Genomic DNA, 72089 nt, shown 5'->3' with positions numbered 1-72089 from the left:
TTCATGCCAATTCTGGTTTGTACCATACCATTAACATACTTAACAACACATTTTGGTCATTTTGGATAGCTTGTAACCATTCTCAATATACACACTATAACACAGAATTTTTCCAAAGTCCATTTACACAATTTAACCACATGAACATACCCCATTTACATATCCAATTCCAAGCTATTATACACATACATGCTGCCACCATAATCAATATAATTCAATAAACCAAACCATGAAACAACATATTTCAACTACACTTTAAAAGTTGCCGAATTACACATCTCCTTCAAATAGCTTCCAAGCTTCCAAAACCAAGTGCGCTATCACACATACACTTAGTATACATTATCTAAATTATTTCTATACACATAAACACCTATACCAACATCTTAAACAACCATTTACAAGTGAAAACAAACAAAAAATAGTAAGTTTCCATGGCTGCCATAATGGTGTACCACCATTACTCCATCAAACTTCAAAATTTCTTCCACAAAACAACTCCCTCCAACATCCACTCAAAGTTTAATGAAGCAAGATTAAAAAATACACATTTACCTCTTTTGGACTTCTTCAAAACTCCACCAAAACTTTCCTTTCTTGCTCCTAGTATGCTGCCCAAGGTGTGTACTTTAACTTTAATGAAGAACTCTTGCGTAAACCATGGCTTGAAGAGGAAGATGGAGGCTTGGACATGGGCCGGCCATGGGAGAACTTGGGAGAGCTTGGTTTCGGCTGGTTCTCCACATGACGTTGAAGATGAATTCTATATCTCCCAAGTGTCCCTTTAGGTGTCCAAAGGCTGAAGTTAGTGGAGCATTATTAAAAATTATAATGGTTATTTATTTAAAGTTTTCAATTTTTGCAATTTGGCTACCACACTTTCACTATTTACATAATGTATCTCATTTTAATTTTTTATGACATTTTCCAAGTGTAATATCATTTATTTTTAATGGACATTTAGGTCAAAAGGCAACTTGGAATATCAAATGACCACAATGCCCCTATTCGGGTTGTATTCCCTATTTTTCGCTAACACCGAGTTTTATCGTTTTCTCGATTTCTTGTTTTTCTTTGTACTAATTAATTAATTTTTCTTTGATATTTCTAATGATATTTATACTTCAATAAGTCTTTAATCATGTCTCAAACTAAATTTCGAGGGTTCCCTGCAGTCCTGGGATTGGCTATTGCCTGCGCCGTAACTTCCCCGTGCGGTCACCCATCGCTAAGGTGCTGGCTTGTTTAACTTAGTTTCATTTCATTACTATTATTTTTTCCTTTGTTTTTTTTGTATTTTCTTTTCTTGTATTTCATTATTTTATGTCTCCTCACTAATATTTAAGTATAGTTCTAGGCATCCTAGCTGTCCGGACAAACACTGGTCACCGGAACAGTAGAACGCACTACCGAACATAGAGGTGTTACATTAAAAGGGCAGTATAGGGGATCAGCTCCCATATATGTATTGCTTGACAATGTTGGGTGTGTGAGTGCTTCAAATTGCCTTTTTGCTATTATGATATGAAAATATTGACAATGTTACATTTCACTCCACAAGGTGCATTAGCTTTAGATAGCTATAGAGATTATGGTTAAAATTGATATTTTACTTTCTGAGTCAAACATTCACTCTTGTTCATCTATTTTTTCAGGCTACAGGAGGATTATTGTTGTGGCTAACCTACTCTTCTTCTTCGCAGGTCCATTGATAGTAATTAATGTATTCTGTATAATTGAGTTAAATTTTTAGACTCCGCATGTGTTAGAAGCACTTATTTTATTTTGGGCCTGTATTATAAAAGTCAAGTTGGACCTGTAAAATTATTAACTGTATACATGATGGGATTGGATGAGGGAGCTGAGCTCCCATGTGAGTTATTACATTTTGATTATGTGGAGGGTGAACTGAGCTCCTCAATTTATTATATATTGTGTTTACAGGTCGGGCGAGTCAAAAACTCCCCGTTAATGGTCTATTTTATGGCTAGACTCTGTCCGATTGAATTCTTGAAATTGGGCCAAAATGGGCCTTGGAGTTGGATTGGGAAATAGTTAGGCTTACTACGAGCCTCAGAGGCTTTAGGCTAGCCCAAGTCCTAGTGCCAGTCCAGTCCATAGGTTGGGTCATGACAAATATACTTAAATAAAAGTAACAATTTAATTTATTTTAGAAATATATTTAATTTGTAACCATTTCAGCACTTAACAATTACTTTTGTAATAAAAAAAAAAAAGATGAATCTCAATTATTTTCTAACCAAATAATTAAGCATATAGAGTGCCTCAGTTAATTTTGTATCTAAAGAATATAGATACGTCATCATACAACCAAATTCAAAACATACACGTATAGTAATAAATAATAAAAAAATTAACTAATATCATATATAACCATTACCTATTGGAAAGTTCTATAATAGTTTTATTTTTAATAAAGTTAATTTTATTTTATAAATTAACATTTTTAATGAATTATCAAATATCATAACATAAAATACATATAAAATATAATAAAAACAAAATTAGCATATAGAGAAGGCATCCATTGGCCATATATATATCCTTTTATCACTAAACACAAATTAATTATTGTTATCCACGTTTAAAGGTGTAGAGTGGAAACTTTTGTAGTCTTGTCTTTTGCCTTTTATTATTTTTATAGTGAGAATTATTAAAAAAAGTGATTAATTTATAAATAAAAAAATTATTTTTATTATATATTTAATCAATTATTATTTAATTTATTAAAATTTTTAATAATAAATAAATTTTAAATAAATAATGTTAGAATTATATTTAAATTATGATATTATGAGTTCAAATTCTAATTCAGTTAAATAAATAAATAATAATAGTGGTTTTATGATTAGTCTATTTTAATTTTCTTTTTCACTAGATTAAAGTTTGTTAATTTGTTTAAAATTAATTAATAATAAAATAAAATGTATTTTAAAAAATTAAAATTATAATAAACCCTTTCAATAATAATAATAGTAATAATAAATCAATAAATCAATCAATGTATGAAGATGTATGAAGATTTTGAAATGGATGTATTGTATGAAAAGATTTGACGTCTCATAAGGAGTTTTGAAAGATCAAAAATTAAAATATTCTGTATGTCTTTTCACCTTGTGGACATTTTTGTTACTTAAATCCTTAAAATAAGACTTTAGAAAATGAAAAAGAATCAAGCGCACACGCAAAAGAAATATGTCTATATACGTTGGATAAATTTTGTTTAATGAAGTGAATGGTGATATATGACTAAGGATGTAACAATCTTCACTCTAGCCTTGGTAGAGGATCCCTTTTTTGGATATATCCTTTTCAACAAAAGCATCATCAAAGAATTTGGTGGAAATAGAAGACCGCAATGAATCAAATGAAAGCATAAAATATTATCAAGCAAAAAAGAAATATTGTTAGCAAGAATAGATGATGACACACTAAGCATTTAGAATGAGCAAATATATATATAGAATGAGCTTAAGCATTATTGAATCAATGGCTAAAGCATTTTATTAATAGAATGAGCAAATATATATAGCTATACGTTACATGATAATGCCTAGTTGTTACAAGATATATACAAATAGTTATAGTTGTATACAATAACATCACAAAGATACGATGAGCCTCGTCATGCCCCCTCAATTTGAGGTAGGGACTACTCGAATTGTCAGCCAATCATGAAGGAATTCATGGTGCTGCTGTGGTAGTTGTTTGGTCAAAATGTATACTTGTTAATCCTTAGAAGAAATTAGCATGACAATCAACTATTTTTTATTACTTTGTCACGAACAAAGTGGTAATCAACCTCGATGTGCTTGGTTCTAACATGGAACACGAGTTTGCAGAGAGGTAAGTAGCTCCCATGTTATCACACCATAGGATTTGGGTGGAAAGTGTGCATTTGAATTTCCTGAAGTAATATTTATATCCATGTTACCTCAGTTGTAGTAGCACCAATAGCTTTATATTCAGCCTCAGTTGATGATTTTGCAATGGCTTTCTATTTCTTAGAATTCCAGTTGATAAAATTATCACCCATAAAAATTACATACCCAGAAGTAGACTTTCGATCATTAACACTGCTTACCCAATTGGCATCAGTGTAAACATTAAGTTGTTTATAAGTTGACCGTGTGATGTGAAGACCATGTTGCCGAGTCTATTAAAGATAGTGAAGGATTCATTTAATAGCTCTCCATTTTTCTTCGATAGGAGAGTGAAGAAATTGAGACACATTATTAATAGAAAATGTGATATCCGATTGAGTGAAGGCTAAATACTGAAGTCCACCAATTATACTATGATATATTGTTGCATCAGGGGCAGAGGAAGTAGACTTGGTGGTGAGTTTATCTTCAGTGCTTATGTGGAATAACCTTTATAACCTGTCGTGTTAGACTTTTGAAAAAGATCATAAATATATTTTTGTTAAGTTAGGAGCAAACTAATTGGACTTTTAGTTGCTTTGATTCCCAGGTAGTACTATGCCACCAAGATCTTTAATATGAAATTCCTTTTTGTGGGAGGTGATAAGCCCATTGATTAAGCTGGAATTCTTGCTTGTCAGGAGAATATTGTCAACATATACCATGCAGAAGGCTTGAACATGTTTGTTGTGATAATAGAACAAAGAGGAATCAGCATTGGAGGCAAAAAAACCATGTCGTTGTAAAGAACATACAAGTTTCTTGTACCATTATTGTGGTGCCTGGCGTAAGCCATAAAGGGATCTCCTCAATTGACAAACATGATCTAGTTTCTCATGATCCAAAAATCCTAGAGAGTGTTCCATGTATACTATGTCATCTAGGACTCCTTGCAAAAAAGCATTAGAGACATCCATCTGATGGATATCCCGATCCTTTGAAACTGCAAGTGATAGAATTAGCTGAAGGTTTGTTGGTTTGTTCATTGGTGAAAACATTTTAGAAAAGTCAATTCCTGATCGTTGATGGAACCCTTTCACTACCAAGCGAACCTTGCAGTGATCAACACTACCATCCTCTTTTTGCTTAATACGAAAGACCCATTTACATCCAATAACATTGAAGGCATCATTGCGTGGGATAAGTTCCTGAATCAATTAATGCATTAACCTCAGGATTCATGGCCTCTTGCCATTGTGGATCTTTTACTACGTTTATATAACATGAGGGAGTTATTGGAGATAGAGGTGGACGTAGTTATAAAGGTTTGGGGTTTTAAGGTACCAGTTTAGAGCCAAGTTATCATTGGATGACTTTTGTGAGATGGTTGAGCAGGTTGGGATAAGTGTGAAGATTGAGGTAGCGTTAGAATCCATATTTGAAAAAAGATCAATTAGAAGAGAGATGCCATGGTTGTTTGAGGTGGGCACATGAGGTGATCAGGATGGTTGGTTAACATGTGGAGACCTTGGGTTTCGGTGAAGAATTTGTGGGGATAATGATTGTGGATTATTGGGTTCAATCAAGTTAGTAGTTGGTGGAGTCATTGTGGGATTTGTAGGAGACAATATGGGTTGACGTGTTGCATTTGGAGTGTCATAAGGTGTTGGACTAGGATTAGAAGTTGAGTTGGTAAGTGGAGATAACATTGTCGTGTTGCATGTGGAGTGCCATGAAGTATTAGATTAGGAATAGAAGTTGAGTAAGTAGTGGTAGGTGACTTAGTGGTTGACTTAGGATACTAGTTGACTAACGACGTGAGGAATGTAGGACCAAAGGAATGGTAGGGATTGGTTGAGTTAGACCATGCAATTGTGTCGCAGATTGTTGAAGCTCATTACCATCATCATCGACAAAGGGAAGGACCTGTTCCAAAAAAGAAACATGTTGTGAGATATATTGTTTTCCTCTAAGAATATCCAAGCAAATAAATCCCTTATGAATTTTACTATACCCAAGGAAGACACAACATTTTAATCTTGGTTCAAGCTTATTCTTGGTGTATGGTTTTAACCATGAGTAGTAAAGGCATCCAAAAACATGTAGATCATTATAATTGGGTTTACTTTAAAACAATGTCTCATATGGGGACATTGATGGATTATGAGTCGAGGGGAGTCGATTAATGGTGTAAACACTAGTGTCAAAGCCATAAGTCTAAAATCTTAATGGAACTTGAGCATGATGTAACAAGGCATGACCAGTTTCAACAATATTTCATTGCTTACGCTCAGCACAAGCATTTTGTTATAAGGTGTATGGATAAAAAACGCATTGTATGATTCCATTATCATAGAGATAGTTTGTGAGAGCTTGAAATTCCCCACCCCAATTGGCTTGGAAATTCTTAATTGGTACACGAAAACATTTCTCGATAATGTCTCTAAATTTGATAAACACTTTGAACACATGAGATTTTCATTTGATAAAATAGATCCAAGTGTACTTAATGAACTGATAAAAAAATATGACATGATAAGAATAACCATCAATTGAAGAAATAGTGGAAGGTCCCCAAACATTTTAAAAAACCAATTCTAATGGACTAGCAAATTGAGAATGAGATAAAGAAAAAGGAAGTTTATGAACTTTGCTGATATTGCAAGCATGGCATGGAGAACTGAAATTAAAACTGTGATGACCTAATATATTGTCTGAAACAACTTTGCTAACAATGCACTATTGTGTATGACCAATGCGAGTATGCCACATTTGTAGTGTAGCATGATTGACTCCTGGTAGATAGCTTGTACTTAATTCCAATGGTATGGAGTAGAGTCCTTCTTTATTCAGGCCTTGGAATAACACCTGAATCGTGGGGATATCCTTTACAAGGAAAAAGTTAGGAAAGAATTCAACAGATACATTATTTTGTTTAGTAAAGGCAATAATAAATAATAAATTACAATGAGCAGTAGGAGAGCACAAAATATTGTCTAATTGGAAAGAAAGATTATGTATACAAGTAGAAAAAGAACCATAACATGAAATTGAATACTTTTACCATTTCCTAGAACAATGGAGTCAGGCTTCTGATATGGATTGGACTGAGTGAGATTCCCTTTATCGACAGTGAAATGATAATTAGCTCCAGAATGCAATGTCCATGGTTACACTTTTAGACTTTTAGTGGAGGCAAAGTTTGATGTGGGCTGGCTGTTATTGGTTCGAGGTTGAGAAGGGGAGGAACAATGTTTTGCAACATGTCCTTGGCTATTACAGTTAAAATAGACAAGAACAAATGGTGATCTATTCTTAACATAGGTGTTATTGTAACATCCATGGCCACGAGATGCACGGCCTACTCTGCTTTGAGGCATGCAAATGGCATATTATGTTGATGGGAGATAGATGAGTCAAGATGCCAATTATCAAGCTTCAATTGAGCCTCCTCACTGAGTAGTAAAGCATAAAGATCATTATAGGAGATGGAAGCATTCCGTGCTTTGATTGCATGAATAAAGGGTTGATAGGTAGCATCCAAACCTTCCATAATATCATCAACTAAGGAATCATTAATATGGAACTTCAATGCCCCAAGTTGGTCTGAAATAGATTTTGCCTTCTTTATATAATCATCTTTGAATCAGATCCATTCTTTAGATGCTTTAATTATTTTCTTAGTTGCATAATTTGAGTGCGAGATCCAGTTGAAAAGATCGACTCAAGTTTGTGCCATGCTTCCTTTGCAGTTGCTAAACCAATAATCTAGGGTAACAAAGTTTCAGAAATAAAATAGAATAACCAACTGAGAATCAATTGATCTTGACGAAGCTAAGTTTCATTTTGAGGATTGAGTGTTGTCAGTAAGACATTGTTGTGGAGGGTTAGATGTGGGAGAGATAAAGATGGCAAAATTGAGCCTTCCACAAAAGATAATTGTTAGAAGTTAGCTTGATTGGTAAATACTGGGCAACATTTGGTATGGTTGAGGAAGAAGAAATTAAGGATGAAGTAGTAGAGATTAGGGCTTGTGAAGTGTCCATTATAAAACTATAAGCCATGTGGCTCTTAATACTTTGATACCATGTAGGATTATTGAATCGAAGGATTAAGCATTTTATTGATAGAATGAGCAAATATATAGAGCTATACGTTACATGATAAAGCCTAGCTATTACAAGATATATACAAAGAGTTATAGTTGTATACAATAACATCACAAAGATATGATGAGCCTTACTAATAATTTGCGTTATAGTCCACCTTTCATATTGCTAAAAAAGGTTCTTTGCTGAGGCAAAGTTGGAGGTGGGTTTGTGAACGGTAGGATGCGAGTCGTTGGAGAATGATTGTTTTGGTAAGGGACATTGGCAAGTAATATGTCCATGGCCTTGGAATTTGTGACAAATTGTTGAACTAGTGATGCAAAGAGACTATGAGGAAGAGGTCGAATGATATGAGTGTCTACTACACCTTTATGTTGGTTATTTGCCTCTATTGTTGGACCATTTTTCAGCAAATTATTCTATATATGGGTGGAATAGAATAGTCATCAGACTAAGATTCCATCCACAACTGAGCTTCTTCACTGAGGAGTAAGGCATAGAGATCATTAAAAGAGATTAGAAAATTGCAAGCTTCAGTGGCTTGAGTGACAGGTCGATAAACAAATCTAAGACTTTTAATATATCGTTGACAAGAGATTCTTTTATAATGGGCCAATATAGAGCTACTAGTTAATCAAAAATTAACTTTGCATGTTTGATCTAGTTATTAATAAGATATGAACCCCTTGTGAGATATTTAAGTTACTCTTGAAGTTACATAATTTTGTGTATGGGAAAATGAAGAAAATATTGCCATAAGTTTCTTCTACCCATCTTTAACAGTTGACAAGCTAATAATATGAGCGATGAATGTTTATGAAATTGAGCAAAACAGCCAATTAGTTGTTTTTTTATGAAACTAGGATAGATAATCTAGACTTAGTGTGTTGTCTCTAGAATTTATAGAGGTAGAGAGGACGAGTCAGCTACATGTGCAACTAAATTATAATCATGGAGTAATAGTATGACTTGAGATTGCCATAGAAGATGGTTAACGCAAGTTTGTAGACAGATATTGAGTAACCTTTAGAACAAAAATAAAAGAATTTCAAGAAGAAGAAGAACTTGAAATCAATGCTTAGGATGTCAACATTATTTGGTAATAGTTGTAAAGCTAATTTTAGCTCTAATATACCATGTAAGAGATTAATAAATGTAAATTAATCTTGTTCATCTATGTATTCTTTAATTTAATAAATAAAAATGTTAATGTAATTAGAAGATTACACTGCTTATTTTTAATCCCAAATACTAGATATACATGAGGTAGGAGTGGGGTGACCTTTATGAAAATTTTTTATTGTTATTTTTTTAATTTAATGATGTGTTTTAATTTTTTTTTATGGTCAAAAAGTTATTAGGCTTTGCCCATAAAGAGAAGTGTGACACCCCTTACCCGTCTACAGTATATCCGGGTAAGATATGTCACACGGTGTACCGACACACTCTATTTTTTTCCTTAATTAATTTTTTTTGTCATAGTTTTGAATATAGTTTATGGAATATAATTTATTTAAGTCATTTATCAAAATTATTATTTATTTGAGGTTCCGAAAATTTTAAAGAAAATCCGGCGGAGTACCGGCTAAAAATGGAGAAAACAGTTCTTCGGAACCTGTGAAAAATACTTCCAATATTTATATCTCATCACTCTCAAACTCCAATATCAAATCTCAACATTTTTCAATTTCATTTCTCAATCATTCATCTCATAATTCACATCTCATTCATATAACTCAATTTTATAATCATTTCCATACATTTCCATTCGTACTCAATTCATATGTAAACATTCTCAATTTACATAAGCAAAATTTTCAAATTTCCTTAATTTACATAATTTACAAAATAATTACAAAATTTCATAATTTACATGATATAAAAATTAATTACAATTTGCTAATTTATATTACAATATAAGAAATAATTAACATACACAAAATACATGATATGCTTAATGTGAGCCCTATCTACATGCATTGCTGAGGAGGTGACAACCTTTGACACTCTGCAGATCTGAACTCTCAAAATTTCCAGTCAAACGTCCAGTGGGTTCTAGCTTCAGTATATGCGTGAGGAAATAATTCCATCGCGCTGAGCATTGCTGCTTAGTGGTGCAATAATATAACAAGGAAATAATATACAAATAAAGATAGAAATAAAACATCATTCAAATAATTAAGATCTATTTATACTTCACATGCGGTTTCTAAAATTTAATATGTTTTATCCTAATTTAGTCTTCTTTGGAAGCGTTTATTTCACCAATGTACAGTAATAATGTATAAGAAAAAAAATGATATGAAAATAATAAATTTATGCTTATATTATTATATAAGTCTCATTTGCAATATTTATTTATTTTATAATTTTCTTTGCTAATCTTTTAGCATTTTTCCAATACTTGCTAGGTTGTCTCAGATTATCTCATAATAAGTAAAATTTAATATCTGTTCAGTTCATTTCGATTCTTTCTAATAAATAACTATTCTAATTTATTTTAGGTCATCTTACTCATTTATTTTATTTAATTTCTAATATTTTAAATTGCTAATATTCTTAACTTATCTCAATAAATTTCACTGTCCAAGTAACCTATGACAGGCTGACTAAACTGGATAACGGGTCGTTGGCACTGGACACCTTGGTGCCTTGGGCCGTAATACCATGGGACGCAGAACGTCAACCACGTATGCAGTCAGTATGGCTAGAAAGCCATGATAACACATAATTGGGCGTAGAAGCCATGAATGTTGGCATAATGCCATGAATGCAGGCATAAAGCCATGAATACGGGCATAAAGCCATGAATACAGGCATAAAGCCTTTCGCAGTACTGCTAAAACAATACCCTATTGGCATGCCAAACTATCCAATCTGACACACATGTCTAGGCAATACAAGGGCACATAATATCATTAAACATTAATATATTGTGTTTTATGACTTCATTATTTCATAATAAATTTCAATTATAATTCATACATTCATTTGATCATTTATATGATCACAATTCACATCAATTATCCTTTTTATACCATTGTACTCAAAATACTTCTCCTTTCCACAATAATGAGAACTAATGTCTCATTCATACATTAATATGGTTCATTTATTCATTCTTTATGTTATTCATATTAATCACAATTCTAAACAATGGTTCACATGTACCATTGTATTCAAAACATTTTTCCTTTTCTCATTTATACATTCAAGAATCTACTTATGTAATTGCAAATTTTATATTTCAAGTTGAGTTATTAATATTTTATGAATTCCATTTGTGATGGGTGTCACACCCTACCCCTCTGTAAGGCATAACATGATCCCGTAGTATACCTAATGAATTACCAACTCCGTCTACTGATAATCCATTAGATACACTACAAGGGATTTTAAAAACTTTTCTTACTTCTTTTACAGTGGTGAGCACTATTTACAGGTGTGAAAGACTTTGGTGAACTGAAGTGAAACAACTAACTCATTTGATTTATTTGGAATATCTGTAAAAATTTTGGCAATGTGCCATTTGTATTTTGGACAAAACAGTTCTTCAGAAAACCTGTAAAAAGCACTTCAATATATTTTCAAATCTCAACTCCAACATTTTTATCAACACAACACATTTCTCAAGTCAAATCCACAGTGATTTTCAAAGACTAAGATACAAAGATATAACACAATTTTTACAAGCCAAATAACTCATAATTATTTTACAACTTTACTGTACAACTTAAATTTACAACTGCTCAAAACCAAGAACAAAATATACATACAGTGAATATACATTACAGTACAAAATGCCACATGTGGTATACTCACTATACCCAAAATCTCTCGCTGGCGATACTAGCAGCCTAGCCTGCTGCTCATCTGTCTCTCTACTGCGGCAATAAAAGCTATCATTTGAGACAATGTCTCAGTGGTGCACAACATTAACCAAATACAAATTTTAAATCACAATTCATAAATCATATCAATAGTGGATACTTAAAACCATAGTTAAATTCAAGATAATAAATGTCAACAAGAATTTAAACTCCATTTGTTAATATCACAATAATTTTCAATAAGTCAGATCATGGTTGAATTCAATAGACAGTATATGTCAATAAGAGTTTAAATCAATTTCACAATCTCACAATACATAATAACACAATTCGATCAAATAACTGAAGAATACAGTGTTGCCAATCTATAACACAATTTAGGCCATGACACAATTTTTCCATATATGCCGTGTTGTACACCACGACAAGACATGCTCACCCCAATAATCGAAATCAATGAGGGAGGAAGCTAGCTATATAATGAGAACTCATCCATACTCACCTCAGACTGGGAAGTCAAAGAGGGAGGAACATAATCATACTCACCCGGACTAATAAGTCAAAGAGGAGGAATAATCACTCTCACCCCCTTAATGGATGAGTAACATATTATCTTTTTCATGCCAATTGTGAGTCAAAACAATTCCAAACATTTTATTCAAATGATCCGTAAGAATCCAATAAATTTCCAAAGTTATAATTTCATTCACAAAATGGCAACACAATTCGTAATTCACTTCAATTTCCACAAAAACCATTTACAGTGCTTTTCAATCAATAAGTATCCATCAAATACCATTCAAACAATTTTTCTGATTTCAAACCATTCACAATGTTTTTCAATCAATAAGTGTCCACCAAACACATTTCCACAATTTAAAACAATGATATGCAAATAGTCAATATTTATTTCCATTGAAAATAATTCAAAAGAAACAGTTGTTGTGCACAAACACAATTTAAAACAATAATATACAAATATTCAATATTTATTTCAATTGAAAAATTCAAAAGCAATAGCCGTTGTGCACAAACCTCTGATGACTGTCCCCCTGATCTGGACTCAGTGTTTCCTTCCCTTTTCCTGAGTCTTTGGTAACTGAGAAACACAATTTTAAGTGTTTCATTACTAATTTAAACTGTCTCTATCGATGGTGTTTGGTAAATAATGCAATGAACTCAATTATTCACTTAATCACCTAATATACCGACCCTCATTGCGTTTTAGGTAAATTAGGTTTTAGTGTCGTTAATATGTCACATTTGATAGGGTTTTAGGTTTGGTATGTTTTACCAAAGTCATTTCCTTGCTCAGTGCATTTTAATGAAAATTCTTTGGATTAGGGACACTGATTTGACCTAACCGGACGATCTAGTTCCCTCGGTTTTCGGGTCTCGGTCGAAACTACAAACTTGTAGATTTAGGTCTTATGGACCGCGGTGCAAAATTTCAGGTCAATCCGAGTTAAGTAGACCGAGTTATGGTCATTACACTCTTGCTGGTCAAATGGTACCATTTTAGGTCAATTTTAGGTCAAATTGGTCAATTCTGGTTCGGCCAGTTTTGGACCCGAACTTGTGCAAGTTGTTTGACTTGCTTATGGTCATTTCTGGGCTTTGGTGTCTTCATAAGACTTGTAGGTATGGGTCTTAACTATTCTTGGTTAAAATTTCAGGTCAATTGGACCTGGTTTGAGTGAGTTATGGCCTAAACACTCACTGCTGCCCAATTGGTCATTTTTCAGGTCCTAATTGCACCTAATCCGAATTGGTCATTTTTTTAGGTCACCTTGCAAGCAGAATTTTGGCATGGTTTCTCAATGAAAGTTGGCACATTTTGTGCCTAGTTTCACCTCAAATTGGTCTCATACCAATTGAGGTTACACATTTAAGGTTATAGGCTAAAATGTGTACTGCCCTCAATATGCTTTTCACACCCCATTCAAAACACATATTTACCTTGCAAAGTTTACTTCCATACCCTACCAAATCAGTTTTGGTACATTACCAAAAGCACTTTCTACTTTACATTAACATTATTTTGGGCAGATTCCAATCAGCCTCAACACACCAATATCATTCACAATTACAATTTCTAAGTACTATTACAAACACACCTAACCATTACAAATTTTACACACACTTTACAAGATCAATCTACATACATATCATCAATCCTTCTAGGTTAATATTCTGCATACATTTCCTTCAATATATACCATTACTCAAGTGTCCCCAAGCTGCCACAAACCATTCTTCAACATCAAAGTGCCGTCCATTTTACAATTTCCCATCCAAGTGCATAAATCACCACATAAACATGAAATAATTCACTAGGTTACTAATTCATCATGATCAACACCATTTCTCATCAATTATATGCACAAATATCTCATCAAAAACGTGACTCATGGCTGTCCAAAATGAAAACAACAATAACCCTTCAAACTCAAAATTTTCTTTCACCAAACTAACACCCATAACATGAACATAAACTTTAACAAAGAAATTCTCAAAAATGCAAACTTACCTTTAATTGTAACTTGCTAAACCTTCATCAAACTTCTCAAAATTAGTATCAATATCTTCCTTGTGATGTGTAGACAAAGTTTAATGAAGAACACTAAGAGGTTGGAGTTGAAAATGGAGAGTTAAGAAAGCTTGCATGAAAAATGGCTATGGAGTTTCCTTCACTCTTCAATTCGGCAATTTGAATGCAAATGAGGAAGATGACTTATTCAGCTGCATTTTAAGTGTACACATGTCCCACTATGTATTTAATTAATCCCCTTAGTGGTCCACTTAGTCACTTAATCATATAATAAAGTAATTATTCATTTATTCCACATTTAACCCATAATTTCCACTATTTATTTTATGTACCACAAATTTAATTTTTCATTTTATTTTCTAAGTGTAATACTATTTATTTTTAATGGACATTTAGGTCAAAAGACACTTCGGGATGTCAAATGACCATAATGCCCCTGTTCGGGTGGCATTCTTGATTTTTCGGTATTACCGGGTTTTGTCTGTTTTTCGATTTCTCACTTTTCTTTGTACTAATTATTTAATTTTTCTTTGATATTTCTAATGATATTTATTCTTAAACAAGGGTCTATTTATGTCCCAAAAATGTTTTCCAGGGTTCCATGATCCGAGGCGATCAACGGTCCACGCCGTGACTTCCAGCTGATCACCCATCGTTAGGTTTCCTACTGTTTAACTTGATCACATTTCTTTGCAATCATTTTTCCTTTGTTTTTCTTGTACTTTCTTTTCTTTTATTTCATTATTTTATGTCTCCTCACTCTCATTGAAGTGTGGTTCTAGGCATCCTAGCTGTCCGGACAACACTGGTCACTGGAGCAGCAGAACGCACTACCGAACTTAGGGGTGTTACAATGGGCATAAAGCCCTAACTATCTATTCATATCAATTAGGTGACTTATTTTTCATGTTTCAAGTAATCCATAAATATTTCATGGATTTCAAATTTATGGTCTTAATTTCTTTTTAACAATTTTGACTAGGATGCATAGTCCACATTTGTCATACAATTCTAAGCATTTAAGCTTAGAATTGGTTCTAGGTCTTCATCTTAATTTACTAATCATTTTGATTACTATTCACCTTACTAGTCAACCAAAATGTTGACTTTTTTATACTTAATGGATATATTAATTCTAATTACACCAAGATCCCACATTTTGAGTTTTACATTTGCTAGTATCAATTGCCAATTGCAATTTAAAGTCCCCTAAATGCATTTCTAATTTCACATTTGAATTTCAAGTTTTTGTGTCACTATTCACCTCATTGGTCAACAAAAATTTTGACTTTTGGATAAAAAATAGGTACATTGGTTTTGACACTCCAAACATACCACATTTTGCATTTAAAACTTGTTGGAAGTGATCACCATTACCATTTCTAAGCCTAACACTAAGTGGCAGAATTTTCAGTTTTTGTACCATAAGTTTACTGTTCTATTAGGGACTGTTACAGTGGAAATTTGAGGAAATGGTAAACATGAAAGTTGTTCCTTATTTTGTCTAGTTGAATTTTCTTTTTTAAATCACTCCATTTTGAGTTTTGTAGCTCCAGATATGGTCCAAAAACCACAGCTGGCCGGATTTCAATTCTGCAGAATTTACCAAATCTACAGTACCATGAACAGTGACTGTGACTACCATTTTGGTTAGGTTCTGGTCATAATTTGGGGTAGGTTTTTTCATGAAAGTTATTTGTCTATGTCTTTACTTGTTGCTGTAAACATTTCAGGTCAATTGACCATATCTACAGTGAGTTATGGCCAAATGAACAGTTACTGTTCATTCGGTCATTTCTGCAGGTGCTGTTATAGGGTATCCGGATTGGGGCCAACTTTTGGTCCACTTGCTTTGGTCTTTTGGGCATGGTTTCTTCAGCAAAATTGTGCCATTATAAGTCTAGTTTCATGTCCAATTAGCCAAACACCAATTGAACCTACACAGCCAAAGTTATGGCTGTCTAAGTGGGCTGCAATCTCAGCCACCATGCTGCACTCTTTAGGCAGTATACTCATTCACTTTGGCATGCTATATTTCAGTCCCAATTATGGTCAAATTTCCTCAAATGGTCACTAATTGACCACTAGAATGTTCTTTAACAATTTCATAAGCCAAGTCCAATTTTTCACTCCTAAACCCTAGCTCAAATTCAAGGGTTACACCAATTACCTTAGTTAGCATACCAATTCATTATACTTGTGTATATGTACCTTAAACATCATTTCTAGTCCACTCTAAGTCCAACAAAACACTCATTCCTATTCCTTCAATAGGGTTGCCAAAATTCATGGTAGGCATACACTCAAATTTGGTTCATTTAACCCACAAATTCATATTGATTTCAAGTCTCTAACATAGAAAATAAGGGTTTTAAGTAAATAGGTGCACTAACCTCTTGTAGGGCAGAATTTTCCAAGCTTGAACTTCACTTTCCTTCCTTTTCTAGGCTGCCAAACACTTCCCCAGGATGAGTGGATAAGTTTTAATGAAGGTGACTTAGGGTTTAGTAGTGGAATTTCATGGGAAATGGAAGTAATTAAAGGAAACTTTCATGGAGGGTTATGGAGGGGAGGTTCACGTTTTGAGGAAGAAGAAGAACCAGAAAATTGGTTTCTTAATTTGCCATTTTTCTCTTTTTAAAGAGTCTTTGTTGTGTTGTTGAATGGTGATTAGTGGAGGGCACTTAAATGACATCATGGTGATGTCATAATTAAGCATTTAAGTCATTTTCTTTTTCTTTCTTTTCTATTCATTTTTAATTTAATTTTTTACAATATTTATTCATATTTTAGATCATAATAATTATTTACTTAACTGGACAAGTCGGCCAAAAATCGTCTCTGAAGGCGAAATGACCAAAATGCCCTTCATTTGGCTTAACGGGTCAAAATTGTCAGTACTGATTGAAAAATTTTTCTAAGTATTTTCTTGGCATTCTAATGTCATAGGAACCTCAATGACCCTTCTCTGGAGTCCCAAAAATTATTTTATGAATTTTTTCCCGGGTCTAGGGCTCCTCGTTGCGAGAACCGCAACTTCCCTCTGGTTACCCATCGCTTGGGCACCGGCTCGTTTAACTTGGTTGTATTTTATTTCTAAAATTTTTCCTAAATTTTTCTTATTAATATTTGAGTTATTTATGACTCCTCACTTTAGTTTAAATATTTTTCCGAACGTTCTAGCTGTCCGGACCGACACCGGTCACCGGAACAGTAGAATGTACGTAATTGCTACAATGAAGGTGTTACAAGAAGCTTCCACCCATTGCAGAGAGTGACTTTGCCAATTGCTAAGAAGTGGCTTCACCCATTGATAATGAGCTACTGCCCATTGTAATTTCATAGAGGAAAAGAGACTTTGACTTAAGGTGGAGAAATGATATAATCTAAGGTGAAAAGATTATTATCTATTTTAGTTGAGGATATCTGTCATGACCTAACCTATGGGCCAGACCGGCACTCGGACCTGGGCCGGTATAAAGCCCCCAAGGCCCGTAGTAAGCATTACTGTTCCCAAACCCATGACCAGGCCCATAATTTAGGTCCAACATGCATATAAAATAATTTTAAATTAAAATATTATAATTTTATTTCGGGTCAACTTAACCCAATAATTATAAGAAACTCATATTAGGGGAGCCCAGCTCAACCCAGTTACATCATTTATAAATTGTTTAAGTATCATACAAATCTTTATTTATTAACCTTAAGAAGGTAAATTAACACAATTTCCAAATAGGGTTTATACTACTGCTAATACATGCGGAGTTCTAAATTACAAATTTAGAAAATAATAATACAATTAAGTAATTATTGATAATCTGTGAGAAAAGAAGCAGGTTATTCTGAAAAAAGGTCTCCTCCTGTAGCCTGGAAAAATAAGGTGAACAGGAGTGAGCATTCGACTCAGAGAGTAAAATACCAATTTTAACCACAATTTCTATAGCTATCTAGAGCTAATGCATCCTAAGGAATGGAATGCAATCATCATAAATTTCATACAAATCACATCATAACAGTGAAAAGGCAATTTGGAGCACTCACCCATCCAACACTATTCAAACAATACATATATGGGAGTTGACTCCCTATACAGCTCTCTTAATCTAACCTCTGCCAGCGAGTGTCTCTCAAGCCGGACTTTTGCTTAATAAGCCAAATGCGGGGTCCCAGTGAGTGTCTCTCAAGCCGTGTCTACCCTGACTTATACATAAAGGACCGGGTCCAGTGAATGTCTCTCAAGCCGTGTCTACCCGTCCTGTCCATATCCAATACCATACCACACGCACGCCAACGCACGCACACTGCTCCAAATTACCACAAACAATATCCATGACACTTCATTAATTATGAATGCAATATAAAATGTGCCTAGTATTTAACTATATAGATACATATTTATAAGTGATGTATGGGCATGCTTGAACATATAATAATATCAAAACTATAATTAAAATTAATATTTTACTCACAATACACCAGTTACTACTATAGAGGTTGGATGAAGGAAGATGGTTGACCCTGATTACCTAGATAATTTTATTTTGAATTTATTAGTACTAATTCAAATAAAAAATAAATTTAAAGAGGTAAACATATCCTAATATATGCCGAAAATTTGGCAGAGTCTCCCCTATATCTAAGACTTACCCAACCTGCAAAAGGATTCAAAAGATACTTCTATATTCACAAGTCTCCCAACCACAACTCAATTACATCACATGGCCCCTCCTGGGCCCATCCAAACAGTCAACCATCACAATATTAAAAATTATATTTTAATCTCTGAAATTAACCTTTTTGCAAAAACCACTTAAACGAGCTCTAAAAATTCTAAAACTTTGCTCTGTGATCTTTAGCAATATTATAAGGCTATTGCAAAAGGAATTATAATTTTCTGACTGCCCACAATTATTTTATGGATTTTTAATCTAAACCTGAAACTAAATAATTAAGAAATCTTAGGGTTTGGGCTTACCTATGCCAATTCTGATACCGAAAACGTATTTGAAACGTCTGAAAATGATGGGATAGCCTATAATCTTGACTCGGTTTTGAAGAAGCCTTGGTCGCTTGTCTGTCTAGCCTGAAAATGTATGTCACACCTTATCCCTCTGTAAGGCATAACATGATCCCGTAGAATACCTAATGAACTACCGAACTTCACCTACCGATAACTCATTAAGTACCCTATAAGGGATTTTAAAACAATTTTCTTATTTTTGGTAAGTGGTGAGCATTTTCTAATAGGTATTTAAAACATTTAATTGAAATTAAAAACTAGTTAAAACTTTTGGCCCATTTTATTTTTCCGCAAATTTTATAAAAATTTTGACAGAGTTCCGTTCATATTTTGAGAAAACAGTTCTTCAAATACCTGTAAAAAGCACTTCCAAAAATTTTCTCAACCACTACTTCAATTTCACAATCAATTTCAATAATTTCTCAAATCTCAAAATTCAACAGTCAACATTTCTCAATTTCCAAAGTTCAATCATCAGTAAAATGATATCTATCAATCTCATTCAAATTAAAATAAAACATTTCTATTCATTAAAGACAACAAACTATATATATATATATATATATATATATATATATATATATATATATATATATATATATATATATATATATACACACATCATACCACATTCTACAGTATGAAATTTCCACTAAATTTTATTACAACCTTCTACAAATTTTGTACAAACTGCTTAAGACCGATTTACATGTACATACATTTATGTGCAGTACATACATCAAAATAAATATTTACAGGCAGGGTATAAATTATACCCGATAACTTCAAGCTGATAAATCCTCAATCCTCAAAGACTCGATCTTTGCTCCTCTAGTTTCTATATCTGCATGACAAAGAATAAAGCTATCACGAGTACTAGGACTCAGTGGTGCACAACATACTAAAATAATCTTTATGCAGAACTTAAATCACATTTATTCAAAAATTTGACTGAACATGAGAATTAAATACAAATCATGCATTATGAGATTTTAATCCCAAACAATTTCATTTTGAAGTATCAAATCACATTTCATAAAACCCACAGTTAGATCATGCCATTCGAAACAAATAGAATCTCAATAGCCAAAGGCTAAAGAGAAATCATATCACAAGGCTAGCTAGGTCAAATATATGGATATCCATTCACATCCTCTTCTACTGGCACACCTCAACACTTCTCCAGAGAAGGAATCAAAATTCAAAACTAATTACCCCCACTAGTCGTGCTAGTGAGGTGTTCAAATATATGGTCTTGACACTGTGGTTTCAAAACTTATCTTAACAATTTGCTAAACATTGTCATTTCAAATATACACAGTAACTTTCACAATATAAATCAAAACATCATAAATAAGGTCACAATACTTTCAACAATTCAAAGCAAAAGTAAAATGCATATTTCATTCATTTAATCAATGAATTTTAAAGCATGGTGATGTTGTGCACAAACCTCAAGCGAGTCGTCTCTTGGCATTGACTCGGTTCCTCGGGTTCTTTCCCGATATTCATTTCAACTTAAACACACAATTTTATAGTATTTCAGTACCATAACTTAGCATAAATCCAAAAATAAATTTAACTTCACTTTTACCTAGCTTTAACGTGCTAAACTCGACGTTCTTGAAGTTTTGTGTTTCGGGGTTACTATTCACTATACTATTCAAGTCAAATTATTGACTTTCTAAGGCTTAATAGGTATGGAAATTCCAACTTCACCCACATACCACATTTTGGTCACTAAACTTGTTGGTTTTGGTCATTTTCTCAAAACTTAGGTCTTTTAGGCAAAATGGCCAAATTTTTAGTTTTGGTGTCCCTAATTGTACTGTTTCATTGGTCAGTTTACTGTTAGAATTTGGTAAAACTTTCTTCATAGAAAATGTTCCCTATTGTCTTAAGTTTATTTTCCTTTTTGAATCACCCCAATTGGAGTTTTGTAGCTCAAGTTAGAAGCAAATTACGTTTACTATTCATGCTGCAGAATTTTGTTCTAGCAGATTATTAATTCCAAATTTGTTCAGCAATTTGATCAAGTTAGGTCCATAATTTGGTCTACCTTTCTTCATATGAAATGTTTTACTATGCCTTAGGTTTCCATAGGTTCAAGAATCACCTAAATCGGAGTTTTCTAGAGAGAGTTATAGCCATTGAAACTTTACTGTTCAAATGGCAAATCTGCAGTCTGCAGATTCAGTGACCCAACTTTGCTCAGTAATTTGATTTGGTTAATGGCATAATTTGGGTTTATGTTCATAATAAAAGTTTTAGATCTATATCTCATCTAACCACTGGTAAAATTTCAGGTCATTTTGACTGGCCTAGCTCGAGTTATGACCAAATGAACAAATACTATTCATTTGGTCAGGTTGTGCAGAGGCAGACTGTGATTTCTCAACTTTGGTCAATTTGTTTACTAGGTTTTAGTCACTTTTTGGGCATGCTTGCTAAATGAAAATTGTGTCATTTAGTGCCTATTTTCATCCCCAATTGGTCCCATATCCATTGAACTTGTACAATTTTATTTTTGATCTCTCAAAGGAGATTTTGGTCATACTGCCAGCACATGACCTTATCCAATCCGAATTGGCTTTTAATTCCAACACTTCTAACACACCTCATTTGGTCACAAATGACCATTTTTCACTTCAAATTAGGTCAAAGACACCATTTATAAGTTTTTCACATTTTTGGTCTCTAAATCCTAATGTCCAAACCCTAATTCACTAACCTCATGCATTTAGCTACCTTCAAAGCTTTTAATCCTAACCATTCAACTAACTAAAGTTCTTAAACCCATTCAAACCATTCAAATCATGCAAATCACTCTCATATACATGCTGGCTGAAAATCATTCATGATCCCTCAACAAATTTTTATTTCATTTTAAGCATTTTTCTAAGTTAACTAAGTTATAAACACAAGTAATAAACTCATTTGCAACTTAAATCACTAACCTCTGTGTAGCAACTCCTAACTCCCCTTTTCTCTAATTTTCCTTCTTCTTTTCTTCTTTCTTTGATGACCAATCTTTTTCTCAAGTGATTAAATCAAGTTTTTATGGGAGAATTTGGGGTAAGGTAGGGTCAAATGGGTATTTAAAAGCTTGTATTCAAGCTTTCATGGAGGAGTCAATAGTGGAATTTGGGAGAGCCATGGCTGCCGTTTTTTTTGAGGTAGGAGAAAACCATTTTCTTTTTTAATTTTTATGTCTTTTAAGACTTACTTTATATATTTGAATGGGTCAAAATTTGTGGGAATTAAAATAATTAATTTTGACATCATTTTGATGTTATAAAGTGATGTAATTAGCTTTTTCTTTTCTTTTTTTTTTTTCTATTAGTTCTTTAATTTAATTCCCAACTCGGAAATTTTCTTTTCTCCGATTTTATTTGACAGTTAGGTCAGGAGTCAGCTCTCGGGGTCAATTGACCAAATTGCCCCTCGCCTGTTCATCCCGGTTTGCAAATAATCCAATATTTCTTCTGGCTCCCTGACCTAATTATTTAACTGGCTTAACAGTTCTTTTTCATGATTTTCTCTTTTCCACTGTGTTCATAAGGGTCATAAGGACCGCGACGTCACATTTTTCGGTTCGAAATTTGAGTTTAAAACGACTTCGCAGTTGTTTCCGTGAAGGTCACCCATCGCAGTGACTCTCGGCTCGTCTAACTTCTTATGTTCTATTTTTCTTGTTTATACTTAACTAATTGGACATTACTAATTATTTGTGTTTATGGCTTCTCTAGTTATCTTAAGTATGGTTCTAATCCCCTTAATTGTCCAGACCGACACCGATCATCGGAACAGTAAAATATATCAGGCTATGCAAATAGGGGTGTTACAATGTAGACTCGATCGATAGTCGAATTTCCATGAATTGAATGTACCTACTCGAAGCCCATAACACAAGGGTTAGTACAAAAATTTTACCGAATTTTCTAAACTCATTTAATACCCAGAAAAAACACTGTGAAATTTCACAGAACCCACCGAAAAACGATGTCTGAAAAATTTCAAATTGGTGTCGTTGGGAAGCCCTTGATGAGTGGAGCATGCTGGTGGTTTCAGATTTTTGATAGGATTTACAATTTGAAAGAGATATAGCCCGGAAGTTAAAATGGGCTAAAACTTCTGAAACTTGATTCGCAAAAACCAGGAAACAATACCGCGCAAACTTAGTATCTATACAATGCCCATGAAGAGAGGAATATTTTGATACCAAAAATGCTAAAAACGGTGATCGGAGAAAGAAGTTATAGCTAGAAAACGAAAATAAAGAAAAAAAAAATTAAAAAGGAGAGAGAGAGAGTGTTGTAGGGGGGGGTAGACGCACGGTAATCACAGCTTTTTAAAGCTGTGTTTTTTATTATTTTTATTATAATATTAAATTTTCAAAATATTTAATATTAAAATACTATAACCCACAATATATTATAATATAATTATCTTTATATATATATATATATATATATATATATATATATATTAATATTTTATAAATTTAAAAATTAGGATTGTTAAAATATCCTTTGTTGTGTAGGAAAATTAGTTAAAATAGTAAATATATTATATTATGTCTATATGAAAATGAGAGAAATTAATTAATGTATTTACCATAAGCATATTATTGTGTGGGTCTTCTTGTGTATTGTTAGGTTGATGAATAGATAACTTTATTCTTATAGTTGATATTTATTATTTTAAAGATAGTGAAAGATAATGTATCTATACATGTAACCTTATGTTGAAAGAGTAAACACATAAATATATGTATTTTATGAAGAGACATTTTCAAATTTTCATGCTTTTAGTAGTTTGCACGTGTTTCTCAAGCCTTAAACCGAAACCCTATAAGAGGAAGTGAAGAAAAGAAGCAACAATAAGGGGAAAAAAATAGTGAATCAAAAGATGCCCTGATTCAGCGAATTAATCAAACGTATCTGTTAAGTGTGTCTCTGAATTTTGATTTTGATTTTGAATTTAATTTTGATTTTGGCTTTCTAGTAGGAGAAGTCAACACAAAGTGACAAAGAAGGATGAAGATTTTAATCAAATCAAAAGCAAAAGAAAATTATTATAAAAATACCATAAAAATAAATTTAAGTGGTAGTTAGATTTACTTTCAATTTATTATTTTTAGTTTAAATTTTGTGATTAGCATTGAAGATGTAATTTTTGAATGCATATTAAGTTCTAAATTGATTAAATATAAATAAATATTTATATGTGATATATATTACAGTTTAATTTTAAATTATATGATTATCTTGAAATTTAACATGCAGTATTTACAAAAATAAAATAATAAATCTAATAATCTGTTTATGAAATTATCAATCACAAATAAAAATGATGAAACAATATAACAAACCGTAAAATCAATAAGCTCAATGATAACCCTAGCCAACTCATTCTTTAAATTCTCTCTCCTCTCTTTCATTCGTCTTTTTTTTTTTTTTCAATAATATTAAAATTTATATTGAAATATTCTTATTGATAAATTTAAGTTTTGTTTTCTCATTTTAAAAGATTTATTATCTCATATTCTATGAAAATATGATATTTCATTTACTGCTTAGTATATTTTGAAGATATTTTTTTTATTATGGAATTGTGTATTTTACTTTATTATTTCAATATGAGTTTAATGGTATAAAGTATAAATTTTCTCTTTTTAAGAATATCAAAATTTGATAATTTTTAGATCGAATTCATAAAAATTATAGAATAAAACAGTTATAGATTACCACCAAATAAAATATACTTTCTATCGAATAACAAATTTAACTACTCTGTTAATATAATTAAAATTTTTAAATCAAGATAATTGATATTGTATTTTATATAAATAGCTTATCTTAAATTTTCTTATATAGAATTGTAGTATAAAATTTTATATTTCAAATTTATATTTTATCTCCATTTAATGAAAATTTTATCTTTTATTTTCTAAAAATGTTAAATAATATTGAAATCATCTTAAAAATACCATAAAATTTACATGATTCACTTTTTTTTTTTTTCAAAAAGTAGAAAAATAAAGAGAGAATAGAAAATAACTCTTATTTTTTTATTATTATTTTTTTTCTAAATTAAAGAAAAAATAACAAAAATATAGATAAAAAAGTGTATTATATATATATATAAATTATAAAAGTACCTATTATTAACTTTTCTCTAATAAAAGTTTTTTTTTAAATATATAAAATAAAATTATAAATTTATTATAATTCTCTCTTTATTTTCTTTCTTTTTAAACATAAAAAATATTTTTATGTTCATCCTATCTAATTTGTTTTGCTTCTATGTAATATATATATATATATATATATAAAGAAAATATATTCTTTTTTACTCTTTATTTTCCTTTTTTTGAAAAAGTTTTCCTATTAGCGATGATGATGATTCATCAGTGATGCTTCTCCCGCGTCATTTGTATCATCATTTTTATGAAAGCCTTACGTAATGATTTGAACAATAACTCGAGATCAGCCACAAGTTCTTTTTCTTATAAAGAAAATAATATCTAAAAATTATTAATAAATTAGCAATCTAATAATTGTAATTCAAAATATATAAGATAAAGTAATATAAAATAAATTAAATAATATAAAATAATAATTTTTACATAAAAAATAGAAAGCTTTGGTTACATTTGAACGTAAATAAATTAATTTATAAAATTAAATAGTTATTCTAATTGTAATTACTTTTTTATATTTGAAATTTAAATATTTATTATTGAATATATATTATTTATTTTAAATGTTAACAAAATATTAATGAGATTTGATTGATCTCTTAAAAAAATTCGACACCTCACCACCATATGAAAGTAACATTTTAATGTATTTTAATAATACACTTTATTTTCAATCATGTCGGTAAACGTAATTACTACTCCATTTATTTTTATTTATCATATTATTAATTATATTTTTATAAAAATATATTAATAATTAATTAAAATATTTATTATATATAATAAAAATAAAGAATAAAATTAAAAAATAAATAATACTCTTTAATTTTTTAAATATAATTAACAATTTTAAATAAAAAATTAAAATATGATAAATAAAAATAAAAATAAATGAAAGAATATTTTATTAAAAAAAATACATCTCAATTATTTTCTAACCAAATAATTGAGCACCTTGAGTGCCTTAATTAATTTTGATATCCCAAGATCATAAATACATAATGATACAACCAAATTCAAAACATCTAAAGTACACTTATAATAATAAATAATAAAACAATATAAAGTATTGTGATCATATATAATCATTGGAAATTAATTTTATTTTATATGTTAACATTTTTAATGAATTATCAAAATTCACAGCATAAAATGCATATAAAAATAATAAAAACAAAATTAGCATAGAAGGCATTATTGTTTTCCCTGTTTAAAGGTGCATAGAGAATTATTATTAATTGTGAATCAATTTTGTATTTTTATTTGTTAATTGTGAATTTTATTATTTTTGTAGTGAGAATTATTAAAGAAAGTGATTAACTTATAAATAAATAAAAAATTATTTTAATATATGGCTCAACTTATTAACTTTGATTAATAAAAATAAAATTTAAATCAATAATATTAAAATTATTAATATAATAAAATTTATTTTATAAAAATTTATAATAAATCCTTGCAATAATAATAATAAATCAATCAATCAATCAATCAATGAGGCTTATGCCTTTATGAAGATGTTGAAATGGTCTTTAAAACAAGTCACTTTCTTTGCAACCGTCTTGGTGTAAAACCACTATGAGAACACCGTGACTTGCAAGAAATAAAAAATCAACAACATCATGAGAAATATATTGAAACTTCCTGAGCACAAGTGGCTAGGGTTTTGATGGGCGATCCACTATTTGATTAAGAAATGATTATGTGTTCACTTAAGCGTCAATTTTTTTTTTTTTAACTTTATATCACTTTTTTTGTAGCAGGGCAATACAAAAAGCCATATATATAGCTCATTGTCCGTCAAGAAAAAAAAAAATCTAAATAAGCAGTTGAATTTTTAGTCGAGGATTAGGTTAAAATTGACAAGAAAATATCATGTGGTTACTTAATTGTATAAGATTTTTCTATAAAAATTACTTAACTTTTTTTTTATAAATCTCACTTAATTTTAATTTAATTTCATAATCTATTAATCTATTAATTATTTTATAAATAAAATTATCTTATTTTATTAATTTCTTAAAAAAAGATTATATAAAATGCATGCAGTTGCTTCTTCACCCTCAGACCCCTTCCTTCCTCTATCTTTTCTCCATTAGTAATATCTAATTAGATAATTTTATTTATAAAATAGTTGACAGATTAACAAGTTAACTTAAAAACTTTTGATTTTTTATCACAATTATTTTTATGAAATTAAATTAAAATTTTATAAATTTTATAAAAAAGTTAAATTTAGTAATTTTTATAAAAGTATCCATAAAATTAAATAACTACGATCTCATAAATACCCCAAATTGACCTGTTTTGCCAAATAACTCTACAATTATCCATTTAAGACCGAACCCTTTCCCAAGCGAGTGAGTGAAGTATGATATTAATGTCATAGTGCTTGATAAGAAAAAATAAAAATAAAAACCAAGAAAAAAAAATAAAAAATGCCATGAAAATAAGAAAGAGAGGTGAAGAAAATCTGCATCCATTAAATCCAGCTCCTACACTTTTTTTTTTTTTTTTAATTCATGACAAGAAGCTAATGACATACATGAACTCAAAAGTTTACATGAAATCTATTACTTCCTATGTTCCTCTTCACCTCTTTTGTAAAGAAGATAACAATACATCAAGGTTTCAAACCTAAAACGAAATAATCGAATAATAAATGATAGAGGAATTACAAAGAATAACAATTCTAGTGGCCCTAATAATAATAAATAAATAAATAAAATGTAGAGAGGAGCAAAATTGCCATCACAAGCTAAGCTGAAATTAAACCAACATACCCAACGACTAATGCCAACAAACATATGCAGTCACTGAGACAAAGCTATCCCTTCCTCGAATATTGATTTGCATTTTGCTCATTGTTCTCGGAATCTTGAAAAATGTAAAATTTGTGGTGACATGGTCCCATAAAATTATGCCGAGGAACACTTCTTAAACACTCATGCGCCGGTGGCCTGTTCAGTGTGCAGTGAGACAATGAGCATGAAGTTCTAGCAATCCATAAAGGTGAAAATTGTCCTCAAAGGATTGTCACATGTGAATTCTGCAAGTTTCTATCGCCTGCAATTGATCTAGCTAAGCATAAAAAATTATGTGGGAACCGTACAGAACTTTGTCATCTGTGTAATAAGTATATTAGACTGCGAGAAAGATACAAGCATGAGACTAGATGCATTGTGTCTCAGTTAATATTGTGGGATGTGAGGGAAGCACAAGGAGCATCATGTGCTCCAGGAAGGAAGCCACATGATTATTCACGGAGACGACTTTTATTCACCATTGCAATAACAGGCATTGCTGTTATACTAGGTCGCTTCTTCTCTAGAAAACAGAGAATAATCAAGTGCATTAGAGGCAGGGAAGGTACATATTAGGGCTTATGAAAATCACTACTCTAAGGCTATTTAATTCCATTTGTTTGGATCTGTAATCAACTGAAAGCATATTGTTGTTAATGTATTAACTGATCGGGATTGTCACGATGCATTGACAGCTTGACAACTGGTGGTATCCATCATTGGAGATGAGCTACATCATTTTTTTAGTAGAAGATGGACTTTTGTAAAGTTACATTCAAGTAATTTCTGGCAATTCGGCTTCTATCAATTTAGTATTAAAAAAAAATGCATGACACAACATATGCACCAGCAACAATGGTTGGTTCTTCTTCGAACCCACATATTTCAAGGTGATAATGAAACAGAAAAAGGAAGTGCTAGCAGTCATCTGCTTCAGGAACAGCCATCTCGATTTTTGGTACATTTGGTTAAATTACACCAGGTGGTTTATCTTTCCACATTTCTTCTTTTTTCGTTCTTTTAATTGTTTGCAGCTTTCTGAGACGGTTTTATTTTGGCCTTGACAGAAAATGCATATATGGCAGCGATGGGTATAGGGAATCTGATGTATATAGTTATGGGGTCGTTTTTTACTTGGAGGATAAACAAGTTTATATCACATAAAATCTGTTATTTAATTATAATATTCAGTTTATATATATATATATATATATATATATATATATATATATATTATTTTCTATTTGCTCGCATAACAAATGCCAAAGTGCATAAAGTATATTAATATAGATATCTTTGAAGATATTTGACAAAAAAGATTTTTGAAATTATATGAATCGACTAAAGTTTAGGGACTTATTTTATCTTTTTTTCTAAGAACAAAACGGTAGTTGAAACATTGATTCACGAGTCAAAGGGTGCTCGAACGTCGTAGAGACTAGGGACTATAGAGAAGGAATCGAATTTAATGCAGCCCCAGAAGTCCCCAGTTCTAAGATAAGGCACAGTCGACCCCACCCAAGTTACAGTTATGGTTCCTGCTCCTCGGCAACCTTGCTAATGAGCTACCTTCTATTCCTTCATTAACAACAGTTTTTGTTCCTCCTCTCTGCCTCTCTAATCATCTCTATCATTATTATTCTATCATTTTTCTTTTTATATAATCACATGCTGGAGCATGGCCAGGAAAAATTTTGAGTTCACGGGTTATTTATTTATTTATTTTGATTTCATTTAATGAAAATTATATATGTAGTTGAAATAACTTGATTTCCATTTTAATAAAGATAGTGGGAAGAAGCTAGCACTAAACTATTATAGCCGATCGACTTGATAAACCCATCTTACCTACTCCCTACATCATGCCTGTTCTTAACCTGCAATTGATAAATCATGACAATGATGAAGATTCAAGAGGCCCTAAGAAGACCCTCCAAAAAAAGATTGTCTAGCTAGGCCATACCATATTTCATGCTTGTTCATTTTTTCTGAACCCTCCTACATGGAAATCGAGGGAGAGACACAAACATACACAAAATTTAGGCCTGCAGCAGCCTACTGATGAATTAAGAGGAAAGAAATCCCAAATTTACCCTTCTTGTAACTCTAAAAAGCAGCAACTAGAGATCATTTGTGCAATAGAAGATTGATCATCAAGCATAAATAAAGAGAAATAGAGCAAAGTAATTATTACCAAGAAATTGTGAAGAAGAGGAAAGGAGAGGGGTTTAAAAAGGAGATATTGACGCGGCTCAATCAAATTACTTGGCTAACAGAAGTCATCTAACCATGTATTTAGATTGAGGCACGCCAATACCTTCACTATGCGCCACTCTCCCCAGCAACTGAACCACCAGCTGATGATATGATCTGAACTTCATCTTCTCATACGTATAGCTAGCTCTCTCTCCACTCTCCAGTTCTTTAAGCTCTCCAATCCATATATATGTAGCCAAAAGGGAAAGAGAAGGGAAAGGGCATATTCCTTCCTTGAAAAGAGATGGATTGGTTTCATAATGAGTAGAGTTCCCATCTCTCACAAGGTAGCAACATAGGGATCCTTTTAGGTGAGTTTGCCTTTTATTTTAGGATTATGGGTATGCACCGTATAGAATGACTTTTTGCATACTCTTCTCAATATCATTTGCTGCGTCAAGGGAAGCAGAAATGAGTACATAAAACCACAATAAAATATTCTTTAATTAGTGTTTATGTACGCAAGCTAAATTGCCATTTCACGAAACGCGCCGTAACTCCACGATGAGTCGTTTAGTTTTGTCCTGCCTCGTAGAAAGTAGTAGTTTCTCTTCGATTTTCCTGATTTTTAATTTCGATAATATTAAATGTGGAGAGGATATTAACCATATTACAGTGTAATTCGATTTAATATAATTTTTATAAGTAATTGAATTATTTTATGTATTAAAATTATTAATCACTTTAATTTATAATTTAACTATTTATATTTATTTTTTTTAATTTTACTTATTTTCGATATAAAATTTTTATTTTCAAGACTTTTTCCTTAAGAGCTTATTTGATATTATTATTGAAGCTGCTATTAAAAACAAATATTTTTTAAAATATGTTTTAACAATGAATATTAAAAATTGATTTAAATTTGATATGTTTTGTTCATAAAACTTTTAAATAATAAAATAACTTTTTTCTAAATTTTTTTTTCAATTGTATTTAAAATAGTGCTTTTTTATGAAAAGTGCTTTTTTAGCCTAGAATCTCAATGCCAAATAAAATCTAAGTGCAACCATATGCTTTTCACTTAAAAATTAAGTACCATTAACTCAATATGGGTTCAATTATATAGTATTATGGATTGTTGAAAACTGCAATCTAAACTAGTACTCTGATGTCAAGTCAAATTTGGAAAGAATGTTTGGTATATTACAATTTAATTCATTTTAATTAGGACTTATACAAGTAATTAAACTGATTTACACATTAAATAACTTGTCACCTTAATATTGCAACCCAATCATTTATATTTACCTTATGTGAAATATATATATATATATATAGTTGGCCTCTATTTTTTTTAAAACCTAATTAAAATGTCCCTCTATTTTGTAAATTAAATTGTTTAGTCATTTTGTTAGACTTTATTGACAGATTCCATTAGTTGGAGAAAAAATGACAAAAATACCCTTACCAGCAATACAAACATTAGTGTTTATTTTTGAATAATCCAAGTCCTTCTCTTCATTCCTTTCTCACTACTACTCAATCTTACTCTCAAGCCTTTAATGATGCTATAAGGTAATGCTTGATAGGCTAACATGTTATATTTTTCTCCAATGTCCTTTTTTTTTTTTCCCCTCAATATTTCTTTCCTTCTCACTTGACTTCTTTCTTGCTCCCTCAAATTCAAATACTTCTACTACTTTTGTTGTTTGTTTTACTTCCTATTTGTGACCGCTACTACTAATGACTCAGGAAAAGTAGACCTTGAGCTTGAATACAACTAATGCAATCAGAAAGGTTCTTTAGCACTATATATTCTTTTTGCTCAACAAAAGTTGAAATGCCTTCACAATAGCCCCAAACCTCCCAACCCCTCTAAACTCAAGCTACTAGAGAAAACAACAACCACCTAGGGGTGTGCAATCAGTCGTTCAGTTTCTAAATGAACCAAATTAAACCGTAAAAATCGAACTATCGAAATCTTATAAAATGTAAATCGAGCCGAACCAAAATTATAGAAGAACCAAATCAATTCGATTAGGTTTAGTTCACCAATTTTATTAGAATTCAACCAACATCACCGTATCGCTTCCTTATCTACCCAGATGCTGAGCACCTTCAACAAATGCAATCAAAACAATAAAAAAAATCTCATAGCCCAATTCAACAAGAACCAAACAACAACAAATTATATAACAAACTCATAATCACCTAACAATAGAAATAACCCAACTAATCAAAATTTAAAAATTTTAACAAATTATAAAAAAAATCCACAAATCACCCAACAGAAAAATCAGTTGCATACCCAAATCTTTAAACCAACAATACCCAAAATTACATAATCCTCAATTCAATTACATACCCAAATCTTTAAACCAATAATATCCAAACTTACATAATCTTCAATTCAATGACATACCTAAAACTAAAGAAGATCCAAAGGAAGAAAAAAATGACACGACACGAAGAAGAATCAAGTGGGTTTGTGAGCACTGAACCAAGTGTGTGGAATTGGATGAACTCATGAAGAAGAAGCAAAGAACATGGTGCAATTGCGATGCGAGGAGGGGTGAGGCATGGCATTGACTATGAGGCACGCGAAATGGGTCTGAAAGAAGTGAAGTCTTTCATGAGTGAAGAATTTAGAAATGAATTAATGAAGTATCATGGTAGAAATCCAAGCAAAATAAGAAGAAACTGAAGAAGAATAGGAAGGATCGTGGGAGGAGGGCTAGTGGTTGTCTTTGAGTTGAAAACAAAAAATAGGCTTATATGTGATTAGGTTAATGTTTAAGATACATATATATACCCCCTGCTAAAACTTAACACCTTAAGTATTTGGGTAAAATCAGTTTGGTTCGATGATACAGTTTTATAGGCAGTTGAAACTTATAACCCAAACCAATGCTCTGATGTTAAGTCAAATTTAGAGAGAATGTTGGGCATATTACAGTGTAATTCATTTTAATTAGGACTTATACAAGTAATTAAACTGCTTTACACATTAAATAACTTGTCACCTTAATGTTGTAACCTAATCATTTATGTTTACCATATGTGGATATATATATATATATATATATAGTTGGTCTTTATTTTTTTAAAACCTAATTAAAATATCCCTCTATTTTGTAAATTAAATCGTTTAATCATTCTATTAGACTTTATTGATAGATTCCATTAATTGGAGATAAAATGACAAAAATATGTTTATTTTTGTCAAATCAAAGTCCTCTTCACTCATCTCTCCCTTGCTTACTACTCTCAATCTTATTCTTAAGCCTTTGATGATGCTATAAGATAATCTAACTTGTTAAATTTTTCTCTAATCTCTCTCTTTCTCTTTTTCCGCTTGATATTTCTTTCCCTATCACTTGACTTCTCTCTTGGTCCCTCAAATTCAAATACTTTTACTACTTTATTATTTGTTTTGCTTCCTGTTTGTGACCACTACTACTAATGACTCAAGAAAAGATGCCTCCATCCTTTTAAGTATACCTTGGGTTTGAATACAACTAATGTAATCTGAAAGGTTCTTTAGCATTATATCATCTTCTAGCTTGACAAAAGTTGAAATGCCTTCCCAACAGCCGCAAACCTCCCAACCCCTCTAAACTCAAACTACTAGAGAAAACAACAACCACCTAAAGGTATAAAATCGGTTGTTTAGTTTCAAACCATAAAAACCAAACTACCAAAATCTTATAAAATGTAAACTGAACTGAATTAATTCATTTTAGTTCAATTCATTGATTTTGTCAAAATTCAACCAACACTGTCGCCTGCTTCCCTATCTACCCAGTTTCCTAACACCTTCAATAAATGCAATCAAAACAATAACAAAAAAAAAAAAAATCTCATAAGCCAATGCAATAAGAACCAAATAATAACAGATTATATAAAAACCTCAGAAATCACCCAACAATAGAAATAACTCAACTTATCAAAATTTAAAAAATTTCAACAAATTATAAAAAAATCCATAAATCACCCAATAGTTAAATCAATTGCATACCCAAATCTTTAAAACAACAATACCCAAAATCACATAATCCTCAATTAAATTACATACCCAAATCTTTAAACCAATAATACCCATACTTACATAGTTCTCAATTCAATTACATACCTAAAACTAAAGAAGAACCAAAGGAAGAAAAAAACAAAAAGACATGAAAAAGAATTTAGTGGGTTTGTGAGCACCGAATCGAGTGTGTGGAACTGGATGAACATAAGAAGAAGAAGCAGAGAAAATGGGGCAACTTTGATGCAAGGAGGGGTAAGGCTAGGCATAGATTATGAGGCATGTGAGGTGGGTCTGAAAGAAGTGAAGTCTTTTTTGGGTCAAGAATCTAGAAATGAATTAATGAAGTATCATGGTAGAAATCCAAGCAAAATAAGAAGAAATTGAATACGAATAAGAAGGATAGTGGGAGGAGGGCTAGTGGTTGTCTTTGAGTTGAGAGCAAAAAATAGGCTTATATAGGATTAGATTAATGTATAAGATACATATATATACCCCTTGTCAAAACTCAGCACCTTAAGTATTTGGGTAAAATCAGTTTGGTTCGATTAATTTGGTTGTTTTACTGAATTAACCGAATCAAACTAAGAAACCAATTTTTCTAAATTAAGAATCAAAATCGAACAAAAAAATAAAATTAAATCAGTTCGGTTTAATTTTTCATTTTAAAATGTTCAGTGCTCACGGCTACAACCACCACAACAACTCTAAGATCCAACACCCACCATAACTGTTCACCAAACTGGCAGCCAAACACCCTTATACACTAGCCATCATATGTTTTTTTTTTTTTTTTTCATTAATCCACCTGGAGAATTTCTCGTCAAATTGGAAAGCCACCAATTTAAGCAATGCTTTCTCCAAATTAGATGCAATTGAAGATGTGTACATCCTAAGCAAGCTCAATCAAAGTGGACAGTGCTTTGAGTTTATTAGAGTTTTAACAATTAATTGGATGAAGGAGCTACTATGTATCTTAACATCATGTGGATAGTTTCCTACAAACTAAGAGCATTCCAGTCAAAGCAATTGCATAATTGAATCTTTACTATTGGACATACAAAACTAAGAAGCTAAAAGGTAGAGCAACAAAGACACCCCTAAGAAGTTCCACAACACATATGTCAATAACCAAAATGAACCTTTAACCTCTAATGTCTTGAAGTTAAGTACTCTACAAGGCCAAAATGGAGTTCCGACTAGCTTTGACATTTGTTTAGGGTAGCCACCACTGATAAACTCCCTAAATCATTACCTGTAGGGGGGACAGTATGAAATTCCATGATCGAAACAGAGAACCTTAAATGGCTATCTCATTCGACCATTACAAAGCTAAAGAATATTCATTCACTCAATAATTTGCAAACATACTTTGCATCTAAAGGTGTCTTTTCCATTGACATTGTTCCATTTGGTGGTGATATGGTGTTACTAACTTTTGAGAATAATGAAATCATGGAGGGATTTTTGTCATTCAATCTGAATTGGTTTGTATAGTGGCTAACTGAATCTGCATGTGTGTGTTAGGTTGTTGCTCTATCTTTAGTCCAGCTGTCATCCTAGTCACCATATGGCTCTTTATTGTGGTTTGTTGTTATTCCTGCTCTATTTTCATTTGTTCCTAGCTTTTTCCTTTGTATCCTGTTTTTGTTTGCTCATTTGTATCTCTTTCTGCTCTTTGGTTTTTTACTTCAATAAAATTTCATTTGTTTATAGAAAAAAATACAGCCCTAACATTGCTTTCTCACACCCATTAAGTGTTTCATTTGGTTAAAACTACAGGGAATACCTTTGAATGCATGGTCAATAGATTTTTCTAAGTGGTTAGGTAATTTGTGTAGCAACATCATTTTGGCAGATGGATTTGCACAAGCCAAATCCAGGTTGGACATTGCAAGAATTCTCCTGATCACGAACAACTCTGAGTGGCTAAGCAAAACAATTGTTATGGACATTGGTAGCTCTAGATATCATATCTTGGGTTATGAAGAACCATGTTTGGATTTTTTCAATCCTACACCTATTATCTGCAAAACACCACCATCAGAATCCTTTTCTGAATCATCCATCATAAATGCATCTAACAAAGACGATGATGATTTGGGGAACCCAAATGGTGTTGCAAACTTAGGAGATGACATAGATTGTAATGTCTCAATATTTGGGAGGACACCTAGCACTTTGGGGAATGCAAATTCTGCATTTGAAAGTATGTTGTCCCTGTATGTAAAGGATTGAGCATTGGAGCATGATGAGAACATAGAGAAACTAACCCAGCAATGCAGTCACCTTCCCTTGCCCCAACCCATGTGTTCACAAACTCTCTTTATGGCACAACAATTATGGATGGCTCAGCTGTGCATTTGTCTCCCCTACCTAGAAATGCAACACCTTTTGAATTTGAAATCGTGATGTTTGCTGTCAACCAGACCCTTAACCCTCTGACCCTTTGAATGTTAGAGATCTGGAAATGAATCAATCTTTTATCCCTCCCTCCATTGAAAATGAAGTAGAGAACAGTTGGAACCTATCTGATGAGCAAGCAATAGATGATTTTGAATCAACTAGGTTTGACTCATAATCCTCTTTTGAATCCATAGAAATTGGGTTGAGCTTGGATGGTGCCTTACCATTATCACACTTTAAGCTAAATAAAATCATGAAGCAAAGGGCCAAGTCTAGGACCATTATTAATCTTAGTGACTTATATTCAAAATTATCTTCTGGATGTAAAATTAAAAATTCAAAATTGGTCGCAGTTAAACCTCATGTGCCTTTTAACAGTGATATCCAAAGAAGGAACAACACTATTTGTGCCACCCCCTCTGCTCAACCTTAGCTCTTGCTGAACAAGGAAGCACAACTCACAATTAATCTTGGAAAGAATTTAATTCTCTCTTTTGCAAGTGAAGAAAGGGATTTTGTTAATCAGTTTGCAAGACATGTTTCTAAGGACATCATTTCTCTAAAAAAAAAAAAAAAGCTGGCACACTCCTTTGATTTCTTCTTCCCACTATGGTATAAATTCCTTATTTGTTCTTATTTATCATGTTTTCCACTTTATCCTAGAATTGTAGGAGTCTTGGAGGAGTCTCGAATAAGTCTCACATCAAGAAAATCATTACCAATCATCATTTGGATATGGTAAGTATTATGGAGACCAAATGCAAATCTAACTCTTTCCCTCTGATTAGAAGAGCAAGGGGGATGGCCAATCTTGAATGGGCTTATATTCCATCAGTGGGTCTTTTTAGAGGCTTGATTGTAATTTGGAACCTCTACTACATCAAATATTATCAGCATACTTGCTTCAGTAGATGGATCTTCCTTTTTGGTTCTATTTTATCCTATGGGTTTGATTTTTCTTTGGTCTTTATTTATGCATCATGTGACTGATACATGGATTTTGCATAGTCATTTAGGTTAGATTTCATGGCAATTTCAATCACTTGTTAGTCACTTTTAGCCAATTTTATTAGTTATTTAGATAGTTTTCCATAATTGTTAATTTTTGGGTTAATTTATGATTTTGTTTTGTTTTGTAGGTAAAATGGTGTTTTTGAGGGACTAAAAAGAAATTATGCCAATGAGGAGTGATTCCTATAGCCAAAGATATCAAAAACAAAGCTTGAAAGTTGAAGAATGCAAAGTGGCCAAAAACTGCATAACTTATGCAGTCTCGCACTCTGCTTATGCAGCTTCACGTAGAAAGCCCCTAAACCTGCCGAAAACTGCATAAGCTACTGCATAACTTATGCAGTCTCACGCCTCACTTATGCAACATCACGGGAAGCACCTGGAATCACCAAATTTGCTCAGAATCTGCATAGGAAGCTTGCACAACTTGTGCAAATCTTCATAATGAGCTGGCAGAAGAATTTTTACACATGAATCCCTTCCTTAAACACACCATTTTTAGGGTTATTTGTCAGAAAGTATAAATAGTGCCCTTACCTCATTTTTGGGGATAAGAAGAAAGAGAGGAAGATAGAGAGAGGGGCAGAAAAATGGAGGAGGAGTCGACTTTCATTCTTGGGAAGCATAATCCAACTTCTTCTTCTCTTCTTCACCATTTTCTACATTTCTCCAACCGGGTTTCTTTAGTTTTAGTTTATTTTCATGATTTATTTCCTCTTTTACTTAGAATTTCTTGTGTTAAACATGGATTGTGAGTAGTTTTCTTTGATTCTGGAGTAAAGGATGTAATATTTTTGTTATTTTTGTGGATTTGAGCTAGATTAGTCCCAATTTAATGAAATTTATGAGGTTTAATCCATTTCTTGTGTAACACCCCTGTTTGCATAGCCTGGTAGATTTCACTGTTCCGGTGACCGGTGTCGGTCTGGTCAATTAAGGAGATTAGAGCCACACTTAAGACAACTTGAGAAGCCATAAACACAAATAATTAGTAATGTTTAATTAGTTAATTATAAATAAGAAAAACAGAACATAAGAAGTTAAACGAGCCGAGAGTCACAGTGATGAGTGACCTCCTCGGGAATGACTGCGAAGTCATTTTAAACTCAAATTTCGAATCGTAAAAAGTGACGCTGCGGTCCTTAAGACCCTTATGGACACAGTGGAAAAGAGAAAATCACGAAAAAGAACTGTTAAGCTAGTTAAATAATTAGGTCAGAGAGCCGGAAGAAATATGGAATTATTTACAAACCGGGATGAACCGGCGAGGGGCAATTTGGTCAATTGACCCCGAGAGCTGACTCCTGACCTAACTGTCAATAAAATCAGAGAAAAGAAAATTTCGGAATCGAGAATTAAATCAAAGAACTAATAGAAAAAAAAAAAGAAGATGGGAAAAGTCAAAGGTGATGACATCATGAATGATGTCATAAACAAATTAATTAAATTATTTCTTTAAAATGGATTTTTGGTCTTCAAAAAGGGATAAGGATAAAAAGAAAACAAAAGAAAAAAAAAATAGAATTGTCTTCTTCTTCCTTCCAACTTGCTGCCCACCTTCTCCCTCTCATCTCTATGGAGGTCCACCATTAAAGCTTGCTTCAAGCTTTTAAACATCCATTTGATCTTACCTTACCCCAAATTCACACATAAAAACTTGTTTTAGTCACTTGACAAGGAGATTGATCATCAAAGAAAGAAGGAAAGAGGAGAGAAACTAAAGAATTTAAATTCAAGTAAGGTAAGCACATTAATTTGTAAGTTTGAAATTTAGTAGTTGTGTTTATAGCTTGAATTACTTGTAATATGTTTAAAATGAAAAGAAATTAATTGTGGGAGGATTAAAGCAAAATTCATCCAGCTATGGTTTTGATGTGTGTGCATGAATTTGATGGACTTAAAGGTGTGTATGAGTTTGATAGAGTTAAAGAAGCATGTATATAGCCATTGAATTAGTTAAATGCATGAAATTGATGAGTTAGGGTTTTGAATGCTAGGGTTTGGAACCAAATTTTGGAGAAATGCATAAATGATGACTTTGGTCTATTGTGAGATGAAAAATGGTCAATAATGACCAAAAGAGGTGTGTGGGAATTGTTGGAATGAAAACCAAATTCGTAGGTCCAATGGTCATGCTGCTGGCAGCATGACCAAACCCACTTTGAAGGACCAAAACGAAAATTTTACAAGTCCAATTGATATGCCACCAATTGGGGATGAAAATAGACATAAAATGACACAATTTTCATTGAGGAACCATGCCCGAAAACTGACCAAAACCTAGTAAACCAATTGACCAAAGTTTGTTAAGAGCAGTCTGCCACTGCATAAACTGACCAAATAAACAGTAATTGCTCATTTGGTCATAACTCGAGCTAGGAAGGTCAAAATGACCTGAAATTTTACCAGTAATTAGATAAGATATAGATCTAAAACTTTCATGAAGAACACCAACCCAAATTATGCCATTAACCCATTCAAATTATTGAGCAAAGTTGAGTTACCAAACCTGCAACTCTACAGAATTTCTATTGAGCAGTAATGTTTGAAGGGTTATAACTCTCTCTACAAAACTCCGATTTAGGCGATTCTTGAACCGATGGAAACCTAAGACACAGTAGAACATTTCATATGAAGAAATTTAGACCAAATTATGAACTTAACTTAACCAAATTACTGACCAAAGTTGGATTAAAATCTGCTAAAACCCAAAATCTCAGCATGAACAGTGCACGTGAACAGTAATTTTATTTTGGCCATAACATGAGCTACAAAACTCTGATTGAGGTGATCTAAAAATGAGAATACACTTAAGACAATAAGGAACATTTTCTATGAAGGAAGTTTTGTCAAATTCCAACAGTAGATTGACCAATGGAATAGTGCAACTTAGAACTCCAAAACCGAAAATTGGCAATTTTGCCAAAATGATCTAAGCTTTGAGAAAACGACCAAAACCAATAAGTTTAATGACCAAAATGTGGTATGTGGGTGAAGTTGGAGTTCCCACACCTATTAAGCCTTAGAAAGTCAACTATTTGACTTGAATAGTGCAGTGAATAGTAACCCAAAACACAAAATTTCAAGAACGTCGAAATTAGCACGTTAGAGCTAGGTATAAGTGAAGTTAAATTTATTTTTGGATTTATGTTAAATTATGGTACTGAAACACTATAAAATTGTGTGTTTCAGTGGAAAAAAATACTGGGAAAAAACCCGAGGAACCGAGTCAAGGCCAAGAGGCGACTCGCTTGAGGTTTGTGCACAACGTATACTTTTTATAATCATCTTTTGCATACTGTTTTGAATAATGTGAAATATTGAATTATGGCATTCTTATGATGTTTTGATTTAAATTGTTGAAAGTTATTATGTATATTGAAATGACAATGTTTAGCAAATTGTTAAGATAAGTTTTGAAACCACAGTGTCATGACCATATATTTGTACACCTCACTAGCACGACTAGTGAAGGTAATTAGTTTCGAATTTTGATTCCTTCTCTGGAGAAGTGTTGAGGTGTGCCAGTAGAAGAGGATGTGAATGGATATCCATATATTTGAGCTAGCTAGCCTTGTGATGTGATTTCTCTTAGCCTCTGGCTATTGAGATTCTATTTGTTTCGAATGGCATGATCTAACTGTGGGTTTTATGAAATGTGTTTTGATATTTTGAAATGAACTTGGTTTGCATTTAAAATCTCACAATGCATGATTTGTACTTAATTCTCATCTTCAGCCAAATTTTTGAATAAATGTGATTTAAGTTTTGCATAAAGATTATTTTAATATGTTGTGCACCACTGAGTCCTAGTACTCAGCGATGGCTTCTATTGCTGTCACAGATACAGAGACTAGAGGAGCAGCAGACTGAACTGCTAAAGATTAAGGATCATTCAGCTTGAAGTCTTCGGGTATAATTTATACCCCAATTGTAAATATTTCTTTTGATGTATGTATTGCATATAAATGTATGGACATGTAAATGGGTCTTGAGCAGCTTGTATAAAAATTTGTATGAAGTTTGTAATAAAGTTTAGTTTGTGTTTCTTTTGATATAAATTTGTAAGGATGCGTATAAATTGTTTTGTCTTTAATGAAAAATGAGTGGAACTATTTTATTTAATTTGAATGAAATGATTGTGGAGTTGCTGAAATGGATTGAGTTTGATTGTGAAATTGAAGTAGTTGTTGAGAAAAATTTTAGAAGTGCTTTTTACAGGTATTTGAAGAACTGGTTTCTCAAAATACAGAGTGAACTCTGTCAAAATTTTTATAAAATTTGCATAAAAATAAAATGGGCCAAAAATATTAACTAGTTTTAATTTTAACTAAATGTTTTAAGTACTTATCAGAAAATCCTCACCACTTATCAAAAGTAAGAAAATTGTTTTAAAATCCCTTGTATGGTGCTCAATGAGTTATCGGTAAGTGAAGTTCGGTAGTTCATTAGGTATTCTACGGGATCATGTTATGCCTTACAGAGGGGTAAGGTGTGACATCTTGTGTGCTTATTCACATGCTTAATGAAGGGCCCCATTAAGTTATGTTCTTAATCCTTGGTTGAAGCACCAAAAGGAGAAAACCAAGTGATAGTTAATCAAGAAATTAGACTTAATTAACTTAGATCTAAAAATAGACTAAGGGTTAAGAGGGTTTTAATAGATTGATTAAAGAACCTAATGGGTCTTGGTTAATTTTAACTCCACGAAAGTAGGATTAAGTTAATTAAGGCACTTTTTGTCTCACTCGAAAGAGTTTTCAAAGGATTTTAGAATTAATCTCCTTTAAACTCATAAATTTCATGGATTGGGCTAACTAGGGAAAACCCAAAATGACTTAAATATGAACCCTTAACTCCAAAATTGTCTTTTATCAATTATTGCTTGGAATTTTACTTTTGAGTGTTTAATTTAATCTCTTTTTATTAATTTTCATTATTAATATTATCAATTTCTTTATTTTGCAAATTATTAAATTAGTCATTGTTTGAATTTAGTTTTGCATTTTCATATCTTATGCTTCAAATTCCTAAATTTCTTTTATTTATTTGATTAAAATACAATTTTAACATATTTTATTTTACATCAAAAATTCAATTGAAAACGCGACTCGTGCACTTGTGGTTGGGACACATCAAGTTTTTGGCGCCGTTGCCGGGGAGTTGTTTGTTTAAGATTGAATTCTTGATTATTTTAGTTGTTTCTAGTTTTTTTTTTTTTTTTTTTTTTTTTTCTTTTGTTATCTTTTCATTTTTTGTGTTTTATGAGAAGAGCTAGAAGCACAAGTGACACATCCTCATTGTTTAATCTTGAAATTGAAAAATTTTGTAGAGCCAACAAGAAAGAAACTAGAAAAAGGAAAAAAGCCTTGAGAGCAACTAAAATTGATGCAGAAATGGTTGATGAAAGAATTAGAATTGATGGTGGTAATGCTGGAAATGATCAAAACAATGAAAATGCAGCCCAAAGTGAAGAGGTTGTAAATGCTAATGTGCCTAGGGGAAGTATGATGGATCATGCATTTCCTCGTTTTGATGACTTGAGAGAGAGTATAGCAAGACTAAGAATTGATGCAAATAGTTACAAGATAGATTTTAGGGTTCTTCAAATAATTCAAAATTCCCAATTTGGGGGACATCCTTTAGAAAATCCACACACACATCTAAAGAAGTTTGCTATGATTTGTGATATGCAAAAACAACCTGGAGTATCTGATGATGCAACAAGATTGAAGCTATTCCCATTCTCTTTGAAGGATAGAGCATTGGATTGGCTTGATTCTTTACCTCACAACTCTATTACAAATTGGGAGCAACTCACTAATGCATTTCTTGCCCAATACTTTCCACCTAGAAAAACTCAAGAGTTGAGGAATCAAATGATTGCTTTTAGACCAAGAAGAGTCATGGATGAGATGGAAGGAGTTGGAGAGACAATGTCCACATCTTGCCATTCCTAAATGGATGATAAACCAGAATTTTTACACAAATGTCACTCCTTCTATCAGAGGAATCATTGATGCTCAAACTGGAGGGGAATTCATCATTAAGCATGAAGATGAAGCTTATGAGTTGTTAGAGAAAATTGCAAAAAACATTCATTTATGGAGTAGTCCAAGAGGGTCAACTCCAACTCAAAAGAGGCAAATTGCTGTAATGTATGAGCTTGATCCATTCAACATGATCAATGCCAAATTTAATGCACTCACTACTGTCCTTGTTAAGAAAATGGAGGATTTAAGTATGCTAATTAGTTCATCATCATGCTCTGGAAGTTCTCAACAGTTGCTTATGCAGAAGGAATGTAACACCCCTCACCCGTCTACAGTGTAGCCGAGCAAGGCGTGCTACACGGCATGCCAGAGCACCTGATCTTATCCAATTTCATTATAGTTCTTGATTTATTTATTCAAAAACTTTATTTAAGGTTTAGGCTATTTTTACTTTTATCAAAATCTAATTAATTTGGAAATTTCAAAAATTTTAACGATAATCCGACAACGTGCCGGCTGTAATTTGGACTAGCAGTTCTTCTGAACCTGCCAAAAACAATTTCAATATATACTCAATTTCTCAAACTTAATAGTCTCAAAAATTTTCAAACATTATGTATCTCAATACAGTATCCAGATTTCTCAGAAATCTCATTAGATTTTCAACATCTCAATATTCACAAGTACAATCTCATTATAACTCAATTTCAATTCACATATTAAAATACTTACTTTGAATAGCTTCCACAATTCATAGGTTAATTACATGAGTTTATTTTGTACAAGATATACAAATAGTTTACAATGTGCTAGGAGTGAACAATATACATAACATGTATAAAATGAGCCCTATCTACATGCATTGCTAAGGAGGTGACAATCTTGAACTCTTCTGACACTTCTGCAGGTCTGGACTCCAAAAATCTCAGTGGACAGTTTACTGGTTTTACCTTCAGTACCTGCGCGAGGAAGCAATTCCATCGCGCTAAGCATTTCTGCTTAGTGGTGCAATAGTATAACAAGAAATAATATATACAAATAAAGAAAGAAATAAATCATAATTCGAATACTCAGGAATCAATTTAATTTGGTATGGTATTTTTAGTATCAACAATCTTATATACTAGTTTGTTCCTCTTTGGAAGTGCTTAGTTTATAACTTTTCATTAATACTACCCAGTATACAAATTATTCTAACTGTATTGTATTTCAAGTCTCTACGGTTCTGCAATTTATACTTTTGTTATGTTTCTTTTGCTAATCTCTTTTACTCATTCATTCAATACTTAACTTAATTATACTGAAATTTCATTATACTTAATTTAAGTTAATTACTTGAATTGAATAATATTTTAATTGACTGCCCGTGTAGCCTATACACTAACCAGACTGGATAAACGGATATACTAGCACTGGGTACCTAGTACCTCGGGCCGTCACACCATCGGTCACAAAGTGTCTCCCAGTGTGCAAATAGTGTGGCTAAAAAGCCATATAATCAATCAGCCATTAAGCCGAGTATAATAACACAATTTGTATAGCCATAGGCTATTAAAATCATAGTATGGCATAATAAGCCATTAAACACAGTATGACATAAAGTCATTTACAGAACAGCTGTCAGAATCCTATTGGCATGCCAACCTATCCAAACTAGTCAACTAGGCAAATTAGGGCATATTACAATATTACATATTTAATTCTTTATTCATAGGATTTATACATCTTTATGCCTTTCACTGGTCAATAAAATTATTGACCTTTTTATGCATCATGGATAGGTTGATTCTAGCATCAACATGTCACAATTTACAATTCAATATGTTGTCAATATAATGCAATTTACCCTTTTCACAAGTTGGCATTCATTGCCAAATCACTTCAAGCATCATTTTATGTAATTACCAATTTTCAATTTTAGTGTGCTAGATTGGTCTAGCTTAAAGTCCTATTTTCCTTGGTTTTTAGCTTCTGGTCAAAGAAGAAAAATTGTAGCTCTATGTCTTATTGCATGCGGGGCAAAATTTCAGGTCATTCCGAGTTGTATAGACCAAGATATGGTCAATTTACTAAAGCTGGACAGATTGCAACTTTGGTGCAAAATTGGGTTAATTTCTCAATTTTTGTGTGCTAGATCTGTCTAGCTTAAAGTCCTATTTCTCTTGGTACTATTCCCTTCAGTTCATTTCGTTAGTCGACCTATAATGTTGACCCTTGATGCACTCTAGCTGAGTCAATTCTAATATTACCAATATGTCACATTTTATAACCCTTTAGTGTTGGTATATGCTACCAATTTCATTTCCAAGTGTATTGCATTTTATTGCAATTTACCGGATTTTGGTGTACTATTTTGACCTAGCCGGACGACCTAGTTCTCTCAGTTTTCAGGTTTCGGTCTAAACTACAAACTTGTAGGTCTATGTCTTATGGAACGCGGGGCAAAATATCAGGTGATTCTGAGTTATGTAGACCAAGTTATGGTCATTTTACTATTACTGGTCAAAATGTATCAAAATTGGTCATTTTAGGTTCGGCCAGTTTTTGGACCCAAACTTTTGCAAGCTTTTTGACTTGCTTATGGTCATTTCTGGGCTTGGGTGTCTTCATAAGACTTGTAGATATAGGTATTAACTATTCATGGTCAAAATTTCAGGTCAATTGGACCTGTTTTGAGTGAGTTATGGCCTAAACACTAATTGCTGCCCAAATGGTCAGTTTTCAGGCCTTAAATGCACTAATCGGGATTTGGTCACTTTTTAAGTTCAGTTTTTAGGCAGAATTTTGGCAACATTTCTGAATGAAAGTTGGCCTATTTGGTGTCTAGTTTCACCCCATATTGGCCTCATACCAATTGGGTTCATAGTTTGGCACTTATGGCCTAATTTAGGTACTGCCTTCAATACACAACCTGCACAAAGCATATACACTTCCAATTTTATATTCCTTCTCCTCCTCATTACTTCAATATTCAATCTATGGCACTTCTATATATATATTATACACAATTCCAGCAAGAATTCTGGGCAAAATACTCAAGGGCACAAGGCACACAATACACCATTAAACTTCAACATTTACATCCACCCAAATTCAATGTACATCAACACTTATGTTACACAAACACTTCCATTGTAACTACACATGCTGCCCACAATTTAATGCCATCACATCTCATCAATATATTACATAAATTCACATACAATTTCATAACATTATAGGCTGCCAATTTCAAGCTCAATTGTCCAAGTCTTCAAAATGTTGTTCAAAACCCACTTTCACATTGTCAACCTCACATGTACTCTTACAATTAAATTCTACCACTTATAATCACATAAATTGAGCATCATTAATCAACAATAATATGCATAAATTAACCATTTTCATGCTTAACAAGGCTGCCCCAATTCAACAATTATCCAAGGTCTTCAACAATTCTTTCAAACTCCTAATTCAATTACCTTAATCAATATCATTTCCCATCAACTACATGTAAAGATAATTCAAACCTCTTTAGGTTCCATGGCTGCCAAATTCAATCACCATTAAATATTCATCCAATCCTTCCAATTTTTCAATAATTCAACTCATCTCAACCTTAGTACAAAGTTTAATTATGTGAGGAAAGGAAAACTAGCACTAACCTTTGTTTAGAGCTTGCTAAACCTTGAAATTTCTTCTTTTTCTTGCTGCCCAAAGCTTTCCCATGGTGTGGAGACAAAGTTTGATGAAGGGAACCTTGAGTTTTATGTTGAAAATGGGGGAGGATTGAAGCTTGCATGATGAGTTCTCATGGAGGAAAAATGGAGACCCATATTCAGCCATGGAAGTGGAATTGAAGAAAATGAATGGTTTTCCTCATAAAATCTGTCCACTTAGTGCTTTTACATGTCCATAAGGCTCCACTAATTAAGATTTATGAATATAATATATGCCACTCACTTTAGGTTAATATTAGTATAATTAAACTTATAGTTATTTCAATTATGTCCCCATAATTTCTTTTAATTACATTATGTATAAAACTTCTTATTTTCATGACATTTTCAAAATTTAATACTACTTATTTTTCATGGACATTTAGGTCAAAAGTCAACTCTAGGTGTCAATTGACCAAGATGCCCCACTTCGGGTTATATTCCCGATTTTTCGGTAACACCGATTTTTGTCTGTTTCTCGATTTTTCATTCTTCTTTGTACTAATTTATTAATTTTTATTTAATAATTCTAGTGTCAATTATATTTCAATAGACCTTTACTTACATCCCAGAATTACATTCTGAGGGTTTCCCGCGGTCCTGGGGTCGGCAACGGCCTTCCCAGTGCGGTCACCCATCGCTGCGGTGTCGACTCGTTTAACTTAGCTTCATTTTCTCTCTTTCATTTTTCTTTGATTTTTCTTGTATTTTCTTTTTTATTTATTTCATCATTATATGTCTGTTCACTATCACCGAAGTATAGTTCTAGACATCCTGACTTGCCTGGACTGTTATTTGACTACTGGAGCAGTAGAACGTACAAAATATGTATAGTGGGGATGTTACAACTCTTCCCCTTTAAATAAAAATTTCATCCTCGAAATTTACCTGATGTGAAGAGCTGAGGGAACTATTGTCTCATTGTTTCCTCGCTCTCCCACATTGCCTCTTCCGTGTTGTGGTGTCTCCATAGGATTTTCACCAGTGGAATTATCTTATTTCTGAGTTCTTTTACCTCTTGTGCCAAGATTTTAATTGGTTCTTCTTCATATGTCAGGTCAGGTTGTACCACAATTTCTTCTCCTGAGATGACATGCGAAGGATCTGATCTGTATCTTCTGAGCATCGAGACATGGAACACATTATGTATCTTGTCTAGCTCAGGTGGTAAGGCTAATCTGTAGGCTACTGATCCCACACGTTCCATAACTTCATATGGGCCAATAAACCTAGGGCTTAATTTTCCCTTTTTCCCGAATCTCAACACTTTCTTCCACGGTGATACTTTGAGGAATACCTTCTCGCCAACTTCATACTCAATGTCTTTTCTCCTCAAGTCAGCATAAGATTTCTGTCGGTCTGAGGCAATTTTCAAATTGGCCTTTATCAGTTTCACCTTTTCCTCTGTCTGTTTTATCAGGTCTGGCCCCACTAGCTTATCTTCACCCAACTCAGTCCAACATACAGGTGTTCTGCATTTTCTCTCATACAGTGCTTCATAGGGTGCCATTTGTATGCTAGCTTGGTAGCTATTATTGTATGCAAATTCTGCCAGTGGAAGATATCTGTCCCAACTTCCCTCAAACTCAATAACACAACTTCTCAGCATATCCTCGAGGACCTATCACATATATTCGGTTATTATTATCATTATCAGTTTAATTATTGTTTACAATAACTCAATGAGTTTCAAAATTTACCTGGATTATTCTTTACATTGGCCCATCCGTCTGAGGATGAAAAGCCGTACTAAAATGGAGTTGTGTGCCCAAGGATTCTTGTAATTTCTTCCAAAATCTAGATGTAAATCTCGGGTCTCTATCAGATATAATGGAAAGTGGAATTCCATGTAGTCTAGCTATCTCACTGATGTACAATTCTGCTAGCTTTTCTAGTGAGTAGTCGCTCGATCGCGTAAAATGTGTTGATTTGGTTAACCTATCCACAATCACCCATACTGCATCATGCTTCTTCTGAGTGAGAGGTAGACCACTGACAAAGTCCATAGTGACTCGGTCTCATTTCCATTTAGGTATGTTTATGGGCTGTAACAAACCTGATGGAACTTGATGTTCTGCTTTGACTTGTTGACAGGTCAAGCATCTAGTTACATGGTCAACTATGTCCTTCTTCATACCTGGCCACTAGTATTGGAGTTTCAGGTCATGGTACATTTTTGTGCTTCCTGGGTGCATAGCATACACACTGTTATGTGCTTCTTTCAGAATACTGGTTTTCAACTCTTTTTCATCTGGTACGCATACTCTATCTTTATAGTACAGGCACCCATTTTCTTTCACTTCATATTCAGTTTCCTTCCCCTCAGTGATTTTGCCCATAACAGCCATTAATTTCTCATCTGTCTTTAGTATTCCTACTCATGAAATTCTATTATTCATTAGTTCTCTAATTTCGCATACTGGAATCCTTACTGATCTTTCAGTCTCTTTTACCAATTCCAACTCTATTAAATTACCCTTTGTCTAGGTATTCTGCATTTATCTCATACAAAACTTATATCTTGATATCTTCATACTTATTTAATAAATATCACTATACACAAACTCCATCAATGGAAGGTATCTATTCTTGCTTCCGGAGAGAGCATCAATACCATTTCTAAATGTATTCTCAAATACCTACATCATTCCTTCCTATCAAAAATATTAAAATACTAATAAGACTCCATATCAATGTCTAGATATCTTTATCCTCAAGGTGTACTTTCTAATTTATAGCCATACTGGATTCTCTAAGCTCATAATAATTTTTGTGGCAATGGTAGTCCACATTAGTGTAATCGAGTCACTTACTCTAGCTACCTTAGAAGTGTAGTCTTTCGATAGGCTAGTTTTGAAGTTTTAAATTTCTGACTAGAATTTTCACATTTTTTTTCCGTAATAGTACTCTATTCGGGCATAACTGTATCAAATTATAGATTACTTACAAATATTCTTAATTTATTGTACCATGAGGAAGCACGTAGCTATACACAACAATCCCATGTCGGTACTGTAATCTGCAGCTTACAATACAAACATCGAGAATATTACATAGCCACTACGTTATGACCTCATGAACTAGGTTTTCTACTTCTTTTTTTAATGCCCTCTGCGACTCTGAGTCAATAACTTAACTTTGAATAATCAAAAGTAAACAGATCTGCATAGTGTCACCTCGACTCTTATGAATGCAATGCATGTATGCACATTAGTTCTTTCTACATATCTTTGCCTAGGAACGCCTAAACCGTGCTCTGATACCACTAAATGTAACACCCCTCACCCGTCTACAGTGTAGCCGAGCAAGGCATGCTACACGGCATGCCGGAGCACCTGATCTTATCTGATTTCATTACAGTTCTTGATTTATTTATTCAAAAACTTTATTTAAGGTTTATGCTATTTTTACTTTTATCAAAATCTAATTAATTTGGAAATTTCAAAAATTTTAACGATAATCCGACAACGTGCCGGCTGTAATTTGGACTAGCAGTTCTTCTGAACCTGCCAAAAACAATTTCAATATATACTCAATTTCTCAAACTTAATAGTCTCAAAAATTTTCAAACATAATGTATCTCAATACAGTATCCAAATTTCTTAGAAATCTCATCAGATTTTCAACATCTCAATATTCACAAGTACAATCTCATTATAACTCAATTTCAATTCACATATTGAAATACTTACTTTGAATAGCTTCCACAATTCATAGGTTAATTACATGAGTTTATTTTATACAAGATATACAAATAATTTACAATGTGCTAGGAATGAACAATATACATAACATGTATAAAATGAGCCCTATCTACATGCATTGCTGAGGAGGTGACAATCTTGAACTCTTCTGACACTTCTGCAGGTCTGGACTCCAAAAATATCAGTCGAGAGTCTACTGGTTTTACCTTCAGTACCTGCGCGAGGAAGCAATTCCATCGCGCTAAGCATTTCTGCTTAGTGGTGCAATAGTATAACAAGAAAAAATATATACAAATAAAGAAAGAAATAAATCATAATTCGGATACTCAGGAATCAATTTAATTTGGTATGGTATTTTTAGTATCAACAATCTTATATACTAGTTTGTTCCTCTTTGGAAGTGCTTAGTTTATAACTTTTCAGTAATACTACCCAGTATACAAATTATTCTAACTGTATTGTATTTCAAGTCTCTACGGTTCTGCAATTTATACTTTTGTTATGTTTCTTTTGCTAATCTCTTTTACTCATTCATTCAATACTTAACTTAATTATACTGAAATTTCATTATACTTAATTTAAGTTAATTGCTTGAATTGAATAATATTTTAATTGACTGCCCGTGTAGCCTATACATCGACTGCATCGGATAAACGGATATACTAGCACTGGGTACCTAGTACCTCGGGCCGTCACACCATCGGTCACAAAGTGTCTCCTGGTGTGCAAATAGTGTGGCTAAAAAGCCATATAATCAATCAGCCATTAAGCCGAGTATAATAACACAATCTGTATAGCCATAGGCTATTAAAATCATAGTATGGCATAATAAGCCATAAAACACAGTATGACGTAAAGTCATTTACGTAATGTACTGTCGAATCCTATTGGCATGCCAACCTATCCAAACTAGTCAACTAGGCAAATTAGGGCATATTACAATATTACATATTTAATTCTTTATTCATAGGGTTTATACATCTTTATGCCTTTCCTTTGGTCAATAAAATTATTGACCTTTTTATGCATCATGGATAGGTTGATTCTAGCATCAACATGTCACAATTTACAATTCAATATGTTGTCAATATAATGCAATTTACCCTTTTCACAAGTTGGCATTCATTGCCAAATCACTTCAAGCATCATTTTATGTAATTACCAATTTTCAATTTTAGTGTGCTAGATTGGTCTAGCTTAAAGTCCTATTTCCCTTGGTTTTTAGCTTCTGGTCAAAGAAGAAAAATTGTAGCTCTATGTCTTATTGCACGCGGGGCAAAATTTCAGGTCATTCCGAGTTGTATAGACCAAGATATGGTCAATTTACTAAAGCTGGACAGATTGCAACTTTGGTGCAAAATTGGGTTAATTTCTCAATTTTTGTGTGCTAGATCTGTCTAGCTTAAAGTCCTATTTCTCTTGGTACTATTCCCTTCAGTTCATTTCGTTAGTCAACCTATAATGTTGACCCTTGATGCACTCTAGCTGAGTCAATTCTAATGTTGCCAATATGTCACATTTTATAACCCTTTAGTGTTGGTATATGCTACCAATTTCATTTCCAAGTGTATTGCATTTTATTGCAATTTACCGGATTTTTGTGTACTATTTTGACCTAGCCGGACAACCTAGTTCCCTCAGTTTTCGGGTTTCGGTCTAAACTACAAACTTGTAGGTCTATGTCTTATGGAACGCGAGGCAAAATATCAGGTGATTCTGAGTTATGTAGACCAAGTTATGGTCATTTTACTATTACTGGTTAAAATGTATCAAAATTGGTCACTTTAGGTCATTTTAGGTCATTTTAGGTTCGGCCAGTTTTTGGACCCGAACTTGTGCAAGCTTTTTGACTTGCTTATGGTCATTTCTGGGCTTGGGTGTCTTCATAAGACTTGTAGATATAGGTCTTAACTATTCATGGTCAAAATTTCAGGTCAATTGGACCTGTTTTGAGTGAGTTATGGCCTAAACACTAACTGCTGCCCAAATGGTCAGTTTTCAGGCCTTAAATGCACTAATTCGGATTTGGTCACTTTTTAAGTTCAGTTTCTACGGAGAATTTTGGCAACATTTCTACATGGATGTTGGCCTATTTGGTGTCTAGTTTCACCCCATATTGGCCTCATACCAATTGGGTTCATAGTTTGGCACTTATGGCCTAATTTAGGTACTGCCTTCAATACACAACCTGCACAAAGCATATACACTTCCAATTTGATATTCCTTCTCCTCCTCATTACTTCAATATTTAATCTATGGCACTTCTATATATATATTATACACAATTCCGGCAAGAATTCTGGGTAGAATACTCAAGGGCACAAGGCACACAATACACCATTAAACTTCAACATTTACATCCACCCAAATTCAATGTACATCAACACTTATGTTACACAAACACTTCCATTGTAACTACACATGCTGCCCACAATTTAATACCATCACATCTCATCAATATATTACATAAATTCACATACAATTTCATAACATTATAGGCTGCCAATTTCAAGCTCAATTGTCCAAGTCTTCAAAATGTTGTTCAAAACCCACTTTCACATTGTCAACCTCACATGTACTCTTACAATTAAATTCTAACACTTATAATCACATAAATTGAGCATCATTAATCAACAATAATATGCATAAATTAACCATTTTCATGCTTCTCAAGGCTGCCCCAATTCAACAATTATCCAAGGTCTTCAACAATTCTTTCAAACTCCTAATTCAATTACTCAATCTCAACATACACATAAAGTTAATTTGCTAGGACCTCTAATTACCTTAATCAATATCATTTCCCATCAACATGTAAAGATAATTCAAACCTCTTTAGGATCCATGGCTGCCAAATTCAATCACCATTAAATATTCATCCAATCCTTCCAATTTTTCAATAATTTAACTCATCTCAACCTTAGTACAAAGTTTAATTAAGTGAGGTAAGGAAAACTAGCACTAACCTTTGTTTAGAGCTTGCTAAACCTTGAAATTTCTTCTTTTTCTTGCTACCCAAAGCTTTCCCATGGTGTGGATACAAAGTTTGATGAAGGGAACCTTGAGTTTTAAGTTGAAAATGGGGGAGGATTGAAGCTTGCATGATGAGTTCTCATGGAGGAAAAATGGAGACCCATATTCGGCCATGGAAGTGGAATTGAAGAAAATGAATGGTTTTCCTCATAAAATCTGTCCACTCAGTGCTTTTACACGTCCATAAGGCTCCACTGATTAAGATTTATGAATATAATATGTGCCACTCACTTTAGGTTAATATTAGTATAATTAAACTTATAGTTATTTCAATTATGTCCCCATAATTTCTTTTAATTACATTATGTATAAAACTTCTTATTTTTATGACATTTTCAAAATTTAATACTACTTGTTTTTCATGGACATTTAGGTCAAAAGTCAACTCTAGGTGTCAATTGACCAAAATGCCCCACTTCGGGTTATATTCCCGATTTTTCGGTAACACCGATTTTTGTCTGTTTCTCGATTTTTCGTTTTTCTTTGTACTAATTTATTAATTTTTCTTTAATAATTCTAGTGTCAATTATATTTCAATAGACCTTTACTTACATCCCAGAATTACATTCTGAGGGTTCCCCACGGTTCTGGGGTCAGCAACGGCCTTCCCAGTGCGTCACCCATCGCTGCGGTGTCGGCTCGTTTAACTTAGCTTCATTTTCTCTCTTTCATTTTTCTTTGATTTTTCTTGTATTTTCTTTTTATTTATTTCATCATTATATGTCTGTTCACTATCACCGAAGTATAGTTCCAGACATCCTGACTTGCCTGGACTATTATTTGACTATTGGAGCAGTAGAACGTACAAAATATGTACAGTGGGGATGTTACAAGGAACAATGAGCTGTGGAGTAGATTTTCCTTCATATGCTTGGTGGAATCATCCCAATTTTTCTTGGGGGAATCAGCAAAATCAAGCTTCAACTAAGAACTTTCCACCACAACAACAAGGGCCTCAATACCAATAACCTAGGCAACCACCACCTAGTTTTCAACAGAGGAATGCAAATCCTGCACCTTTACCAAGACCGCAAGAACAAAGTTCTACCATAGAGGCTTTATTACAACAAATTCTTACTAATCAAACTAAGCATAATGAAGAGATGAGAGAGATGAAAGCAAGGCTGGAACAAATGCAAACACACAATAGGATGCTAGAAAATCAAATTGCACAATAAGCATGCTCATCAAGTACCAAATCTATGGGGAAACTTCCTAGTCAAACAGAAAATCCAAGGGAGCAATGTCATGCCATCACACTAAGGAGTGGTAAAATAGTGCATAATGAGAAGAGTGAAAAAGTTGAGAAGAGAGAAAATGAGGAAGATGTTGAGGGAGATGAAAAACAAGAGAGTGAAAAAGAGAGTGCAAGAAAAGGTAAAGAGGAGGTTGAAGAGAAAGAAGAGAAATACATACCTCTAGAGCCTTACAAGCCACAGCTTCCCTTTCCACAGAGATTTCAAAAAGCCAAGCTTGATAAGTAATTTGGAAAGTTCTTAGAGGTTTTAAAGAAGCTATATATAAATGTGCATTTTATTGATGCTCTTTCCCATATGCCTTCTTATGCTAAGTTTCTAAAAGAAATTCTCTCAAATAAGAGGAGACTTGAAGATTATGAGATTGTAGCCTTAACTGAGGAATGCAGTGCTATCCTCCAAAGGAATCTTCCTCTAAAGCTCAAGGATCCAGGGAGTTTTTTAATTTCATGCCACATTGGGGAATCATATTCTATAAAAGCTTTATGTGATTTAGGGGCTAGTATAAGCCTTATGCCCCTCTCCATCTATGAGAAGCTCAACATGGGAGATCTTAAGCCAATCCACATTTCTCTTCAGTTGGCAAATAGATCAATTAAGTATCCAGAAGGGATCTTGGAGAATGTACCACTGAAGGTTGGAAAATTCTACATCCCAGTTGACTTTGTCATTTTAGACATGGAAGAGGATGAAGGAACGGAAGCGTGAAAAACACAAGTTTATACCATTGAATTCAAAAATTTTCACCTAGGGTCACATGCATCATGCAAGATTTATTTTTATCTATTTGATTTCAATGATAAACAACATATTAAAACTCTTTTAATATGTTTTTGGATCTGTATTTTGCCATTTAAGATTTTAAAATTAATCAGATTAATTTTAGAACCCTAGATTAAATCAAGAACGATTACACTAACCTCTTGATGCACTGCAGCGTGTCTACGCCTTTGAGATTCGTCTTCAGGACACCAGATGTTGTCCCTCTAGCTTGTCCACACCAAGAACACCTATGGCAGCCCTTGAATAGCTTCTAAAGCTTTTTCTATTAATTAAAAAATCAAGTTCTGCCTTTTAAGAGATTAAAGATGTAAACAGGACACTAGAAACAATTTCTAGTGTTCTTAATTCAAGAGATTGATGGCTAATCTCTTTAAATTGATAAGAGATGAAGAAGAAGAGATGAAAACCCTCAAAGTGGCGTGACAAAGGAGTGTGGCTGCTGGTTGTGTTTTATTTTCTCATAACAACACTTAAATAGCTAGGTTAACACATTAAACCCTTGCCACATGTCACCCTTTGATTAGCTCTAGGTTTAAGTGACCCAATCACATTGTGCCAAGTGTCAAACCTATATGTAATCTTGATTTTAATCATCTTGCATGATTAAAAAACATTTGGCAAGCTTATGTGTTATGCCATGTGTCACCATCTCATGGTGCCACGTGTCACACTACAAAATGACCAAAATGCCCCTGTGTCTTAATTTTGAGTTCTTAACCCAAAATAATTATTTTCTTCTTCTAATTAATTTATATCAAATATAAATTAATTAATTAATCTCTATTAATTAATTTCTCATTAATTAAATTCATATTTAAACACTTTAAATATAAATTTAACTTATATTATACATCCAATAATCTAGATTTGGTTTCAAGTCATGCTAGGGACTTTGCAATCTAATTGCAAACCAAACCTATTTAATTAATCAATTAAACCCTTTAATTAATTAATTAAATCATATTTAAATAGGTGATAACTTGTGTATGTGTGTGACTTACTAGGCTCATCACTAATTGGCAATGAGACATGATATCAACTCTTAATATCATTAGAACTCTTTCTTACCATAAATGATTTCTCTAAATCATTTTATGAACCTCATAGACCATGGTTAACACCTAGCATAGCATGCCATGGCCACCCAATTAGTAATAAGATTTACCTTAAATGAACCTATAATCATATGTTACCATGCACTAGAATCTCTCTGTTACAAAATCCCAACTCAAGCTGGAGTCATGGTTTATGTCAAACTCCATTTGCTATGAATATTATGTTCTCTTTTAATTCCAGTTCTTGATTAAAAAGATTTTCTCATCAGAAACTCTTTTCTGAATAAATCTATCTGTCCTGGCCAGGAACTTGAAACATTAAGAACAATTAAATGAACATAGGATTTTATCTCTATTTACTTAGAGGAATAGATTCCATCTTGATCAACACCTACCTCCATATATAACTAGTAGGGGCCAACACATGCCCATATACCCATACACAGTACAAGTATGAAAGCAGTATCAAACTCAAACTACCTATATACAAGATAACTGTGCTATCTCAGGTCTAAAGATTATATGCACTGATATGATTTATGACAAAACATTGACAATAGTAAACTCCATGTGCTTGTCATAAGTGTCATTGGTTCGGCCTACTTATCATTTATAAGTGCCTATCATGTTTGTCATATGGCATGAGACTCACCATTCCGTCTTATTTATATCTCATATAAATAACTTGGGAACAAACATGAATGCAATCTTTCTGGATAAGTCATGTCCTTATTATGAAGTATCCTCGATTGTGAACCTATTTATGATACTTTGTGCTAGAAATATTGTCACTCATATTCTTAACAACTTAAGAATAATATTTCTAACAAAATATCAATGGACCTTTTCTATTACACATAAATATATTATGTAAACGGAAAAGTGGAAATGCCTTTTATTAATAAAAATATATACAAGATACATACTAAATGATATGCTCTAGGGCATACTACTAACAGAGGATTCTCATATGCCAATCATTTTGGGGAGGCCTTTCCTAGCTACAGCTGATTCTTTGATGGACGTGAAAGGTGAAAAGCTTACTCTCAGAGTCGGAGAGGATCATTTAGTCTTCAACATTAGCAATGATAAGAAGAAGCAATATGAAGATGTAGACTCTTATTTGAGAATTGATATAGTTGATGAGTTAGTAAAAGAGCACTTTAGAAAGAGCTATCTGAAGGCTTCTCTTGAAAGTTGTTTTATCCATGAAGGGAGTATCAGTGATGAAAATCCAAAAGAGGCTACATTTGCACAACATTTGAATAGTAATCCACCTTGTCCTATGGCACCAATCTTTCAAGTTGAGCAAGTGGAGAAAAGTGAAGTAAAGCAACCATCTCTCAAAGAAAAAGATGCACCAAAGGTTGTCAAGAAAGAAATGGTTGGATTTTTAGACAAAGCAACAATGATCTTCTCATGTGATGGAAAGAAATGAAGTATAGATTCATTGAAGCACCAATTGGAAATAGAGGCAATAAATTCCAATTCCAGCCACAATGAAACATGACAAAAGTCCAGCTAAAGATTATAAATTAGCACTCTTGGGAGGCACCCCAAGTTCTTTTATTTTGCTTTTGTTGATTTACTTTTATTTGTATTACTTTTGTTTTTGTCTTAAATCTTCCCAAATTCAATTTTTGACATTGTTGAATTTTGTCTTTTGTAGATGTATTTCAATGGATGAAGGTTGTTGCACTGCTGGGGAGTTACTCTTAATATGATATTTTATCCATTAACTCTCCCAAGATTGGTTTATTTTCATTGCTTCCTATGCAGGACTCCTTCTTGGCTTATGCAAAAAAAATTTTCAGCAAAAAGGGTATCCAGCATATGCTATTTGCTTCTTTGTTGAGGTTGGGCGTGTATCTTTTACATATCTATGCTTATCATGTTGATATGATGGTAAGTGGGTCATTTTAGTGGTTTTGAACTTAATTGGGCTGTGTGATTCAATGTGCACATGCTACATTTTATTGGCATAATTTGGAGAGCCTATTTTCTTTTGTGGATAAGTGCAACTTTGTGCAGATTTTTATTGAGCTTTAATGTGCTAGAATGTTAATTTGCAGGGTTTGAGTTGAAATAGAATAATTCACAAATGTCTCTTATGCAAAACTAACTTCTACAAGCTTGTATGGTGCAATTGTGATGGATTCTGCATATATTGATGAATATTTTTTTTTTTTATGATAATTTCTCATGGTTTATGCTTCACAGGGTTACATTTCTTCATTCTCATGTATTTTTCAAACTTGCAAAGCATTTTTTATTGTAATTTGAATCTTGTTGAAATGTGCATAAGTAACTGCATAACTTATGTAGCTTTCGGGTCTCACTTTGCCTTAATTTTCATTCCTCCTGAAACCTGCATAAGCTCTTGCATAACTTATGCAATTCTGCATAACTAAATTTTTGCTGTTTCATTTCTTTCCAAAATCTGCATAAGGGCATGCATAACTTATGCAATTATGCATCGCCACAATTTTTGCCATTTCCATTTCAGCCGAAACTTGCATAAGTGTATGCATAACTTATGCATTATTGCATAACTTCAAATCTTGAAATTTTCATTTCTGCCGAATTCTGCATAACCAAGTGCATAGCTTATGCACTATTGCATAACCAAATTTACTGGAATTTCTTTTCTGCTAAAACTTGCATAAGTGTGTGCATAAGTTGTGCACTTTTGCACAACTAACTTTTTAGAATCCCCATTCTTATCGAAACTTGCATAAGCACCTGCATAAGTTATGTACACCCATTTTCTCCTTATGCAGAAATTCGCATGTCCTGTGCAAATCAAAATTTTTGCACAACCCACTTTTCCACCTCCCACTTCCCGTCATTACTGTTCACAACCACTCTCCTTCTCATTTTTCTCGGCATCAATCCCTCACCCCCCCTACCTTTTCGCCGATCGATACCCTAACTTTCCCTTTATCTCTTTTATTTTCTTCTTTCCCCCTCCATTCCTACCATCATTGACCACCACTACAATGGAAATGCCTCCCCCTTCCCCTCAAGGCTCTCCTCTCCAAGTCACACCCCTCGCTATGCAAGCCCCCAATCCCGATTCTCCTCTACAACAAACCCCTCCACCTCCATCACCTCCTCAAGAACCACCCCTTCAGCAGCAGCCAACTCCATCCAGTCCTCTAGCAGCACCTTTGGACAAGGGCAAGACCATAGAAATAGATTAGTTTTTATCTTGCTTTTGTTCAACTTCTAGGAGTTTTTCTTTTTAGATGTGCTGGAACAATTTTAGTCTGTCTTGAATTCTATTTTCTTGAAATATAATTGGATGGCTATTCCATTGGTTTTTCAGTGCTTCTCTTTGCCTTTGCTGCTCCTTTATGCATACTTGTCAATACATTGTATATATTTACATACCTCTGCAGGTGTTTTTAAGTTTTTCCTTGATATATCATTATGCTGCAGCTATTCAATATACTGCATAGGCTATGAAACTGCTTATGTAGCTGCTTTTCAACTTATATTTCTCCTTATGCAACTGTTCTGCATAACTTATGCAGTCCCTTATGCAACTCATGCTATATTGCACAGCTTGTGTAGTCTCCTTATGCACCTGTTCTGCAAAGCATTTATTCTGCATAACTTGTGCAGCTTTCTTATGCATCACCATCATCTTTTAAATTCACATTTTAGATGATAAAACACTGCTCTATACCAGGTAACTCTTTCTTTTTGCTTTTAAATTTAACTATTCCTGGTTATTCCTCTTTGCTTTGAGTTTCATGCTGCACTGCCTTAGACATTGAGGACAATGTCCAATTTTGAGTTTGGGGGTATGCATTTTGATTTTTGCTACATTTTTCACATTTTGAGTATAAGAACATCTCATTCCATTCCATTTGTGTATATATATTGTAAATATTTTACATATACATCCATACATACATATATATAACACATTCACATACACATTATACATCACTTAGAAATTATACACATTGCATACAAATAGATTTCTTCCATTTAGTTAATGTATTGCTCATTTTTAGGAATCATGCATCCATGAAATAAAATCTTTTGCCAAATCCCTTGAGTAATGAGAAGTTGCCTATGAGAGTGATTTGACTTATCTTAAGTTGGGTTTGTGGATTGAAAGTTTTCTAAGAGGTGTAAAGTTTTGAAGTATTTATCCCTTGGCTATATCTTCTTAGCCAAAAGCCACCCAACTAGTCCTTTAGAGATTGGAGTGTTTAGAGGGAGTTATTGGATAAAATGTAGTCAACTGATGTCTCACCAATCCTAGAACAAATTTTCTAATAATTTCAAGGTGAAATATTAGCTTGTACTTGAAAAGTGAGATGATTAAGCATTCTTTGATTTAAACCTTTTCATTTTAAATCTTTGGACTTTTTCCCAATTAAAACTAACTCTTGTAAACCCCTTTGAGCCTTCATATTCCAAATTTTTCTTGAAACCCTTATTGCTACCTAACCAATGAACCAAATACTCCAACCTTTTTCATGAGAATAATTATTTATAATATTAGGTACACTAAAAAAAAAAGATATAATGAAAAGGAGAAGAAATGCTTGTCATCTTGTAAAAGTACTAGTTTATGTGCTTTTCACTATTGTCATTCAAATTGAAAGAAATCCACCCAAAATAATTAAAGGAAATGAGTTTGGGGGTGGCATTTTTAGGGACAATCATCAAGAGAAAATATAAGATACAAGTTTAAAGTATCAAAGTGTCCCTCCATTTTATGTATTTTGTAAAATATGCTAGCACTTGAAAAAAAAAATTCTCATTGTGTATCTCTCTCCTCTTTATATATATATATATAAAAAGGGGGTGTACCTTATGTTTTTAAAATTGAAAATATTCTCATGCTTTGAATCCCTTTTACCCTTTTCCTTCTTAACCTCATTTTGAACCCCATAGCCCCATTACATCCCTAAAAGACCTTTGATCTCTTGATAGTACTTGCTACATTTGTGGAGATAGGAGTAGGGAGTTTGCCTATGGGATTGGAAATTTATTCATTCACTTATTAAATTCCATCATTCTATATAGAGACACTTTGGCTATTGATTATTCTAGAATTCCTTTTGAGCATGACTTTCTCTTTTGATTGGTTGGTTCGAGAATTTGGGATGATAATTGACTTTATGGCCAATTGGTGAAAGCTTGGATAAGCATTAGATTCTTTGCATTTTGAAGGATGGGTATATGGATTGTTGGTATGGCTAAAGGTATGTTAAATTACTGTAATAGATGATTTTCATAGCTCTTTGGACAAGGCACCCCTAAAAACTACATTATATTTTAAAGTTTGCCTGAGGATAAGCAAAGATTTGAGTTTGGGGGTATTTGATACATGTATTTTGCATAGTTATTTAGGTTAGATTTCATGGCCATTTCATTCACTTGTTAGTCACTTTTAGCCAATTTTATTAGTTATTTAGATAGTTTTCCATAATTATTAATTTTTGGGTTAATTTATGATTTTATTTTATTTTGTAGGTAAAATGGTATTTTTGAGGGACTAAAAAGAAATTATACCAATGAGGAGTGATTCCTATAGCCAAAGATATCAAAAACAAAGTTTGAAAGTTGAAGAATGCAAAGTGGCCAAAAACTGCATAACTTATGCAGTCTCGCACTCTGCTTATGCAGCTTCACGGAGAAAGCTCTTAAACCTGTCGAAAACTGCATAAGCTACTGCATAACTTATGTAGTCTCACGCCTCACTTATGCAACATCACGGGAAGCACCTGGAATCACCAAATTTGCTCAAAATCTGCATAGGAAGCTTGCACTACTTGTACAAATCTTCATAATGAGCTGGCAGAAGAATTTTTACGCATGAATCACTTCCTTAAACACACCATTTTTAGGGTTATTTGTCAGAAAGTATAAATAGTGCCCTTACCTCATTTTTGGGGATAAGAAGAAAGAGAGAAAGATAGAGAGAGGGGCAGAAAAATAGAGGAGCAGTTGACATTCATTCTTGGGGAGCAGAATCCAGCTTCTTCTTCTCTTTTTCACCATTTTCTACATTTTTCTAACCGGGTTTATTTAGTTTTAGTTTATTTTCATGATTTATTTCCTCTTTTACTTAGAATTTCTTGTATTAAACATGGATTGTGAGTAGTTTTCTTTGATTCTGGAGTAAGGGATGTAATATTTTAGTTATTTTTATGTAATTGAACTGGGTTAGTCCCAATTTAATGAAATTTATGAGGTTTAATCAATTTCTTGTGTGCTTATTCACATGCTTAATGAAGGGCCCCATTAAGTTATGTTCTTAATCCTTGGTTGAAGCACCGAAAGGAGAAAACCAAGTGATAGTTAATCAAGAAATTGGACTTAATTAACTTAGATCTAGAAATAGACTAAGGGTTAAGAGGGTTTTAATAGATTGATTAAAGAACCTAATGGGTCTTGGTTAATTTTAACTCCATGAAAGTAGGATTAAGTTAATTAAGGCACTCTTTGTCTCACTCGAAAGAGTTTTCAAAGGATTTTAGAATTAATCTCCTTTAAACTCATAAATTTCATGGATTGGGCTAGCTAGGGAAAATCCCAAAATGACTTAAATATGAACCTTTAACTCCAGAATCATCTTTTATCAATTATTGTTTGGAATTTTACTTTTGAGTGTTTAACTTAATCTCATTTTATTAATTTTCATTATTAATATTATCAATTTCTTTATTTTTGTGAATTATTAAATTAGTCATTGTTTGAATTTAGTTTTGTATTTTCATACCTTATATTTCAAATTCCTAAATTTCTTTTATTTATTTGATTAAAATACAATTTTAACATATTTTATTTTATATCAAAAATTCAATTGAAAATACAACTTTCTGTGGGAACGATATTTTTTTTTTCTATACTACTTGAACGACCCGTGCACTTGCGGTTGGAACACATTAGTGACCCAAATGATTAGAGCCTTCTTTGGGATGAAATTTCACAGAAGTTGCTTGCTATTGACTGTCTGATTCTACTAATGGGGGATTTCAATCAGGTGTTAAGTCCAGACGAAAAGAAAAGTGGGTGTGTGTCTCATACTGGAGCGGTGAATTTCCAAAATTTTATCTCTAACTTAAATCTAACAGATATCCTGCTCAATGGTAAGCACTTTACCTGGAGAAATAGTACATCTATAAGCATAATTGATAAAGCCATTGCTTCACATCACTGGTTTCTCAAGTTCCCCAAGCTGTCTCTCCTTGCCATACATAGAGGATCCTGTTAGCATAATCCCATTCCCCTCATATTAGATGACCAAGATTGGGGGCCAAAGCCTATTCATTTTCTTGATGCATGTTGGTCCTACCCTGTTTTCACGAAGATGATTAAGGATCTTTGGGCTGAAATTTCTGCCACTAACTCTTCCCACCTGCAAAATTGAAGCTGCTAAAACATAGACTCAAAATTTGGAATAACAAATCATTTAAAAGCATTGACCTCAGGCTCTCCCCACTGAAGAAAGCTCTGACTTCGCAAGAAAATATAGCTGAGCAGCGAACACTCACATCTAACAAAACAAAGGTAATCCAGCAACTTAAATTTGAGTTAAATACTTGGGTATCTGGAAATGAGTGTTTATGGAGACAAAAATCCAGGATATCATAGTGCACCTTGGTGACATAAACACCAAATTTTTTTCATCTTCAAAGATCTACAGATGGCACAAGAACAAAACTTGTATCATCATAGGAAATGGGCGCTTTCACACTTCGAGGGATGTGATAAGGGAAATAATTATTGATCAGTTCAGACTCCATTTCTGTAAGTCGCCATTTTTAAGATGTGAAGGGTCAAATCTCGGGTATTCTAGACTTACACAAGAGAATGCATCTAATTTGGAAACTCCCTTCTTACTTAAAGAAATCAAGACGGCGGTGTCGCAGTGCGATTCCTCAAAGGCTCCTGGCTCATATGGAGCTAATTTCTTCTTCTATAAAAAAAGCATGACCGATCATTCATAATGACTTATTCCAACTCATAAATGATTTTTACCATTCCTCTATGCTTCGTCATGCAATTTGCTTATCCTTTCTTGTCCTAGTGCCAAAAGTCATAGGTTCTTGCAAATGCCAAGATTTTTTATGGGGTCTATAAGATCATAGCAAAGCTATTAGCAAACAGATTAAAATCGGTAATGTCTTCCGCCATAAGTCCAAACCAAATTTGTTAATGGAAGGAAAATCGTGGATAGTTTTCTAGTTACAAGTGAAATTATGGATTTCCACAAGAAGGCCAATCATAGTTATTTCTAGTTTAAAATCGACTTCGAGAATGCTTTTGACACCATAAGGTGGGACCACATTAAAAAAATATGGTTTGTCTAGGTTTTGGCAGTAAGTGGATCTTATGCATTATGGCTTGAATCTTAGTGACTGGTTCTTCATTCTCATCAATGGTACACCTACTAAGGAAATTAAAATGGCAAATGGTTTATGGTAGGGGGACCCCTTGTCCCTATTCTTGTTCATAATAGCCACTGAACCTTTGGGCTTGTTAATCTTAAGTGAACCTTCTTCAATCAACAGCTTATATGGCTTGTTGTGAAATGGGATCCCTCCCAACTAGATATCTGGGGTTTCCTGTAGGCACTAATTTAAAGAGATAATCCTCCTGATTACCAGTAATAAAGAAGATTGAGAGCAGGCTTGCCTTTTGTAAAGGCAAAATTCTTTCTCCAACTTGCCAATTTTCTTCCTTTCAATAATCAAGATCCTTAAAACAGTGGCTACATGCACCGGAAAACATTTGTGGAGGCTCTTTTGGGAGGGTGGTTGTAATAGCAAAAAAAAATTCATCTTGCTAATTGGCAGGTTCTAACACAGTCTAAGAAGAGCGGTGGGTTGGCAATAACCAACATCACACTCCATAACCATGCTCTATTATTCAATTGGATGTGGCGCTTATAGAACAATCAAAGCTTAACCTAGGCATCAATCATTAAATCTAAATGTCAAATGCAAGCTGATAATGGTCTCCTATTTGCTTTGAATCGGTATATTTCAACTGTATGGCGTGATATACAACACTCTTGTGATTTCTAGCAATACCAATTTCTCTATCTTGAGCAATCTTTGATTTAATCTTAGTGATGGTAGAAGCATATCCTTCTTACGATAAATCGTTAGGCTCTTAACTCTGTCCACCAACCTGAATTTGTGTGTTTCTTATTCTGGATATTAGGAGAATCGAGTATGGGTATGGAACTTAACCTAAAGAAGGAATTTGTACCAGTGGGAGATTGAATCATTAGCGTAACTTTTGAATGCTCTTAATTCCTTTTGACCTTTTATAGAGAAATCTAATTAGTTAATATGGAAGCCATCCATTAGCTTTTTTTGTTCCTATTAAATCACTCTATCAATGCCTTCTAGATGCTAATTTGAGAGGAGTTTCAAACCCGATCGTCAATTGTAAAGGTCTTGTCCCTCCAAAGGTTGAATTACTTGTGTGACTAACTTATTGCGATTGCTTAAGTACCAGAGCCTAGCTCTTCCGAATTAATCTTATTCCATTGTCACAGAACGTTTGCCCACAATGCTCTCTTCATGAGGAGACAGTGCCCCATATTTTCTTGGCCTACAAAAAATCATGGCAGGTTTAGGTATTGTTCTTTAAATGGTGAGATATTACTTTGTGTATCCCAAAATCTATTTCCTCATTATTAGTTGAATGGAATTCATTGGCTCATGGCTCTTTTGAGAAAAGATTTTAGAGTAATTTATTATATGCAATTATGTGGTCCCTTTGGCTTATAAGGAATAACTTGATTTTTAATGGTAAGGACACTAACAGTCTAGAGCTTTGTAAGCTAATTCTTCATCACTTTTGCATTTGGATGAAAGCCTTCGATAACAGCTTTCCTTTTTAATCCATGGATTTGTCGGTTACTTCAGCATGTATTCGATCATGGACTAAACCAGTCAAACAGCGGCCTTCTATCACATGGCTTGTGCCCCCTCCTTTATATCCCAAATGGAATGTTGATAGTTCCTCATTGGGAAAGCCTAGGAAGAGTGCAGTTGGTGGCCTATTGCATGATTCAAATGGTAGCTTCCTATGTGTTTTTTTCCTATTCAACTTGAATATTGGACTCAAATGTTGCTGAATTATTTGCCAAACGGAAAGCTTTGGAAATTTTGGCTTCTAGGCCTTCTTTATTTGAGCCTGTGACTTTTGTTCTATTGAAATCCAACTCCAAAAATGATGCATCTTAGATATGTCACCTGAATCTACCCCATGGAAGCTTTATTCTATTTTTAACAAGATTGCTTAGTTTATGTAGCTGCTACCCTCTGTTTCGATCACCCATGTATACAAAAAGGCAAATTCAATTGCTGATTTTCTCGCCAAGTGTTGTACAAAATTTCGCAAGTGCACATATCGTTAACAAGTAATACAATAGTGATGAGCATCGTTCCCATAAGGAACTTGGTGAATCTAAACTAATAAGCAATTATAACTATCTAGACTACCAAATGTGATGACGAGAAATTTTAAACTAAAATAACTAAAATCAATACAGTAAAGGTAAACAAAGCAAATTGACTAAAGAAAGCAATTAATGAAGGCAATTCTAGAATTAGGGGTTCACACTTCAACCTATTACAGATCTAATCTCATTTATTCAATAAATTGAAAAGTTGTTATTTTGAAAGAAATTAATCCTAACCTCTCTTAAGTCCTCTCTCAAGGCACCCAAGGTATATTTTAATAAACCTTAACCTTACTTTTGTGGTGATCAATCCTAATTAAGATCCATTAAGCTTTTTGACTAATTATGCACTCCAGATAGAATTTTAGCCTATCTCTAGGTCAAAAAAACCTAAGTTCAATATCTTGATTTTTCAATATTAATCTTTACCTTTCGATCATTCAATTAATATCTATAATCATGACTAAGTGGAGCTCTACACAAAGCATGCATTAAGAACACAAGAAATTGAATCAAAAAAATAAGATTTTAAATTTATTAAATAGAGTCAATGTAAATACATAATAGAATTGAAAGTGCTACATTCCTAATCTTAGAATTAAGAAAACCACTTATTTATTGTGAGTTTAACAATCAACATGAAATTAAAATAATAATAACAAAACATCGAAAGCAATAAAACAAAGAAACCCAGGTAGAAGACCTTGTAGCTTTGAACTTGTGGAACTTAAGCTATAAATCTCACATTTGAATCTTGTGCAAATAGAGCCAAATTGATGAAAAACTAAGAATGTAAAGAATGTGATCCTTGGCTTGTTCCTAACTTCCTGTATTTATACTTGGCATAAGAACCTTCAATTTAGAGTCATGGAGGCCTTAGAAGTCTATCTGGTTTGAGCAAAATAAAGTTAGAGTTTATTTGGAGTCTGAGCTGGAACATTTTACATGGGTCGTGCTTCACTAAATGGGGTAGGTTGTGTAAGTTTCTATAGCTCTTCAAAAGTCTTCAAAACTTTGTTAATAGAAGGTTACATGAGTTAGGTCCTTTACATGGGTCTCTTTACATGGCCTCTGCACTTGCTTTCTTCAATAATCTTTCTGATAGACAATTACACAGGCTAGGGCACATAGTGCACAGCCTGTGTGATTCTTTACATTGCAGATTCTGCTCCTTTTGACTCCTAAACTTTTTCAAATGTGTTCTAGGCTTTGGAATCGCATAAAATCACCTAATAAAATACAAAAATCAAGGAATTAAGCCAGAGTAACTAAAAAATCTAAAAAACAATGAACTAACAAAAAATCATGCAATTAAATAACTAAATGCTCACGAAATACAATAAAATGTACCTTAAAATACCTATATAAATACAAGTATATTAAATACCGCCAAACTCAAATATTTGTTTGTTCTCAAGCAAATTTAAACTTAAAAACACATTAGGGTTCTTTATTTTCCTAGAATTACAACCAAAATCTCAACTTGCATGCAATTGAACTCTCAAAAATCACATTCCAATACCCTTCCTTCAAAGAATAAAAGAATTAATGATTACTTATTAGAAATCCTTATCCCTCATGAAATGTTAACTAATTATTCCAATTATAAAACTATTCATAGGTCACAATGAAATTATCTCACTAAGATAGATTCAAGAAACAATGACTAACTTTAATATGCCTCTATCATGACTGATTGCGTATAGGATGGATTATGTTTCTAACCCCATTGGCATACCTAAATTCTTTATCTCCACTAATGTAGCATACATTTTTCAAAAGATTAAAAGGTCTTTTATAAGGTTATAATAGGGCTAGGGGCTGATAAGTGTGGCTACCAAAGAAAAGGGACTTAAAGAATGCGAAGAATGAGAATAAAACATCCTGCAAGAGGTTAATGCATACTAAATGTTGATTTTTCTCTTTGTACATGGAGAAAAAGGAGTTTTTTTACAATTTGAATTTTAATGCCAAGTATGCCTCACTTTCATGTTTTTATGGGACTTTTGTATATTATTTGAATTTTGTTTATGCCTTTTCTCCCATTTTAGTGCCTAACCCTAAACTCATCCTTTTTATTAGCTTGGAAGTGCACTTTTTCTTTTTTTTTTTTTTTTAGCATACCTATGCTAAGTTTTCACTCACTCCTTTCCTCATCTCTTGTATACTTAATGTGCTTTTCACTTTGCATTTTGACTCTTGTCATAGAGTTAGGATAGGTGTTTAGGCTAAGGGCTAAGTTATTATTGTGGGTTAGCAAGGAACATACAAAGGAAAAATTATAGGCTCAAATTGGTTATAAGGGAAAATTTTAATTAAGGATGGCTAAGGCTTTAACGAGGTTAATAAAAAAGAATGCCTAAATCATCTCTTTTTCAATGCATGCTAGGATTTTGCCTCGATAGATCAAAGAAATCTGTTATAAGGTTGGTGAGACATATCTAAGCTTGTCCACCTTCTAAGAATTTTCTCCTAACTTTGCGAATTCAATGTGACAAACTAATAATTATGAATTTGTTTGAACTAGTCTTGTCTCACTTAGGAGATAAATTTTTTTATAAACAAATCAATAAAGCTTTTAGCCTATCCGATACATTCATTCCATTATCCCATAAGAGAAAAATTATTTGCTAATATGAATTTTAGTTATATTTCTAAGAAAAGCTTGAAAATTTTTTGAAAATTTTGAGAATTTTGGAAATTGTTTTGGACTATTTGATACACAAGTATAGTAAAGGCATGAAAAGGTATTGCAAATGTAAATATTACTAAAACGCAGGAAATGCAAGAAAATTGCATGCATACCCCCAAACTCTCACTTGATAGAAAATTGCATGCATACCTCCAAACTCTCACTTGATATTGTCCTCAATGGCAATATAATATAATATGCAAGATATGAAAATTAATTAGGCATAATTAAGAAAGAAAGTAAAGCATATGTATGTATGTATGTATGTGTGTGTATATATATATATACACATTGAAGATTTATGTAGAACTAGGCCTATCCTTATACAAAATCCATAATGTGGCCTAATCTAAGTATCCTAGTCTAAAATGTCTCTAAAGGTGAGGAGGGTCCACTCTCTTCATGTCTCTCCAAAAGCATATCTAGTTTGTTACATGCTTCTTGGAGGCTATCCTTTAGGTCTCTAAAGCACTAAGTGAATGTGTGCTCCATCCTTTAAAGGTATGCACGGACAGGATTAGTGGGGGCTGGTGTGAAAGGTGGGAATCAGGCTGGTGATGCTTGGAGTACTGGGTCAGGCCCCTGATACTATTGCTGCTTTACAGGTAGCTCCTCCTTTGGCTGCTGCTGTGCTCCTGATGACTCACCTCGTTTCTACGGTTGTACTCTAGGTACTACATTCCCATGTTCATCTACAAGGAGGCAAGTGTCTCCTACCCCCCTGCAGACGCCCATAGAGATGCAAATAGTTACATCTATCCTAGTCATCCCTATAATAGGATGCAATAGTATATGAGTGGGGATGAAGCCATAGTGCATTGATATGGCAGTAATGAGGCCATCATTCACTATATATCCTGTGGCTTGGTGAGAGATCCTCCCAAAGTGCTAGCATAGAAAATATATAGTGTTGCATTTCTGCCCGTTAACCAAAGAAAGAATAACTCATTAGCTTTGACTATGCCCAAGCTATCACCTCACCCCATAATTGTATGAGCCATGAGATAGTCAAGGTATTGTAGGCTAGGTTTGTGAGCCCTGAAGATTTAGAATGGCCCGGGTGGTACTCCATTGCATTTAGGGCAATGGTCCTCCAAAAGGTGATGTTATTATAAACTGCCCTATTGTAATACCCCTCACCAGTCTACAGTGTAGCCGAGTAAGGCATACTACATACGGTGCCGGAGTACCCTATCCTGTCTTATCGTTTATAATATTAATTTAATATCCATTTAATTTTATTATCTCACTTGCAGAAAATTTTTTTTTATGCCATTTCATTTTTATGGAGATCCAGACACAGTCCTCTCTGTTCTATTAGTGCACGGTGGGTTTCATGTTACCTGTTAAAACAATTTATATCCATTTCATCTATT

At 33.0% G+C, this 72089-nt stretch overlaps 1 pseudogene; it reads left to right on the top strand.

Moving 5' to 3' along the window:
• The first annotated feature begins 28395 nt into the window (after window positions 1–28395).
• LOC110632105 (uncharacterized) lies at window positions 28396–31032 on the top strand (annotated as a pseudogene).
• The last annotated feature ends 41057 nt before the right edge of the window (window positions 31033–72089 follow it).

The sequence above is a fragment of the Hevea brasiliensis genome, chromosome 7 (assembly GCF_030052815.1).
Source record: "Hevea brasiliensis isolate MT/VB/25A 57/8 chromosome 7, ASM3005281v1, whole genome shotgun sequence".
NCBI lineage: Eukaryota > Viridiplantae > Streptophyta > Magnoliopsida > Malpighiales > Euphorbiaceae > Hevea > Hevea brasiliensis.
This window is presented reverse-complemented; position numbering and strand designations above follow the sequence as displayed.